This window comes from Nuphar pumila, chromosome 6 (assembly GCF_984573655.1).
Source record: "Nuphar pumila chromosome 6, dmNupPumi1.hap1.1, whole genome shotgun sequence".
NCBI classification, from domain to species: Eukaryota; Viridiplantae; Streptophyta; class Magnoliopsida; order Nymphaeales; family Nymphaeaceae; genus Nuphar; species Nuphar pumila.
Genome location: NC_143254.1, coordinates 3,014,016 through 3,077,423, shown reverse-complemented (window position 1 = coordinate 3,077,423; position 63,408 = coordinate 3,014,016). Strand labels below are relative to the sequence as shown.

At 37.6% G+C, this 63,408-nt stretch overlaps 1 protein-coding gene and 1 pseudogene across 2 annotated transcripts; both read right to left on the bottom strand.

The window, feature by feature from the left end:
- Window positions 1-19,389: 19,389 nt before the first annotated feature.
- LOC149833669 (uncharacterized) lies at window positions 19,390-20,424 on the bottom strand. The gene has a single exon (XM_090009805.1). It carries the CDS (start codon window positions 20,421-20,423, stop codon window positions 19,485-19,487), a length of 939 nt encoding a protein of 312 aa, XP_089865931.1. The 5' UTR covers window position 20,424; the 3' UTR covers window positions 19,390-19,484.
- Window positions 20,425-26,017: 5,593 nt separating this feature from the next.
- On the bottom strand, window positions 26,018-35,813 carry LOC149833668 (heat shock 70 kDa protein 14-like; annotated as a pseudogene). The gene is made up of 10 exons (XR_016432706.1): window positions 35,737-35,813; window positions 31,777-33,040; window positions 30,757-30,984; window positions 30,564-30,659; window positions 30,212-30,477; window positions 29,172-29,346; window positions 28,852-28,998; window positions 28,349-28,498; window positions 27,570-27,700; window positions 26,018-26,494 (listed from the first exon to the last, which is right to left on the bottom strand). The product of XR_016432706.1 is annotated as a heat shock 70 kDa protein 14-like (transcript).
- Window positions 35,814-63,408: the final 27,595 nt, after the last annotated feature.

Here is a 63,408-nt window from a genome sequence, read left to right as displayed (position 1 = left end):
GATCTCATAGGGATCAGCTCTTTTTATGTGTTTGATTCCAACACATGGGTGGGTTCCAAAATTCATGTAAATTTTTTAGGCTTCAAATACTATTTTTCATGGAAAACACATGATTCAGGGTAAATCGATCATGCCCAACATAATTATGAGGTCAAAACTGCAAAAAAAAAAACACACTAAAAAAGCATAAAAACCCATCAAGCAAGTATCACAAACACCTAATGTTCAAACACATATGCTCTCTCTCTCTCTCTCTCTCTCTCTATATATATATATATATATATATATATATATATATATATATATATATATATATATATATATATATATATATATAAGAGGTTCCTACAAAAGTAGGAAAATAATAGGTGTATGTTGTATCCACAACAATCTGACCTTTGAATCATTTTTTAAGATATAAAAGTATATATTTTATTTTTTGAGTAAAAAAAATTTGGTACATTGTGGGCCATTGAGTTTTGAAAACATTGAAGAAGCAATTTATATGTTGCAAAATCATGATCCAAAAGCTATTTTCTAATAAAGAAACTATGTAAATCACATCTATAAGGTTAAATCTACAAGAAAAGTAAAAAAAATAAAAAGTGTTTTTTACTAAATTGCACGTGCAAACTACTATAGTAAATTTATATACACGGGCACACACACATATACATATGTTTTTTTTAAAGTCAAGTTGGGTTTAGGCAGACCCTTACCAGTTATACAACTATACCTTGGGGTTTGAACATGCAACGTCCCTACACATGGTGATATGCACCAGCTGCTCCTACCAGACAAGCATAGCCCCAACCGAGTCCAAATCCAGTGCAGTCACATGGCACAAAACTTGTGCATTAAGTACCTAATTGCCCTCCATCAGGCCTTGGTCCCCACAACTGACAAGCCTTGTCCCCATGATGGAGGGTGATCAGGTGCTTAATGCACCTGATTGCCCTCCATCAGGCCTTGGGCCACACAATTGACATGCCTTGTCCCCAAGATGGAGGGTGATCAGGTGTTTAATGAGCAAATATTTATGCAATTATATTACACATGATATTTTCACTGGTAAACCCTAGAAAGTCGAGCAGCACATAAAACACAGGTGTTATGCACAAACACACATTACTTTTCTTATAGAACTTATTATAAAAGAAAAATACTTTCCTTATAGAACTAACTATTTATTATCTGCAAATGGCCCCAACTGACCCTCGTAAAAAATAGTGATTTTTTTTAAAACAATTGCGGAAACTAACCCAAGCACCCAGGGTCTCACAAATTTAATATACCAAACCACAACCCAAACAGTGCATTCAATCAAAAGAAGAATAATTCAAACTTTGTTAATTCAATAATAATGTCAAATAGACTAAGACAAAAAAAATCATCTATATCACGAATGGGCCACTCTATCAAAGAACCAAAAACCATTCATAGGACTCGTAGTCTCCAGCCAGCTAGTCAGGACATCACTGAGCATCTTATTATGTAAAACAATTTTATGAAAATGGGTAAGAAATAAAGTCTTTTGTACGAATTTCTCTAAAAATTCAAACAATAAAGGAAATACCATAAATCAAATTTATGTATAAATTTCAGAAGAGTATCACAATTAACATCTTACCACAATCAAGTTACCATTCAAGCATTTAAATAAGATATCATGCAGTAACAAATATCATACAAAATAGAATAAATATGAATGCATGAACTAATGTTGAACAGTAAATATGCATAATTCAATGCACATGTAAGAATAACTTATTAAGTTATTTATCAGAGTTGCTTTTGCATGTATGTCCCTATTAAATACACACAAGTTTAATTTTTACTTTTCCTTAAACCCGCAGATACTTAAAATGAGCATAAATTTCTGAACTCTAAATTAGGTTCTCAGTTGTATTTTAACACACAATTTATATTTTATTATTGGGTTCTATACTTGTTCATTGACCGATATAAGAAATCAATATTATCCATCGAAACATTAAAAATCAGCATCTAATGTCGAGACATTAAGATAATCAATATCCACTGACGCCACTTTCTTAGTATACCAATAACTACAGTTGAGTCAACACCATCGCCAAGCAAAGTAACTGAATCTCCCTAAAATCATGGTCGGGAAGTGAACCACCATATCGAGTTTAGGGGCACAATCACACAAGGAGTTTTAGTATCCTCACGGTCCACCAAGACCGTCATCCAATATTCCTACACTGAGAATGAACAACAATGAAGTGATTAATTACAATGTTTGGTCTCTTTTACCTTTTCAAATAATTTCAAGTTCTTTACACAAGAACTATTTTACAAATCAACATGCAAAACCAAATTGAGGCCCTAACCTGCATAATTTAACAATGCAATTTATTTTGAAAAACCATTAAATTTTCAAAAATAAATTTTGTAATGCATAAATAAAACAATAAGTAGAGCAACACATGCTTCTGCCCTACACGGCACTCAATGGTTCACATCTGACCATCAACACATCTCAAAAGTGATTTATGCATCTTTGCAAAATTTCAGTGAACATACAATACACTCATTGTTTCAAAATATATCCACAATGCACATTCAAACACACAAATGAATGCAAATGAAACCAAATGCACACGCATGCCAATCGATGCCTGCAGATTACGTTAACATGATTAATTTTTATGCAAAATATCCAAACATGCATATGATCATATTTATGCAAACATCAAAAAAATCTCAGATTCATGCGTATGATATACATAATTGCAACATGACATTCGACTGCATGAGCATGCATAACTAATCAAACATGTAATCAAATACATAAGCCTGCAGCCAAAATAAATGTGAACTTTTACATAACAAACCTGTTCATATTTACATACTCATGAATCTCGACAAATCTGGTAAGATTTACATATACTATGAAACTCGACAAAACCTGATTAGATTGACTTACTATGAAAGTCAGCAAGTCTAATCAGATTGCATATAAGTGAAACTTGGCAAGTCTAATCAAATTTGCTTACTAATAAAAGTTGGCAATCCATATCAGATTTGCATATCATAGCACTGAACATATATGATTAGATTTGCATATCAAACAAATCGGCAAGTCTCATCAAATTTGCTTATAAGCACAAATCAGCAAGTCTGATCAAATTGTATACACAAAAAATAACAAATCTGATCAGATTTGCCAACTACTGAAAACTCAGTAAGTTTGATCAAATTTGCACACTCGTATATATTTATATATATACAATAGGCATGAACAAAACAAAACTAAATCATATGTTATTACTAGAACATGCTAAACAAAATTTTGCACACAAACAACTGGGCAAGTATGATAAGATTTGTGCCCAATAAGAGTCGGCAAGTCTGATAAGATTTGCATGATAAAATATTTGGGCAGATATGATCAGATTTGCATGCCAAAACCTTGGGCAGATCTGATTAGATTTACGCAATATAAAATGAGGCAGATATGCACAACAACAGAAAATCTACAAGTCTGATCAGATTTGCACACAATATAAAATATGCAAGTCTGGTCAGATTTGCACACACACAAAATCAACAAGTCTGATTAGATTGCTAACATACAGAAAATCGGCAAGTCTAATCAGATTTGCTTACACGAAGAAATCAACAAGTCTGATCAGATTGCACACAAAACAAATCTGATTCAATAAATATCTCAAGAACATGCTAAAAATGCCATCACATAGTAAGGTTGACAAGGCAAAAATATAAATATAAATATAAATATAAATATAAATATAAATATAAATATAAATATAAATATAAATAAATAAATAAGTAAATAAATAAATAAATAAGTATATATATATATATATATATATATATATATATATATATATATATATATATATATATATATCATGTATGGCTATAAAAAGAAAATCGACAAAATGCATATCTAACTACATACATATTCAAAATCAACAAAATTTGAATATATGCATTCATATGCTTAAGAAGGGAAAAATCATTGACATGTAGTATATGCATGTTAAATTTCAAATTAAGAAGTTCAACAACATGTATTTTCAAGCAAGGAATAGGAAAATCGACATCTATGTAAAAAATACATATGCCATTGCCTATATAAAATCGACAACCTCAAAGAACAATATAAAATCATCACTTTAAGAACATATATATCCCTTTTGAACCAAGTCTTTTTTTTTTCATTAATACTTATATATAAATTAATTTATACATATTTCTTCCCATAATAACTTTGACAGAAAGCTGTACCTTGATCATAGGATAGAAAAAGACCAAAAAAACGATGAATGTATGAAGAACACATATTTTTCTTCTTATTCTTCTCATTCTTTTTTTCTCTCTCTCCTCATACGAGTCGGAGATTCTTTCCTCTTTTCTTTATCTCGCTCTATCTCTAAAACATGATTTTTTAGAGCGAGAGGGAGACTAACCTCTTTTATAATACTTTATTTTCTTATTTTACTTTATTTTTATTTTTTTCCAAATTGGATTAGTCTGGAGGGTGATTTTCCCTCTAGATAAGGCCTAAGAGAGTAGAGTTCTACTCCATGTAGGACTCTACCTCTTTTAGAAAATTGTAACTAATTAAAATTTATTTAATTATTTTATTATTAAATATAATATTTTAAGAATATTTTAGGGGGTATCGCCTCACTCTGGAAGACTCCATGGAGTAGAGTTCTAACCCAGGTAGAACTCTACCTCATTTTAAAGTTTTAAATTAGCCATGGATGAATTTTGGATCTAGATCTAGATCTAAGATCTAAATCCATATGGATCTTACCTGGACCAGATCGTAGTCAATATGAATTCTGGAGTGGGTCCAGATCCATATTAACTTGGATCAAATGAAGCAAATCCAGTCTGATCCAATATAAAAAAGGCAAAAATAGATACAAGTTATTTTTAAAAAATGCAATTTTTAGGTCAACCATAACCTGATTTCAGAAAAACATGTCACCAATATACTCAAAATTATGAGGTGCATCTAACGGTGTATATACCTAATTTTTCCTCTGAATTTTGCCTAAATTTAACCTAAATTTTGCTTATATTTTGCTCAAATTTAAAGGTTAAAAACAAAAAAAAATCTCGAAATACAATTGGCTCAAATAGGCCTTCTCAATGGGCTCTAGGCCACGCCCAAACCTAACTGATGTCACCTATATTTTAACTATTTTCTCATAATTTTATCCTTTTCATTAAATATGTAATTTAAAAAATTATATTTTTTGAATTTAAAAATCATGAAAAAATACACGATATTACATCCCTACGCCCTTAGAAGAATTTTGTCTATAAAATAAAAAATGTTCGGAATAAATGTGGGTAGTTGTTACGCATATCGACCTCGAGCTCCCAAATGCACTCTTCCAGTCTGTGATGCTGCCCACATGCCCTCATGAATGGGATTGTCCTACTATGAAGTATCATCTGCTAGTGATTTACAATCTTCACCAATCTCTCCTCCATCATCAAGTCAAGTTGTACCTCATCTCTCCTTATTGTGGATCACGTGTGAATGGTCAAGTATATACTTTCTCAACATCGAGACGTGAAACATGTTATAATATTGAGAAAACTGAGGTAGAAGCACCACACGATAAGCTGAATCGCCAACACGCTCGAGAATCTTGAAAGGTCCAATAAACCGAGGGTTCAACTTTCCTTCTTTCCACATACTCTTCGTAGGCGAGATCCAAACAAACACGTGATTGCCCCGGTAAAACTAATCTCCCTATGATGCTCATTGGCATAACTTTTCTTCCTGCTATGCATCGTAACCAAATGCTATCAAATCAACCACACTTGATCCGAGTAGTGTTGGATAGCCTCTAGGGACTCCACTGCTCTCACTACAACCTCATCCCAGCACACTAGGGATCTGCATGGTCTACAATAAAGAGCTTTGTATAGGGCCATGCCAATATTGGCATGGTAACTATTATTGTATGAAAAGTCTGCAAGCTTTACAGAGTTCCTCCCAAGACCACCATCTAAGATTCTTACATTGTAGAGGGAACATTAAGGAAGATATTAATTATACTGTTTGGTCTCTTTTACCTTTTTAAACAATTTTAAGTTTTTTATATAAGAGTCATTTTGCAAATCAACATGCTAAACCAAATTCTAGCCTTGAACCAAACAATTTAACAATGCAATTAATTTTGGAAAACCATTAAATTTTCATAAATAAATTTTGTGATGCATAAATAAAATCAACAATAAGTAGAGCAACACATGCTCTTGGCCTACACGGCCCATAATGGTTTACATCTGACCACCCATACATCTCAAAAGTAATTTATGCATCTTTGTAAAATTTCAGAGAACATACAACACACTCAATATTTCAAAACATGTCCACAATGCACATTCAAACACACAAATGAATGCACATGAAACCGAATACATACACATGCTAATAGATGCTCACAAAACACATTAATATGTTTAATTTTTATGTAAAAAATCCAAACAAGCGTATGATCATATTTATACAACCATGAGATAAACTTCAGATTCATACATATGATATAAACAATTGCAACATGACATTCAACTACATGAGCATGCATAACTAATCAAACATGTAATCAAATACTTAAGCCTGTAGCCAAAATGAATGTGAACCCGCACATGGCAAACTTGTTCATATTTACATACTCACAAATCTCCTTAAATCTGGTCAGATTTACATATACAATGAAACTTAGTAAAACGTGATCAGATTGACCTACTATGAAAGTCGGCAAGTCTGATCAAATTGCATATAAGTGAAACTTGGCAAGTCTAATCCGATTTTCTTACTAATAAAAGTCAGCAAACCAAATTAGATTTACATATTATAACACTCGGCAAATCTTATCATATTTGCATATCAAAACAATTGGCAAGTCTGATCAGATTTGCTTATAAATAAAAATTGACAAGTCTGATAAGATTGCACACACACAGAAATTAACAAATTTGATAAGATTTGCTGACTACTGAAAACTCAACAAGTCTGATCAAATGCATACCTGCCAAATTTGAACATGCGTGTGTGTATATATATATATATATATATATATATATATATATATATAGAGAGAGAGAGAGAGAGAGAGAGAGAGAGAGAGAGAGAGTGAGAGAAGCAAAACAAAACTAAATCATATGATATTATCAAAATATGTTAAACAAAATTCAACACACAAACAACTGGGCAAGTCTAATCAGATTTGCACCCAATAAGAGTTGGCAAGTCTGATTAGATTTGCATGACAAAACATATGAACAGATCTGATCATATTTACATGCCAAAACTCTGGGTAGATCTAATCAATTTACACAATATAAAATGAGGCAGATCTGATCAGATTTGCACAATAGTAGAAAATCAACAAGTTTGATTAGATTTACACAACAGAAAATAGGCAAGTCTGGTCAAATTGCTAACATATAGAAAATCAACAAGTTTGATTAGTTTTGCTTACACGAAAAAATCAGCAAGTCTGATCAAATTGCACATAAAACAAATCTAATTCAATAAATATCTCGAGAACATGATAAAATTTTTATAACATAGCAAAGTCGACATGGCTAATATATATATATATATATATATATATATATATATATATATATATATTCATTATGTATGGCTATAAAAGGAAAATCAACAACATGCATATCTAACTCAATGCATATTCAAAATCGACAAAAAATGAATATATGCATTCATATGCTTAAGCAGGAAAAAATCGTTGACATGTAGTATATGCATGTTAAATTTCTAATCAAGAAGGTCGACAACATGTATTTTCAAACAAAGAATAGGAAAATCGACATTTATGTGAAAAATATATATGCCATTGCCTATATAAAATCGACAACCTCATGGCATAATATAAAATCATCACTTTAAGAACATACATATCCCTTTTGAACCAAATTTTCCTTTTTCCCATCTAATACTTATACATAAATTAATTTATAAGTATTTCTTCCCGTAAGAACTTAGAGGGAAACCCGTACCTTGATCTTAGCGTAGAAAAAGACCAGAAAATCAATGGATGTATAAAGAAAACAAAATTTTCTTCTTCTTCTCCTTCTTTTCTTTCCTCTTTTATTTTTCTCTCTCTCTCCCCACACGAGTTTGGGATTCTTTTGTTTTTTCTCTATCTCACTCTCTCTCTAAAACACAATTTTCTAGAGAGAGGGGGAGACTAACCTCTTTTATAATACTTTATTTTTTTATTTTTATTTTTAAATTTGATTAATGTAGAGGGTGACGCCCCCTCAAGATAAGGCCTAGGAGAATAGAGTTCTACTCCATGTCGGACTATACCTCTTTTAGATAATTTTAACTAATTAAAATTTATTTAATTATTTTATTCATTGTTTAAATATTAAATATAATATTTTAAGAATATTCCAAAGGGTGTTGTCGCCCTCTGAAAGACTCCATGCAATAGAGTTTTTCCCCAGGTAGAACTCTACCTTATCTAGTTTAAATTTTAAATTGATTTTAAAGTTTTAAATTAGCCATTGATGAATTTTGGATCCAGATACAAGATTCAAATCCATATCTAAATCTGTATGGATCTTACCTAAACCAGATTCTAGTCAATATAGATCATGGATTGGGTCCAAATCCATATTAACTTGAGACAAATAGAGTTGATTCAGTTCGATCCAATCCAAAAAAAGGCAAAAATAAAAACGAGTCATTTTTAAAAAGTATGATTTTTAGGCTAACCGTAACCCGATTTCAGAAAAACATGTCACCAACATGCTCAAAATTATGAGGTGCATCTAATGGTGTATATACATGATTTTTACGTTCGAATTTTGCCTGAATTTAACCTATGTTTTGCTTGATTTTTGCTTAAATTTAAAGGTTAAAAATAAATAAAAAATTCAAATTACAATTGGCACAAATAGGTTTTGTCAGTGGGCTCTAGGCCACGCCTAGACCCATATGACATCACCTATATTTTAACTTTTTTTTTATGATTTTATTATTTGAATTAAATATTTAATTTTAAAAATAATATTTTTTGAATTTAAAAATAAAAAATATGCGATATTATATCTCTACTTTCTTGAAAGAATTTTGTCCACCGAATTAAAAACTAACTATTTATTGTCTGCCTATACAACCGTGTGATCCTTCCTCGGTAACTCACTCTTGAGCACTGGTTTAATCTTAAAGGCCTCATTTGAAAACTATAGTCTGATGGAGATTATGCATTTGAAAAAGTGACAGCTATCATCTCTTGCTATCAATTTCTTAATGTAAATACAAAGGAGAAATGACCTCACTACTCATCTCAAATACAAAAACACCCATCACAGCTGCCAGTATCCAAACATCCACCACAAGGTAGTTGGATCAAATTTTAACCAATTGCATTAACTCCCATCCCCAACTACTAGTTTCCAAAGAAATGTTAAAAGATGCTCCAAGAGGTGTATGCCTGTAATGCCTCTTAGCCAGATAAGTCTTACCGGTTAGGCCTCTTGAAGTGACACCCATGCAACTATTTGAAAGAAAATAATCTTTTCCGTGAGAGGCATGGAGTAACCATTATAAAATGTGAAGCTTCCAGACCATTTATTTCTTATACGATATAAAATTCTTTTAAAATACTTACTAGCATGCATTTGTTTTTGCTTAATCTAAACCTGTAGATATATTTATCATTACTTATTCATTAAAAATCATGTTTTGAATTGAATCGATTTATCAGAAATTTTTATTTTTTAGTAAATCAAGCTTTTAGTGTAAAATAAACTATTTATTTATTTTTTGTTGAGCTAAAAACTCATCTAATAGGAATAGCTGCCTATGACAACTTACTTTGCAGGGCCTTAAAACACAATTTAGCGGTGAGTGCTAACTACTACCTAAAAGTCAATTTCAAGACTTTGACGTGCATGCGATGGACGACGTGCGAGCATTGGGTACTCTATGCAACGAAGGGAACAGGCAGTTGTGCTCTCTCTCTCTCTCTCTCTCTCTCTCTCTCTCTCTCTCTCTATATATATATATATATATATATATATATATATATATATATATATATATATATATATATATATATATATCAAGAAAGAGAATAGCTGCCTACACTGATTTGTGCCTACCACTGCCTATAGTGCTTTTGAAGGGTTCTTTTTCATGTTTGTCTCAAATCTGACTATACAAATGTGTTCTATGTGTTTGATTTTATAGGAATGGACTCTTGCATCACTCAATTTTGACACACAGGATGCTTATTTTTTTTTTTTTATAAAAAAAACACAATCCAAGTGTAGCCAATCGATCATGCCTAATGCATCAGCGTAGTAAGATTTAGTAAAAGCAACTCACAAACCCCTCCTTGGCTCGTGGTAGGCTGTCGTAGCTACTCCATTTTCTCTCTTTATATATAGCCTTCACTATTGCTTTAATTTTTCTTGTTTACTCAAGACTGAATGTTACGAAGGTTGAACAATTTTTCCAATCTTAGTATTGAAATCAACATTCTTAAAGAAAAAGGAGACCCAAGCTTTTCTATTATAGCCAATCAAAAGCAAAACCTCCTTTACGCTATTCAAATTGTATCATACCCTTCTTAATTTTTCAATGGTTATCATTTACTGATATTTAATAGGCATGCTTTTTATAATTCTAAGCTTTTTTTTTTATCTTTTTCTTAACTTTCTTTCACACATTTCAAGCACGCCTTTCAAAACCATGATTTTGACCTAGAAATACATCACCCACCCGACCGTTGATTCAAGGTAGAGTTGCATTATCTCTTAGACGAGTCAATTGACTTTTTTTCTTTTTCTTTTTTATATATTATTGGCCATCACTAAAGGAAAATTTTCAAATGACCCCCAAACTTTTGTTCTAATTCATGTGCACGCCAAAAGTTTAAGAGTTTGTGAATTCACTTCAAAGTTTTTACTTGGGTTAATCAAATTTCTTCAACCATGAATTAGCATTGAGTTGTTCTTGGGTTAGCACTAACTCATATTTTAAAGTTACTATTTTATGCTTATAAATTATGAAATGAATTACTAATTTATCCTTCTTAATTTATTGATTTATAATAAGTATGTTTTTCATAATTGTATGTTTTTTATATATTAATTAATTTGTTAACTTTACAACTTCAAAAATATCGAAGCTCATGCCTCATTATGTTGCTCTCATATATTTCAGGCACGCCTTTCTAAACCTTGCTTTTGACCTAGAAATCCATCTACTCTACATCACCCAGTATCTGACCATTGACTCAAGCCAGAGTTACATATCTATTAGACGAGTCAATTGAGTTTTTTATCTTCTCTTTTTTATATATTATTAGCAATCTAAAAGAAAATTTTTAAATGCCCTAAACTTGTGGTTCTAGCTAATTAATGCTCACATCAAAAGTTTGAGAGTTTGCAAATTCACACCAAAGTTTTTACTCTAATTAATCAAATTTCCCCAATCATTAATTAACATTGGATTGTTCTTGGGTTAACACTAACACAAGTTTTAAAGTTACCCATATATACTTGTGAATCATGAAATGAATTACTAATGTATCTCTATCTGATCAAAGTTTGACGTAGGGCTGTCAACAGAATTAATGCATTTACTGTAAAAAAAAGGGTCTATTGATTGCAATAATGCTTAACCTCTAGACCACTCCAATACTAAACACCCACCATACCTACAGTCGTGTCGGCAGCGTAAAACTCTGAGTCCAAGACCCCTGCCCTCGGAGCCTATGCTACTCATTGGCTTGCACAGAGGGGAGACACCCATGAAAGTCAAATCTTGACTGCCCGTCTAGCAGCCAAGGCCCCACCCCCACTATGCCAACCCCCAATGAGGTGCTCAAAACCTTGAAATAGCCTTTTCTACCCATTTTCCAGCTTGAGAGAGAGAAAGACCATTTACGTCCTTTTTTTTTCTTGACATTAACAAAATTCTTTGACACTTCTCTCGGACCAATAAACTAATCTAAATTAACCATCAAATCCAACTCTCTCTAACTAAACAACCCTCAAATAAGAAAATAATTCTAATACCCTAGGTTCACTGTTTATTACTATAATTGCCCATGCCTCCCTCCACCGTATCTACTTTCTCTACAGTAGCTAAGTAACCCTCAAATAAGAAAATTATTTATTCTATATAGTATTACATGATATAAAATTTATCCAAAGTATATTTATTATTACTTTTTTCTTGATAATCAAGCAGGGTTTAGGCAGACCCCTACCAGACATACAACGATACCATCGGGGGGATTCGAACTTGCAACGCCCCAACACAAGGTGACGTGCACTAACTGCTCCTAATGAGCCTAATATGGCCTATTGCTTGTGTTTGGTTTGCTCAGTCTGTTTTATGAGTTCAAATGAATTCTTTACGAGCCAAGCACAACCCAAAATTAACCATGATCAGCTCATATCATTTCCCGGTTTTATAAAAAACTTTTGCAGAAAACAAATACATGACCTGACATCTGTCTTGTCCAGAATCCAAAGTAGCTTGTGAGAGCACACGTGTCATGTTTATGTTTTACGTAATACGTTTTATAACATGATCTGCTCACTACAAAAGGCTCCTCAAGGTGCAGCTGCATGTCACAGAAGGTAGTTCCATGCATGGATTTATATTCAAGGCAATCAAATGAATCCTCAAAGAATGTTAAATTTTGTTAATAGTGATTCTTTTGAAAATATCGTGTTTTTCAATATCATATAAACATTGTCACATTCTTCTTCATTATATCGAGCTAAAAACATAATAGATACTTTTATGGTAATTAATTCCATAGTTATCTGAAGCGCCTCCCCCCAAGGAGAAAGTGTGCTTCTCTAGGGAGAGATTTGCTTTCCTCTCGCATCCTTTTCATTTTTCACTAGTTTTCCTTTCACTTTTCACTTGCGTTCCCCTTATTTCCTTGTAGTTTTTTTTCGTGTTTTTGTTGGAGCACAATGTGGGACCCACCTGCAGCATGAATTTCATCCTCTTAGCTCGTGCCTTGATGAGCAGGGTAGCAATCTTGGAAGGATTAGTCAAGAGAAGGAAAATCTGGAAACTACAGGTCAAAGGTAAGTCTCCTTACCCTCATTATTGTAATCACTTGACCAACATTATCAATAGAATTAAGAGCTACACCCTTTTTATCTCTCTTAATTTTTAGAGGGGGTTCATAAAAAGTTGAACCAACGTAAATTGTGTCATAAAAAGTTGAACCAACGTAAATTGTGTGCATGCGTGTTTGCTTATACTTCTTCCCATCGTGCATATATTTCTTATATGGTAACAGAGCTTACTCGCATTGCCGGCTATCGTGTTGTCTTCAAACTAGGGATGGCAGTGGACCGGGGGAAAGCGGGGCCCCGCCCTGCCTCGCCCCGTTTGGACTGGGGATGAAGGGTATGAAACGGGGATGGAGGCGGGGACGAAGGTTAAAATCCATCCCCGTCCGGGGGTGGAGGCGGGGATGGACGTGCACTTTTCCCCTCCCCGCCTCATCCCCGCCCCGACCACTTTTCCCCGCAATATCCCCGCCCACCCCGCCCCGCCTCATCCCCGTTTGAACCGGGGATGGAGGACATGAAACGGGGATGAAGGCGGGGGTGGAGGATAAAATCCATCCCCGCCAGGGAGGTGGGGCGGGGGTGGAGACCTTGTCCCCCGCCCCGCCCCACTGCCATCCCTACTTCAAACTCTTCATCTGATACTTCTTCCAGATCAATAAGTATGGCACTCTAATCTTCACCTAACAACTTGCATCACTTTTTGTCAGTGAAGCTTAATGGCGAGAACTAGAGGTTGTGTGAGTCTCAATTTATGCCAATTCATATTCCTCGTGTCTTAATGGGATTCATTGATGGAACTAAGGTTCTTTCTCAAAAATATAAAGAGAATTGGAGTGAGTTCAACCTCGATTATTTGGAGTGGTTGAGCCGTGACTTACTTATGTTGAGTTGGTTAATCTCATCTCTAACCCAACAATCTACAAAGTTATTGGACTGAACTCGTCTCATGCCGTGTGGAACGAAGACATTGACATATTGTCAATATACGAGTCTTGCCTTGAATAGCATCAGCGCCCATCCGTGAGACGCACCAAGCATGGCCCCACGTGCATCTGTACACCCACCCAAATGCAAAATGCATGCGTTTTGCCGACGGTTATTTGACGTCTTCATAGTCCCTCGAAGGTTTGATGGTTTGTTCAAGATTGGACGAAGCAGAAAAACAAAAATAGACAAAACACAGGTGCTTTGTTTGTTATGTAATTACTGTACTCCATTTAACGTTTGGTGGCTTCTTCACTAAAACTGTATTCCTTATGTCAAACCTTTGTTTTATCCACAACATGGATGCATATAGATAACTTTGTTTTGGTTCGTACGACTTGATCGACCGTGTTTTAACATGTTTATTATGGATTTTATGAATAAAAAACTAAAAAATATTTAAAGTTTGAGTAATTTGAGAAAAAATAAGAATTAATATTTTTTTGATATAAATATTTTAATCAAAATTATGAAAGTTTATCATAAAAATATTAAACCCTAAACTCAAATTAACTATAAAAATGAAATTATCAAACATTATTAAATCATAAAACCTTAAAATACAAAAAAAATAAATCATAAATAGACCAAAAAACCTTAAAAATGAAAAAACCCAAAAACAACTCTAATCAATGAAAATAAAAAACTCTAATTAATAAAAAAACCTTAAAATACTCTAAAAAAAAGAACAATGAAGAAAAACTAAAAAATATAAAAGTCAGAAGACGAATATGAAGAATAAAGAACTAAGAAGAAGGAAGCCACAATGAAAGAAAGAGAAGACAGGAGGAAAGAGAAGAACCAAGAAGAAGAAATAGAGAGAGAGAGAGAGAGAGAAACAAATAAGTCGTTGCTGCCTCATCGCCGGTATCAACATAGGTGCCAGTGACACCCTAATTCCCCCTCATCCCAATCGGCCTCAACCCATGCATGCAAGTGAGAGAGTCGGGACACCTTACTTAACCTTTTTTTTCTTGTTTTGAAATGTTTTTCCGTCTCCATTCTAACCTTTACAGAGGAAAGGAGTCGAACAAAACTAACATGATAAAAAGGGTGCAGCAGACACATTCTTTGTAAAGCCTGTAAAAAAAAAATCCGTGTCAAACACGTGTCGAGGTTGGTCCACCGTGTCAGGCCCGGATCAGAGTCTGACCCAGACCCGAACACGAGCTCTTGAATGTTCGAGAGCCTACGTCTTTAAAAGACGTAGGTGGTGAGGCGAGGGGAAAAACCCTCGCCCCTTCTCTCTCTCTCTCCCCACTGCCTCCCGTCTTCGTCTCACATCCCCATCCACTGCGGCCACCGACGACCGGAGCCGTTGGCGACCCTCCACCTTCGCCGCCTCTTCTTCCGCCCGATTGCCACTGCCTCTAGTCTCCTCCCCTTTCTCCGAGCAGCTGCCGGCGACCTTCGCTCCCCTCTCTCTGTGTCCGCCATCATCCACTTCGACGACCACTCGTGATCGGCGACAGGAAGACGCCGACGACAACATCGCCATCCCCGTTCCTCTTCTCTTTATCTCCCCAGTGTCCGGCCACCAACGACCTCCGAGCGCCGGCGACCCCCTGTCCCCAACACCCTCTTCCTCCTTGTGTCTGGCAGACGATCCTGAGCACTCTCCCTCTCATCGCCTTTCCAGACCTGCCGTCGTTGGTGATAAAACCACCACCACTGCTTTCCGCTCCTTCATCCTCTTCTTCTATTCGTCCGCGACCTTCGCCAGCCGATGACCGACATCCGTCAGTCTTCTCAGGTATTGTCCCTTCTCCCCTTCTCTTTTTTTTTCCTATCCTATCACCGACAGGGGGCATAGCTCTTTGTGTTGGCTCGACTTTTCAACAGGGGTCTCTATCCCCTGCCTCTAGTGGGTTTTTCGGTAGGGGAGGAGCCCCTGCCTCTTTCAGATTTTTCAGGCAGGGAACAAAGCCCCCTACCTTCTGTTGTATTTCGGCAAGGGATTTTGTCCCCTGCCTTCTGTGGTTTTTTCGGCAAGGGGCTCCGCTACCTGCCCCCATCCTATTCCCAGCTGGGGGCTTCACCTCCGCCTTGTGTTTCTCGGTAGGGGGCTCCACCCCCTGCCTTAGTCTGTTTTTAGGCAGGGGCTCCGCCCCCTTGCCTCTTTTTATATTCCTGGCAGAGGGTGAAGCCCCCCCTACCCTCTGTTGTTCCTCGACAGGGGTCAAAGCCCCCTGTCTCATGATTGTTTTCCAGTAGGGGGTTTCGCCCTTGCCTCCTGTTGCTTCTCGGCAGGGGGTCACACCCCTGCTTCTTGTGGTTTGCCAGCTGGAGGGGAGGCTCCCCTTGCTTTTATTTTTCTCGGCAGGGGGCGAAGCCTCTGCCTCCTTTGGTTTTCTGGTAGGGGGTGAAGCCTCCCCTGCCTTCTTCTTGTTTCCTTGCAGGAGGCCACCCCTCTGCCTCTGCTGGTGTCTTCAACAGAAAGCCTTCCTCTGCATGCTCTTTCCGATGGGAGGCTCTGCCCCTGCCTCTTAATTTTCGGTGGGGGGCTCTGCCTCCCCTGTCGCCTCTGGTTTTCTGAGCAGGGGGCGAATCCCCCTGCATCTCGTTTGTTTTCTGATAGGGGGCTTCGCCCTCTGCCTTAATCTTGTTGTCGCCTCTCTGTCTGGTTTCAAGCAAGGGGTTGCACCACCCTGTCCTGATTCATGTATTGACCGGTGGTGTCACCCCCTCTCCTGTTGTAGCAGGTAGGGAGCCCCTGCCTTCTCTGTCCTGGTAGGCTGGGAGCCTCTGCTGCTTTATGCCAGGCAAGGGTGAGGCCCCCGTCTCTGGCACCCTTGAGTTTGTGCCTCTGCTTCTTGTAGGCAGAAAGCCTTTGCTGCCTGCAAGCATGGAACTGTGCCCCTCCTTGTGATCTTATGATAATGGGTTAGGGCTCGGCTTGTGCTTATTGTGTTTCTTTTTTTAATGACATATCACTAATAGTCTAAGCATCAAGGTTGAACGGTGTATCACGAAGTTCAATCCTCATTTTTTTTTGAAAATCGAGGAAAATTTAGGCTCGGCTTTTGTCGGGATCGAACTTCCATGTCGTCCTCGGCACCTAGACTGCGCTACCCCGACACTCCGCACGGTCCTATCGACTCGCTAGCAGGGAATATGCAGAATCTCTACTTGACTCGCCCCGGCAGATGCAGCCACCTCCGCCACCATTCTGGGGTAGTAGCAACCAACGCATACCTCCGCCTTCTTCACCATTCATGAGTGCTGGTCAAGGTGTGCCTCCGCCATTACCGGCTACAGCTTCACCGTACGGCTCCCAGCCATGGCTGACTCGGCTGTCTCAGACCACACAAGTAAGTAAATTGATGTATAAAATGTTTATAGGATTCATTTGATTTTGTTGATGAATCTTGTTGCATTTTAGGAAGGAAGTGGTCTTTTGAATTACTCTAGGATTAACTAGAATTTCCCCCTTTTTCATCTATATTGGATCGATTGGATTTTAGAGATTTCTATCAATCCGACTAACGAAATTATCAGTGTTTAGAGTGTATAACTCTAGAAACACTTATGATGAATAAGAGTTTGAGGGTGTAGCTTATGTTGGTATCTACTAGTGATTGGTTTGCTTTTGGATTTATATGTGTGGGGAGTATTCTTGCTTGAATTATTTGGTGCTTACGTATAAACAATTACTGGCAAATAGATCCATATACAAGCCTCCATCTTAATTTACACATTTTCATGACATGCACTTTATTTTCTTATAGCTTCTTAGTTAATTAACCAACATTCAACACTATACAACAGTGTCAATAAAATCGCAGTCTCGTAGAAATGCCCTTTTAGTTAACACACTGATCTCTCTGAACATAGTCTTGACAATCATTAGGGTTCCCTCATACATATCTTGCACGATCTCAATATTGCTATATGTGTTTTCATGAAACTCTATTATAACTCTTTCTAATGGTGTTTGGTTCTTAGGATTTTGATACTTGCTTGGTTTATGCAGGTACTGTCGTGCCAGCGGTGGGACAACTTGCTGCCTCATCATACCATGCCGTATTCTCAACTTCCTCGACGCCAAATTCTGCTTCTAGAGGCGACAAAATGGAGAAGTCTATAAACCCTACGACCCTGTGATTTTCTTTGCGTTTCAGCAAGGCAGTTTTAGAGTGTTTCACAGAATTAAAAAGAAAAAAAAACTTGGTGAGGATTAACACTGCTCCTGTTGATACTTTGTAATGAACACAGGTTCAACTTCTACAGTGCAATCCATTTTGCCTTCTTACACCTACAATGTCTATATTCATGATCACCACTTATGCTGGTAGAGCGAATTAAAAGTCTTGCAATATTTTCAAATTTTAGTTATATAGAGAACATGTTGAGAGGATATCGGTATGTATAAAACAATAAACTTATGGATCACATTAACAATATTAAAAAGTTGAAAATGTATTTTTAATGTGTTAGTATCACGTTGAGTGAGAGAGAGAGAGAGTCTCGCACAATTTGACATCCATATTCGGATCACCACAATTTCATATCCACATTCGGGTCAAAAAATCATATTCGGGGCAAAATATAATTAGAGATTAATATTCGGGGCAAAAATCCAATTTGAGATTTATATTCAAGACAAAAATCCATATTTGGGGCAAATATCTAGTTCGAGATTCATATTTAGGGCAAAAATTCAATTTGAGATCCATATTTGGAGCAACAATCTATATTAAAGGCAAAAATCCAATTAAAAAAATTCATGATTTTTAGATATAATTTTGTAATTGGATCCATATTCGAGCAAAAAACCATAATAAGCTTCTTAAAACATGTAAAATGGTGAATGAATCGGGTCATATGATCCAAAATGAAGTAATTTGACCCATTATCCATGACTGTCCAAGTTACCTGCACATCCTTATGAAACAAATAGCATCTGAGTAAGGTTTAAACAAACGTTGGACTTGGAACAGTTGTTAAGATCTTTTTTGTTTATTTTGTCCAACCCTGGACAAACCATCAAACATACCCTCACAGAACAGCAGAGAACAGACACTCTCGGATAAAACAAATAAAATTCATGATTTTGGTAGCAGGACAGTGCGTCCTGTTCTGTTCGGGGACGTAAGTGAATGTTTCAGCGAGTCTTGTCCACGCGCGTCCCCCCCAAAAAACATAAAAAGAGATATCTCTTCCCCATTGCCCCACGACCCAATATTTCCAAAATATGACATCACCAAAGGAAGACAACCCACACACATACGCCTCGTTCCTCACGCATGCAATGCAAGATTCCACCGAGATCTTCCCGGAATATCCGATTTCCCATTTTTCCCTCAAGGATCCCACCCATCCGCCATGGCCAAAACCCCACTAACGATCCCAATTCACAACAAAACGATTTAGAAAAAACCATGTTGCTACTACGCCGTCGTGACGTACCGATGGTTCCAGAAATCGTCGTGCTCGCCGCGATCGTAGCACCGCCACGACCCCTGACCGTTGCTGCTCAGCGAAGGAAGGAGATGGCGACTGTCAGCAACGCTGCTTTCTTCCTTCTCCTTCTTGTTTACTTCTTTGTCTTTTATCTCCTTGTATTCGACTGTAACCGGTGCATTGCTAAGATCATCGGTTTCTTTCTTTTCATTTTCTTGGGCATCTTGCTCTGGTTCAACTTCGTTCTCTTCGTTTTGGACGGGCGGCAGCCGCAGCTTGCTCACCAGATGAAGAGTGAGGCGGCCGTCGCGCCGACTTGCGTGGAAGACTTCGTGGTGGTCGATCTTCATCTCCGTCATGAGGATCCGGCCATCTCGGCGCTCCTGGCGGAGGAAGAAGCTCGGGTGGCCCTTGCTGCTCAGCCACGGCAGCGGCGGTGGGAGCTCCGCCCGTAGCCTCAGCCTCGATATCATCTTCCTCCTCGACCGCTTCTCCAGGTAGAAGCGATCCCTCCTCTCGACTTCCGACTCGATCCCCGCGCCGGAGGAGGAGGAGGAGGCGGGCTCCGTCTCGTCGGAGCTCTCGCACCCGAGGCCCTCCGTGCAATGGTGCAGCCCCGACCCCTCGTCATTGTGGTGGAACCCCGGCATCGCGGCCGGGGCCGGCGAACTGGCGCCGGACGGAGGGCGCACCGCCGATGACTCGAGCACGTTCCGCGGCTTCTCGACCTCTGCGGCGATCAGGCTCAGCCCCGCCGGAAGAGATCGAGAACGGTGAAGGGAACAACGATTCCTGCCACCACCATCGGCGTCGTTGGGAAGTAAAGGAGGACTCTTGAAACCACCACCACCACCACCATCATCGTTGGGGTGTTTGGTATCCTCAGAAAACCACAGAAACGTGTGGAGGCTCTTGCAGAGATCCATCATCTTCATCTTCACTCTCCCCAAAGCGAGAGAGGATGGGTTGGGAGATTAATATATGCACAGGAGAAGCAGTACAAAAATAGGATTGTTGGGTGTTTAGAAAAAAAATAAATAAATTGGTGTCAATATTTGACCAAGGGGCAACCCATAAGTCAAGTTTGTAATGGAATGCCGCCAGTTGTGTCAAAGCTGGACTTGCATGCTTTCGCATCTGAACTGGGGGCGGTTTTTAAATGTGCACAAAGATGGTATTTTCACTATTTTTTTATGACTTTTTCTTTACTACTATTTTTTTTTAAATAAATAACACGAATAAACTGCACCCGCCACGAAGACCTGTTCGCGGTTTGGCCTGCCATACTTACGCGAGCGGCATAATAAAACTTTGAGGCTAGGACCCCACGGCTACCCTTTTGGTAGAGAGTATTATAGCCAACATTAACATGTTGCCTTGTCATTGTGTAAATATAATAATCTTTTTAAGCTTAATATGTGTTTTCATTTGAATTTTGTAAGAAATACCAAATGCTCATTATCTTCTAGTGTCATCAAACATTGCTATAGTAAAAACAAAGCTCATATTTATCTATCAATTATGGAAGAGTGCAACTGGAGTATTGTGCGATTGTAGAATGCCATTGCGGTTGAAGGAAAAGTTTTATAGAACGACTATTAGACCCGCTTTACTATATAGTATGGAATGTTGGGCTGCCAAGAGACATCATATTAAAAAAATGAGTGTAGCTGAGATGCGTATGCTGAGATGGATGTGTAGAAATACAATAAAAGATAAGATTCGGAACGAGGAGATACATAAGAAGGTAGGCGTTGCACCCATTGAAAATAAGATGAGAGAGAATCGTTTACAGTGGTTTGGACATATTCGACGAAGGCCTAATGATGCTCCAGTTAGAAGGATGGAGAAATGAAAAAATATATTAGTTAAAAGAGGTCGGGGTAGGCCTAGGAAGACATGTATGGAGGTGATAAGAAAGGATATGAATGCTTTGAACCTCACCGAGGACATGGCATTGGATAAAAATGAATGGAGGAGAAGGATTCATGTGGAAGACCCATAATGATTTTCTTTGTTGGTTCATATCGCCGACACCAATTGTTTTGGGATGAAGGCGTAGTTGTTGTTGTTGTATATTTATCTATCAATTTTATTTCTCGAGATAAAGAAATTAATATAAAGACAAAGGTCGAAAGTAAAGTAGATTTTAGTTACTTTTATTTAAGATATAAGCTATGGAAAAAGGGACAAGCCATTTTGATTGCATGCGTTTGGTGATATAATGGGACATGCTACGACATATATGGACATTGTTTAATTATTTTAATACATTTTAATGATTCCAAATATTATTTAAATAAAAAGAACTTTATATATCAAAATGTCAAAAATAATTTTTATTAACTAAAAATTTCAAAATATGAGTCCTCTTGCCTTATTTTAAAAAATTATCATACATGTATCTTTATGAATTTATGACCTAGTATTAATGAGAGGTAACTCATGGGGCTATTTGATTAACTGAAGCTAGAGTGGAGTTGAAAAATAAGAAAACTTTATTCAGGATATATTAATTAACACTAAAATTTTGGTGTTGACTCGAGGATTACCCTCTTCTTTATTTTTCACGGCCACCTGGCAGAAGGACCTCCGCTAACTTTATCTTCAAGTTATCCCAGTTTCAAACATGCAACATTTTTCCTTTAAATAGTTGTTTTTTGATGAGTTAAAAAATGGGCAAAATTGATTATCCTGGAGAGGGAGAGATAAGTGTGAATGTGTAAAAAATAGGATTAGTAATGATCAAGTAATTTGGGTTTAATTGATTAAGTGATTAATTGTATGCATTATGGTCCTCTTTTGGGGAGTGGGATAATGGATAGGGTCCGACCCGGTGGATGAGGGGCGAGAAGCAAGGCCTCCCAGCTGTTGTCACCTTGGGGTGAGCTGGATCCGGATAGAGTTGTGGGTCCGACACCTACCACGCTCTGTTTCAGGCTGCCTGACCTTTTGTGGAACGCAGCACACCTGTTATTCTCCACGCACACCCGTTTGTCACGTGCACTAAAAGGTCCAGATTCCCTGGAAACCCAAATCTAGGGCTTCCAAACTGGTCGGACATGGGAGGATCCGATATTGATCCAAAATATGGTCCGGATTTGAATTAGTGGAATTTATATGTCAGTGGTGGAGGTGGCATTGTGGGGGAGGATGGGTTGGTTTAGGTCGGATCTCTGATCCCAATCTGACACATTATTTTTGGATGTGAATAGGATCAGAGTGTGTTCCCTGATTTACTTGATTTGATGGTTTTTGTATTTGAGCATGGATTTGGATCGTGATTTTCTTGTTTGATTAGTTTTTTCCATATTTGAGCATTGATTGGGATCGGTACTTTCGGTTGTATATGGATCAAATATGAGCCCTCCGTGTTTTTCATATGTAAAATTCATGTTTTCAATCTCTTTTTTACTGGACTTAAAGTACCATTTATGATTCGGATCTGGATTCATCAATGCTTCAAACGATTTATTTAGAATTCGGATCTAAAGCATATCCAAGCTGTTACTGTTTTCTTATGTGAATTTCGGATTGACATTTTCTGTTGGATATGGATCATACTTCAGCCGATTGTTCTTTAGTTTTCTGTGAACAACAGATGGATCTTGCACTACCATAAATGATTCATATCCGAATTCAAACCTGCTACATAGGATCTGATTTAAATTCGGATCCAACTCAAATTCAATCTATTTGCACACTGCATTATTTTTTTATGTGAATACTAAATTAGGATCCCGGCGTGCATTTTTAAGGTTTCATCAAATATTTCTCTAAACTCCATCTCTGGTTTGGATAGTCATTTTCAGGATTCAAGTAAAATTGAACCCATTTTTGACATTGACATGTAACCACATTTTTCAACGTGTTATTATGGGATCTAGCATCAGCAAATACAAATGAGACCCGGATTCAACTCCGTTTCATGGGATTTAATTTGGATTTGGATCTGACTCATATCGAATTTGCTTGCATCACATGTGAGACCTGGCCCACAGAATGGATTTTTCATGGGTCCTGCCTACAGTGGCATGGATTATGACATGGTATATATGATCTGTAAGATGCAGTTCATGGAGTCAAAATTATGGGTAGTGAAATGAGGTTGGTATTGGCACAGCCAAGCATCACACGAAATCTGGAAGAATTGTCAGACATGGGTCCAATGGGGTCTATCCATACCCGCATATACAGGTCAGGAAGAGGTGTACCCAACTGGGTCTGACCCATAAACAGCCCATATATATATATATATATATATATATATATATATATATATATATATATATATATATATATATATATATATTTTACATTATCTATCTATCGATTTATCTGTTTATTTTGTGTATGTATGCACTTTTTTTTTAATGATGAGGAACCCTTGCCGAAGAGAGGAAAACCCTGAGTGGGGCCCCAAGACCACCCTGACTTATGTGCCCACCTCTGAATTTAATTGCGGTTTGATCCGTGCACCAGTGGGGTTTGATCCGGTGCCTTCATCTCAGCACCTTCACAACCACCCCGCTGACTGTGGGCAACTCCCCGCAGTGGTAAGGGAAGGATCAAGAAGTGGGTTTTGTATGCGCAAATATTTATAAATGCATGTTATCTATTTCTGAATTGGATGAGTATCCATATTTAAGAGGTCAGTGCCATACTCACAAATATCGGCAATATTGCGATTTAATTGCAGTATCTTCAGATGCCAATAAAATGCCAAAGAAAAGATATTTGAAATGTATAAAATTCCTAAAGTTCCATAATTTTATCAAGATCCTAATACGATATCGACATTGTTAATTTTTTTTTACGTTTTCCGTATTTTATTTTTTCTGCCTCTAATTTGATATGCTATTTTTTCTAAAAAATAAAAATTGTAATTTATTGCAAGATTTTCCAATGCCAAAAAGATTTGGATAGCGAGATTTGTGTCATTGGGCATCTGCTACATAGATATCAAACAGCCTCCACATTCTCATTGATATTCCACATCCTCAAAATGGGTTGGATCGGTTAAAGTCCAACTAAGCGCCGGTACTTTAGAATTCAATCATGTATGATACTAAACCGAGCTTGAACATGCCTTATTCAAACTTGGCTCAGGCCAAGCTGATTCTGTTGGAAAAAAAGGAGTGACATTGTGGAGGGGGGCAGAATTCGAACCCACCACCTCTGTTATATGAGCCAAGCCCCGTACCCACGTTTTACTGGATATAAATCATACATATCCCCCGCCTGTCTAAAACCAGCCAAGGTTTATCAAGTTAATTGATCTTAATCAAGCTAAAAGATCTGTTTGAGCCCAACTCATTTGAATACATCGAGCTTGAGTTCTTGCCTGATCTCGACTTGTTTACTTAGTCAGATAAGTTCAAGTCAAGCTTAAACAAGTCAAACTCGTTAGAGCCAGAGCTAGCTTGGTTCATTGTGCAGCCCTACTAAACAGTGTGTAAGGATGTAAGCAGGCTGGTCTCAGGTCGGTCTCATAAGATATAAGATAACTAGGTTTGGACTCATATGCATAGAGCCTTTCCTTAGTCTGAATCCAATCATAGTATATACAAATCGGATTCAGGTGTGAAAATGCAGCAAAAGAGTCCAAGGTGGATAAGCATTTGGATTTGGTTTTGCTTACCAAATCCGAATAAACAGACTCTGATTTACTAAAATAACTGACCTAAACCTGAACTGTTTGATCCCCTAGATATTGGGGCTCTCCATGGATTTATGTATAAAGTCCAATCAGCTAAAACCCACCCAACTGTTAAAATCCACACCAAAGCCATATCCAAATCCAATCAACAGCTCAATAAAAACTGAGAGCAGTTACAGCCATATTATATAGAACTGATTGTTGGTTTCATTCAACCCTCACTGCACATCTTAACTCGAGAACCATGACATATGTGAAAGTGGAGCTGTCACACCCTCCATCAAGCCAGATGTGTGATCGTGATGGATGGTAACATCATATACAATATGACTAACTTATAAAAACTGGCACAAGAACGTGTTCACCATACCCAACAACTTGAAGCCTGACTTCTTTTTTTTATCACGAAGAACCTGACTAAGAACAGAGGTCAGTTAATGGATAGTAAATCCCGAGGGCCATAGCCCACAAAGAACACCCACAAGGCAAGCCACCAGTCTGATCTCAGCGGGATCGATTATAAGCAATATGGAGCTCCACCACCTCCCCAAAATCCGCTCTGACAACTTAGGCAACCCGGGGTGGGCCAAACAGTTTTACGTGTTCTTATGATAAGCAACAAAATAAAGCCATCATTCACCTTAAGTCAATTCCTAATTTAATTCGATTAAGTAAAACCAAGTCTGACTGCAACTTCCCGTCTTACTTTAAGGATCCAACCTTGAGTCCGCAGCAGATGCTGATCAACCAGACATAGCCTGGTAGCATGCAATAGAAAGGCATGAAGACCAGCCAAAACTTCGTAATTCATGCTCTTACAGAAACCACTACAAACTCTAAATTTTCTCGATGAAACAGGAATGCACGAAAAGAAACAATCTACGCAGATATTTCCATGAAAATCTCTGAAATAAGAACAAGGGCTGGAAGGTAAGGAGGGATGGCATATAATCATGCTCCCTAAATTCCCTTCAAAACTGAAACTCAAGTGAACGAACCACTAAAAAAGAATGGCTATGACCAGATGCCAGCCCTAACTTTTTAATGCAACAAAACATTTAAGAGAGAGAAAAGAGGATTACAAAACCAGAAAGAGGTGAACTACAAAGTTGTCTCGACGAACCAACCAAACTGGAAATATTTTTATATGGGTGCCGCAGTTACTCGTGATTGACACTCTCCGACTCGGATGGCACCTGGCTTCCTCCCTCTGGAACTTGGCACTCGGAGGATTCAGTGGCTTGATGTTGCTGTGGTGCTGGCGATGGAGGGGTCTCTGTTGGTGTCTGTGGCTTGGGAGGTGCTGGCCTTGGCTTCGTCATGATCTGCCTGCAAAACCTGTTGACATGATATACATGTATCAAACCGTCAGCAAGGTCTGCAAAGAGAATCAAGCTCAAAGATTGAAGTGCACAAGGTAAGACGAACAGGCTTATCAATCACCATCTATGAATTGTCCACCAACAAAAGAAGAAAAAACACTATAAAAATTAAACTGATTCAGTTTTCTAATAAACCATGAAAATCATACCAAGATGGGGAAAATTGGAACGATTAAATTTCCCAATGACCTTGAACATCATCTTCAACATCTAAAATTCATCATTTCAAAGAAAGGAACAAGCAGAGAAAATATAACAATTCTATAGCAATATATATTTTTTTATCAGCAAAATCTTGAGGAAAAGTTGTGTTTCATTCTCAACGTATTTCTAAAGGTTTATGGTTTTTTTATATTTTCTAAATTTTTAAGCTGACCCCACATAGTTGAGAAAAGGCATGATCATGATTCTCTAAATTTTTAAGTTTGCTTATTTTTTACAGGATTTTTTCCAAAAGAATGACAAAATAAAAAATTGCAAATCACATGAAAATATTATGGTGAACAAATTGCCCTCTAAAAACTGCTGTCACCATGGGGGTGTTTGAATCCCTCAGATCTGATGATCTCAGACAAGAGATCCCTAGATCCAATCAGACTAGAGATCTGTGGATTTGGAGAGAATTTAGGCTAAAACGAGGATCGCAGTGATCCTTGGATATGATATCCCTTGTTTGAAACGGTGTTGGATCAAATGTGCAGGACCCATCGACCACCACCCACGCCTTGAACCACATGTTCATGGAGATCCACAGTGTCCGGATGCCCCTATGCTACCCAACAAACTAAGTAGCATTCATCCCGCAAGATTTAGTACTCCTAAAAGACTAAATTAATCCACAAGCAAAAGCATCTCAGCTATTTAGTGCAGGTACAACGGATATAAAGAATCAATTTTCACAAACACCTCGTCAGACTGATATCATGATAATCAGTCAGCTTTCATGAACGCACAACATATTGCCTCAAAATGGGCAGGCCGGCATAGAGCTATACACAAAAAAGAGTGAATACTTTGAGAACATATTTTACCTGTCTGAAGTCTCACCCTCTCTTTTCACGTCAGCTACCAAAATAACGGGTGGGGCATACTTTGGTAATGCATCCTGCTGCTGCTGCTTATCTCTCAGCCATGCTTCTGCCTCCCCACATTCATTAATGACCTACCAACACCAAAAACTATCAAACATCACCTCAAACAAAGTATCATAGCAAAACTACCAAATATCGTGAAATGGTCTGGTAGGTAAATTTTCAACCATAAGCAATTCATTCACAGAGCTAGAACTTCTATTACTTAAATATACACCTGCACTAACATAGAGGGACAACAAACGGACCACTTTCGACAACAATAGGCAGCATTCTAATATATGTAATATGGAATAATTAAACTCAAGACATGCCAGGATAAATTTCCAAGCACCTCTTCCAGCTCTGTGAGCTATAAGCAAACTGATTAAAAGAAGTTGTATTTAAGTTCCTCAATTAAATAGGCTTGAAAGGAAGAAAGTCGTCCAAAATCAAATACAAACAGCAATATTTGAAGCATCCAGCACTGACTTTAGCCCATACACCTAATGTCCAGAACTCACTAACTCAAGCAAACATGGTTTTGGCCCAGCACCCATGCAACAAAGCAGCTAAGCAATCAACTTCGAAGACAATGACAAAACGATGCCCAAGACTTTGACCAAACAACTAATAATAAAGAAATAACTAAAGCCTGATCATATTAAGAGAAGTAGGCCAGACTAAATTCCACAATTCATATCGCTCCCTACTCTATTATAACAACAAAATAGGAATACCTTTTGCTTATCATTGATATCTATGTGATCAAATTTTGGATCTTTGGAAAGTGCAGCCTCTCTGAGGCTATTAATGCAGTAGAGAAGTTGTTCAATCATAGGCCCTCGTTCCAAACTCTCCTTATAGCGTTCCTCAATGGGATCACCTTGCTGCAACCAAATTCGTTATATCCGTTCTAAACCAAAAGAGAAATCTAACTGCATGATAACTTATGGATAACACATAGATCTTGGCTTAAGCAACCACAAAAGAAAGTCATTGCAAAAGACTTTTTGCTTTCACCGAGTGGTCTAAGATAGAATAAATGGCAAGGGAAGCAAACAAACCATGTTACAAGCCAGTAAGGCGAACAGCCAGAGCCACCTCATGAAAGTACCCCACTTGAGGAAAGAAACAGACCTATTTTCCATGGTTCCTCCCTCTAGCTATTTAGAACAAATCTTTTTGAAAATAAAAATTCACCCACAAAATATAAAAACCCAAAACTAAATTTAATCACTACCTTTTTGAGATCCTCTAACTTGGCTACATAAACTCCTTTAGTTTCATCCTCCCCATCCTCATATAACCAATCCTCCACCTCTTGAAGCTTGGCAGAGAATTCCTCCTTTTCTGAATCAGTTACAAACTCTTGATATTTGTCATGGAGCTGCAAGAAAAAATCACATATGACTACAAAAATTATCATTAAACCAGAATGAAAAGCATTCCTGAAAATATCACATCTTGGTATACAAGCTACAAAGGATTTCTGTCCAGCCTCTCAAAGTTATGAGTCCATTGCCAATATCTAATACAGCAAACCACTCTGAATTTCTATACCTTATTTCTCATATCATACACGTATGCCTCCACTGCATTCTTTTTTTCTTTAGTTTCTTCCATGATTCTATCCTGCAGGGCCATTTCAAATTCCTTCTCCACAGACTTCTGCACATCTGCTGCTGCCATGCCACCATAAACCATCTCCGACAGAGGGATATTTGTCTTCTTCCACCTACACGCAAGGAACTTTTCAATGTTAATCAACTAAAAAATATAGTCATGCACACCAGGAATAATTCCACAGTCAATGCATGCACACGTACATACTCCATGAGAGAGGAAGAGAGAGAGAGAGGCTCAGATCTTGCCTCAAAAAGAGGGGAAAAGGCCATAGATCATCAAGGCCAGATATTAATCGAGCTCTTCCTTAAACTTGGGCAAAGATTCTAGAAAAATTGGATCAAACAATTACATTAAAATCATCTGCTAAAAGAAATCACTGGAACACATAACTACACATAGACAGGAGGGCTAATTGTCATCCTTCTAGCAATAAGTCCAGAGAATGCCCTCAACAACCCAAATGGTTCCAAGCATAATAAAGTACATGCTGTATGCAAAAAAATATGTTCGCATAAATAAAAGGATAATTTACATATGGCAAATTTATGTTTAGCCATCTCAGATTTCAAATGTTTAGGACAGGCCTAACCTTTCAAGAAATTTCTCAGATGACCACCTGAGTTGCTTTTTCTCTCTAAAATTACTTATTTACCCTTAGATATAGCTACAAGAGTGACATTCAATGATTTAAAGAAAAGGTTAAAATTGCCATTTTCGAAAGTGAGCGAGAGTTAGGTGAGCAAAAAAGTAACTCACCACACACACCACACCGCACTGAGCGAGATGAGCACAAGCATGCAAGAATGCACACAAACACAAATAATAGAAGAAAAGCTTAATGCAAATAAAAAATAAATATATCAGATTGAACAAAGAGCTGCTTACCACAATTGATCAAACAAAAACATAAAACGGTGCATAAAAAAGATACCATTCATAAAACTGCCAGTAGAGCAAAATGAGCACTTAATGACTGCTTGAAGGCTAGTTTTCAAACCTTCGCATCTGTATCCATCTGTGTGGGCTTGTCATCAGACTCTGGAACACCATTTTCAACACCCGAACCAGATGCATTATTGCAAGCTTTGGCATCCTGCATATTTACATCGCTATCGCCACTGGCCACAGGAGCAGTATCACTTGGAACATCATCTGTCTCCATTTTAGTGGGTTCCTTTGTTTCCTTTGGAGGCTCTTTGACAGGTGATACTGGCACCTCCACTTCTTCCTCTTCCAACAACTGTCATAACAGTTTAAATTATGTTAGAACGATTGTGAAATGTAACTTGAAAGGAAAATCAAGATAAACCTATATAGAGAACTCACAGTTGCAGTCTCGACAGATGCTATCCCATGCAAATTCAAGCGAAATTTTAGTTTGAGCTTCACACGTTCACCCTTGGTAGATTGGAATGGACCAATCTAATCATACCCACACAGGAAAACGCTGAGCATATGCACTATAATTGTACCTAACCAAGACAACATAACAGAAAATAATTATAACAGAATGTCTCACCGTGTAAGTGCTTATCTTTGGTTGTGCTTGCACCTCATTAGGATCAGCATAAAGAACATCAACAGTAAATGTTCCAGACCTATAAAAGGTTAATGCCATCACACTAGGAATGGGATTGCCCTTTGGAAAAACAATAGTTGTCTGCTGGTGCTCAACTGCACCATTTTGAGAGTCAGGGGAAGTGCCTTTCCAAGATAAAGCAATAGAGAACGGGTATATGTCATTCACCTAATATGCAAATAAACACGATCAATTTAAGAATATCCACCATGTAGCCAAGACATTACTGCAAAGATACAGACGATAATCATCCACAGCAACATCCTCATAAAAATAACCTCTCTCGCTCTCTCTTTATATATATTATAGATAAAACTTATAACTACATAAAACAAAAGCACATAAAATATTAGAAATACTCTTAACACGTACATTAAATAGCAGGGGATTGGAAACAGCTGAGTTGACAAAAAGGGACATTATGAGACACATTTCCTCGTGTGCCGCAGAAATTAAACATGAGAACTGAAATAAAAAAATAGGAAACACGGACAACTGGCAAGGAAGTACCATATGAAAAGGACCAGTCCTTCGGATATGAGATATGAGCATTTAAATGCATCTAGTAGGTTGGTTAGTTGAAAACAATTCCCCCAAGAGTAATAACATAATTTTTGAAAGTGTCGCCACCTTAAGGGAACTTTGGCCATTCCAGGAAGCTGGACACTTGATAACTTTAAGTTAACAGATTTAAAATCACACTTATGCACATGCATATATAAGGATACATGCAATAAAAATAAAACACAAAACAAAAGACCGTTTCGGGCACAGAAAAAGCGACAAGGAATATACCTGAAAGGGGTGTGTGTGTGTGTGAGTGTCCGAAGACCAGTGGCTGCTTGGGTGCTCAGGTTGATGTGTGTGTGTGTGTGTGTGTGCCTGCATGTCAGGACACACTCAGAAAAGACACACACACACACAAAACATTAAGGGCAACAAAAAGCAAAACAAAAATACCTGAAACTCTCGCACTTTAAATGTTGGACTAAGGATGGCACATTGAAGAGCACACCCACGTGCAACACACTCACTTGCATTCATTGTTCGTCAAGGCTCCTTCCCAAAGAACTCTGTCAGGATCCTGATAATTGCAGGTACTCGTGAACCCGATCCTACAACTTCAACCGAATGAATGTTTTCAATCGTAAGCCCAGCATTGTGTAGGGCCCTCTCCAATGGGCCCTTCACCTTCTCAAGAATTGGCATACTGATCAGCTCAAACTCCTCGCTCTTTATGAATCCTCTTACATCCTTCTCGTCCATCAAGCACTCTATGTTCAATGGTGCCACAGGATTTGCACTTAACACTTTTTTCAGCTTCTCGCATGCTGTCCGGAGCCGCTGACAAGCCCGGGCATTTGAGTAAACATCAATCTTGTACTCCTCTTTAAACTGTGAAGCAAAATGCCGAAATAGAACCTCATCAAAGTCGCGCCCACCCAACGACTGGTCGAAAGCATGTGAAAGAATTTTAAGCTGCCCCTTCTTGAACCTAGCAATGCAAACTTGCATGCTGGCATGCCCAATGTCAATAAATGCAACATTCAACTGATCGGATTCTGGCAAGTCTGTCTTGTAAATCCCATAGGCGAGGGTTGTTGCCGTAGTTTCATGGAAAAGCCGCAGAGGATGCAATCCAGCAATTGCAGCAGCATCAAGAATTGCTCTGTGCTGTAGGTCGGTGAAGTACACTGGGATTCCTATGCAACAATCCACTACAGCTGCATTTAGGTTCTTCTCAGCAATTCCCTTGAGGTCAGACAGGATCATTCCAAGAAGCTGAGTCGGAGTAAAAACTCTTTCCTCTCCAAGGTAGTGAACATGTACGAGAGGGGAACCATCAGGACCTTCTGTCACCTTGAAAGACAAGGACTGGAGTTCACGCTGTAGTTCAGGATCTGAGAAGGGTCGACCAATAAGACGCTTGATTTGGGTTACAGAGTTTTTAGGGTTCATTACTGAAGAAGCAGCACCAGCTGTACCAATGAACCTCTGCTTGTCACCAAAGCAGACAACAGCAGGGGTTTCTCTCTTGGACTCATCATTGAGGACAACATCAATCCCTCGTTGTCGGGCAACAGCAACAACACAACTCTCATTCCCAAGGTCAAAACCAACAACACTCATTTTTATTTAAATAGAAAAGATTATGTGATACAAGCCAGGAGATAGCTTTCCGTTGGTGTTGCAAAGGACTGTCCAACACTTAAAACTCTGTGTTCTGCAGGATACACAATATTTAGTGAAATCATAAACATCTAAAACTGTTGCATTTTCTCATGAACAGGAGAACATGAAACACACAATGTGATCAGCTTATTTGGAATGAACAACAAATGCAGTTATTAGGTGCATGTTGGAGTAATTATATTTCTTCTATACACATATTACGAACAAAAAGAAAATCATGCTGCAGGAAAATATGTAGACTAACACTGAATCAAAAAAAAGGCGAGAAGAAAAAAGAGAGGAAGAAAGGTCAACTCCCAAGGGTTATATAGATGGTCCCAGCAAGTCCCCAGGTCAACGTCAAAAAATAAAATGATGAGTGGAATGATTGTAGCCATGTCAATATGAGAAGTCTGGTCCTAACCATCCAACCGGATGACAACCCTTTGCGCAGATTTACTACCTCACCTCCACCCCATCCACTTTTTTTCTGAAGGAAGAATTTGGTAAGCCAATTAACCAAAAATTGTTAGATTTGGTTTGTGTTTTCAACATTGAAACAAAAAATCTGACATTAACATCCAAAACCACATAGATGATAACTGATAAGGATTGATATTCCCATGCATATGCAAATCCACTTCTAAATCTCACTGCAAAATATCAGATTTTATGCAGGATTAAATAATGTCTATTTACTAATATCCAAAACCACATAGATGGTAAGGATTGAGATTAAGTATCAGACATAAGCAGGATTCGGTAATGTCTACTTCCAACCCAAACATGTCAGGAACCTTCCTACCTGACAGCCACAAGCAGCAAAAGTGACAAACAAATGTGATCTCACTACTTTATTTGGCGGAAAACATGTGGCAGATTACAAATCTATTGTTTCAAGACAAGGTTTCTAAAGAAATATAAAAATCAAAAACCCATATAACACAAAAAATTTAGAACAACAAAATTGGGTTTCTTATTGACATAATTCATTCTAAAACATGCTTTCTAATAAACAAGCAATGATAAGGATCAACCAAACCGAAAAAGAAACACACATAGAGAAAGAAAAATGAATGTTCAAATTATAACAAAAGATTTTTAAAAAGTTGCCACAGCATTAGAACTATCATTAGCAGCTTAGCTATGTATATTTTAACCAATAGAACAATTCATATCATCTCCCCACACGGTAACATCAAAATACTGGTTAGTTGGAATACTCCAGAACTCTTCCCCGCAATACTGAACACTGAACAGTAGAAAAAGCAATGAGGCACCAAATTTTGCAACCAATACAGGGGCAAGAATTTGATAAAGAAATCGATACCAAAAGCTCTTATTCTGCACTCCCAAGTCCTTCCTCAAACTGCTCACAACTCAAGATAGAAACAAGCAAAAGAACACCAAGATGAATGTGAGCCGAAACAAATGTATGGTATGCATAAAACAATCAAAAAGAAAAATCCTGAAAACAATGATTAAGGAAAAAGTTTTTCTAAGAATAAATAATTAAACTCGGCGTATGAAATAAAACAGAACAAATATGTAGCTTTTTCTGAAAATTAAAACACAAAAAACATATGGTGATTTGAGGATGGTGCCGAAGTTCAAAGAGGAAGATCAAAACCGAAGCATTCACGAAAATGGAAAAAATAGAAAAAGGATCTGGATCAACGTGTAACAGCAACTGATAATCCCATTAAAAAGAAGAAAATGTGAAAAGAAAAGCATGCACACATCAATATTGAACAACAAAACTAAAGCTTTTACTCAAGAACGTAGCAGCCCTAACCTAGTGTGAATCAAAGATTCCAGGTCGATCACAAACAGAAAGTTGAATTTGAACTTCACCACAATAATAAAGCAGAAGATAACTGTTACGGCTTTCCGTAAAATGGAAGAAAACCAACTTTGTAATTTGAAGAGAAAAATAACAAATTCAATAAGAATCAAAGCAATCCTGCAAGGATCTGATCTCAATGTTGGGAGTTGCACTCTCTATATGCAAGCATGAGAAGACAATGCAAAATCAGAACGTGTGTCATCAAGCAATCCCAGATTCAAATAAAGCACAGCATGAAGAAATTCATAATCACAAAAAATCAAGTCCCGCCAACAACTATAGATTCAATATCCAATATCTATAGAGAACAAAGGTTCAATTTGGGTGGGATCCAAGGAGCCCAAACGATTATCTAATCAACGAAAACCGAAAAAGTTAAGGCGAAATCCCCAGTGAAATGAATATGCTGAGTAACAGTCAACGTGGAGCAACTGAAAACCTACAAATTCAATAGACACAATTACAAAAGTTGGATTTCGAAGAAGCGATATCTCTGAAGTTTGAACCGTTAAAAAGGCCCAGATCAGGATCAAACAAAAAAATCGATAAACCTCACGCTCTCATGCCCAAACGCAGAACTCCCAAGTTCCTAGCCACCACCACATCACAAAAACACGCTAAACAAACCCGAATTCTCAAAATGCGATATCCAAAACTTACGAACTCAAACCCTCGCGACTCCGAAACGCGAAAACGAACCAAAAAAAGCAAAAACTCTCCAAAAAAACGAACGAAAAACTTTTTTTTTCCTGCTGAAAGCACAATCCCCATTCCAGAATAATCAAAAGCACACCAGAGGAAGGGAAACCCACGCGATGAACTTCTGTGGATTGGGGGTGAAAGGGTTATGCCAAATCGAAGGAAACGAAAATTAGGAAGTTTTTGGAGAAGAGATCGTTTACCTTTCTGGAGTCTCCGTCTCTGGAGAATTCGCGCCAGAAGTGTTGATTTGGTGGACGTGGGCGTGGCAAAGAGAGAGAGAGAGAGAGAGAGAGAGAGAGAGAGTTTGGGTTCTAGAACCCTCTTTGTATTGGAGAGAGAGACCTTAAAAAATGGAGGAAACACTGGAAATAAGAATATCAGGATATTGCAGATTTGTGGGAAACATAGAAGGATCCGGATGTGCCATTTTCAAAAATATAACCACAAATCTCGTTATTGTGATTTTCTCGGAAAAGGAAAATCTTGAAATAATTTGAACTCAATAAAATCACGGAAAATAGGTATATTTAAACTCTCAAATTAATAAAAAAATGTGTAAGAATTTATTAAAATATACAGATATATAAAAAAGATAAATATTGTGCTAATAGAACGATAATATCGTGATAAAAATCATGATGTTTTCAAAATAAAAGATGTTTGAAAATATCATGGTTTTATATGGGGTTTTGAAAATCTTGCGATAAAATTATGATATTTTTTTAAAAACATTGATATTTATGACTATATTTCAAAAAGGAGCGTATCTTAATTTTTTTTAAATATGGATAAAGGATCTAATTGATAGAAGGATCACCGTAAAGAACAATTATTGAGGTTTTAGGCCGAATCAATAAGACTTATGTATGTCATGACGTGTGATAAAAATTATTATGTATTAGTGTTGATCCACTAAGTGATGGGCTTGTAGTCCTAAAAAATGACTGGAAATTCATTCATGATCACACCTCAATATTTGGATTTTCAGGTTGATGAAAATATCGCAATAAATTGGTTTTTATTTGTTTCGTTTTGAAAAAAACATCAGCAAGTATGAAATACTAAACAATGTCGTAAACGTATAAAATAAGCCAGATATAAAAATGTTGACAATTAAAAGTTCCAGAATGTGACAATATTGCAATATTTTTAATTAGATAGTATTTTGAAAATGCCATGATTTTTGTGAGATTATATGTTGATTTTCTATATTATAATTATTTTTATAAATCAATATAAACCAAATTTGTGTGTTCAAAGATGGAATAAGCTAAATGTTTTTTGTTTTTCCTCAGATAACCAGTGAAAACCTCCTCAGTCGAGCCCAAAGTTTCTCATGCCCATTAAAGAGTACACCCAACCTTAGCTTGGGACAAGGAACATACACCAGTGCATTTGGAATTTGGGATGTTCCTTCAACTTAGGTTTTGCTTGGGTGTTGTTGCTCGGGGTGGTGACGAAATCGATGGATTTGGCAACATCCTCACCAGAATGTTTTTGAAATCCATGCTAGCCCTGTTTGAGAGCCTGAGATGGAAGGAGACAGTGTAAGACAAGGTCTCCACCCCCGCCCCGTCTCAAAATCTAAACCTCCATTCCTGCCTTCATCCCCGCATGGGAATGGATTTTAACGGTTTAACCTCCACCCCCGCCTCCATCCCCATTTCATGTCCTTCATCCCCGGTCCAAACAGGGGGCGAGGTAGGGCGGGGCCCTGTTTTCCCCTCGATCTATTGTCATCCTTTAAAAGGATCGGAGATGGGATGGGATGGGGCGGGGGAAAACGTAAGTCCATCCCCGCACAGGGATGGATTTTAACCTTCATCCTTGCCTCCATCCTCAGTCCAAACGGGGCAAGGTGGGGTGGGGCCCGTTTTTCCATGGTCCACATCCATCCCTAGCCTCATCTCTCCTCCAACAGTGGCTCCCAAACACAAACTCAATTATAATATCATCTCCTTTGTCAACACCATTCTCATCCTACGCTCCCCTCCCAAAACGGTGTCTCCAATTAGGCTCTCTATTTTGAGAGCCAAAGTTGGGAGTGGATTATGGAATGTGTAATTAATATCACATGTGTTTGGGAACCCGTTTTGATAGATGAGGCTGGTATTGAGTTACATCCTCGCCAGGATGTTGACAACTCCAGCCACATCTCCCACTTTCATCTACACTGCATCACCCCTCTCCTATGCAGGAGTCCCTCGATTGAGATGCTTGGGATTTGGTGAGTCCCCTGTCACCGCTTCTAACTGCGACCCCCAAACAGAGCCTTAGTGACGTTTCAGGAATTGTGGGGATGCAAACGGTTTGGATACAGACCGGTTAATTACATGGAGATTCAGGTAGAAAATGGACCCGGAACAGAAAAAATTGTAAAACCTTCATCTTGAATCCGACCCATTTGCAAACAGTTTTGGTCCGAAACACCTAAATCCATGGAGATTCAGATAGGAATAAAATCTGGAACAACAAAAAATTGCAAAACCTTCATTCTGGATCTGACCCATTTGCATTTATAGTGAGTCGCCCCTACTAGATGGAGCAAACCCTCATGCACAACTAAGCCAAAAGCTTATTCATAATAAAATAAGCTTAAATTTCATAGTGGTTGTTTGAGACCTCAATGTCATCCCTAATTAATAGCCTATCATGTTTCAAAGGCCTCTTAACAAGTAATTTTAGAAACTCATGGTTAGATGAGTCAAATTATTGTAGTCGAGAAATCTTGGGTATGAACTTAATGAGTCGAAACTTGGCCTAATTATGAACTAAATCCTAAGAATTTATTTTTGAATAATGTTTGGTTGCATATGAATGTGATTTAGAATCTCATATAAATCTCATTTGCACAGCTAAACAAACATGTGATTTTGGACTCTTATGCAAGTGAGAGAATGAATTTGATTGGAATAACGAGCCAAACATGTGATTTAAAATCATATTTGAAGTGAATCTCATGTGATTTCAAACCACTAGGTAGAATATGACTTCAAAGCACGACTTCAAATCACATTTGATTTCAGATTTAAATTAAATAATGACAGGTTTAGTCAGACCTGTTGGAATTAGATAAATAAATTGCTACTGACTAGGGTCCAAATTAACCGAGTCTGACCCAATCCATTTTATTTGTGGTTCGGATCACATGAGAGGCAACCAAAGTCAAATTTAAAATAAATAACGTCAGGTTTAGTCAGATCTATGTTGGAATCAGATAAATAAATTGCTACTGACATAGTCCAAATTAACCGAGTCTGACCCAATCCATTTTATTTTTTTGACAGGAAAACCAATATATTTGACTCGTTATTTATGAATCTAGTACCTGAAGGGGTCAGCCCAAATGTAGATCCAGAATTCTACTGTGTTAAGGGTCAAATCTGGATTCAAAACCCGGACCACTCATTCAAAGCTAGATCCAATGTCGGGCCAACCTTAACCTGACCCATATTTGACCCGTTCATAATCTTACTCACAAAAGCTATTTCCTGACTTGACCATAAGGTAAATCTAGACAGTTGCCTATGGAGTATATTTGAAAACCAAGCGAATTGTACCTATGGCTGTCAATGTGTCAAGTTTGTATCAAGTATTCACACCATGGTTGGCATTCTCGGGACTCGGTATTGCATCATGCAACCTGGCGACTCGGATAAGTCAACTAGATCACTCCGGTGAGTAAAAGTATTTTATTTAATTTATTAAAAAATATATTTATATTTTTATAGTACAAGAAAATTTAAATTAATATATTAATGTGATTTATTACATATAATAATACATATAACTTAAAAAATTTATGGTGACAAATATTGGCAATTTTTTTTAAAATATCACAGAAAAAATAAAAATATGTTAGTTCATTATTTTAAATTATACAATGACATGATATTAACCGAATATCATGATATATTTGAAAAAATATAAATTTACTTGAGATATTTATGTTCTACCTTTACAAACATATCATGATATATTGATATTTACTTAAGATATTTTGTAAGTCTAAATTTACAAAATATAAATTTGCCAAATATCATGATATATTGACAAAAAGTAAGCGAGACTCGGTCGAGTCAATAGCTGACTCCGCCAATTCTTGGCTGACTTGGCCAAGTCAAAAAATTGACTCGGCCGAGTTTGGTCCTACCGAGTATACACTTCTTATAACTCGGTTAGGGCCTGATCCGAGCCAACTCCGGCGAGTCATGAGTTGACTCGCAGAGTTTGCCAACCATGATTCACACAGACCCAAACCTAAATACTCAAGTATGGGCATAAAGAATGCCCAGCCCCATTTATTATTTGGGTCAACTCGCCGATCCAAGTAATATGCAGGTTGGGTTTGCCTCATTATCTGATCCGACTAGGCCTTGACCCAAGTTTTTTATATGTAAAAAATGTCTATATTAACCTGAAAAATTCATACTGAACCTGACTTTGACAAACTAGTTATTTATACAGGTTTTGGTACACCCAAACGGGTCGGATACTGGACAGTTGACAACCCTAGTTGTACCTATATACTGTATCCGTACGAGAATTGGGATCATGCTTGCAGTTAAATGACAATTAGGCAAAGCACATAGGCAAATATCTATAATATGCTAAAAATATCATGAAAAAATGCGCCAATTTAGTCATTATTTAATGTGATCAATATATCGTGATAGTTTCATGGATCATGACATCATCATCGTGAAAATAGCTTTGCTAAAATATCAGTTACTTTATTTTTTTTGCACATTAATTAATATTTTTGTGCTCTTTCGTTATATTTTTCTGTATAATTTATTTTATTTGTTTATAATAATTGTGATGCCAATAAAAATGTTGGAAAATAGAACGTTTTAAAATGCCACGTTATTTTCGTGGCTGATAAGTTGGCGTTTAAAATGTTTGTCAATATGAGAGGAAAATAATCGAATAAAAATATTTGACAATGAAATGGTCAACAGTAATGCACTTCACGTGATTGCATGTATTGAGACACGAGTAAAAGGGTAGATAGGTCATTTTTGCTTAAAATATCCTTTTTTAAATAATTTTATTTAATTATTGGGAAATAATAAAGCATGTAGATTTTGTTTTTGTATTGTTAAAGAACAATACCGCAATATAAATGTGGAGCATTTGTGTCTTTAGAAGGGCCTGTTTGGTTAGAACCAAATATCCAGATATATCAGATACTGGAAAAAAAAATTGGAAGATATAATTTTCCACTGTTTGGACAGCAAAACAAGATTTCTTAAAATCAGATATTTTTTAAACCAAAAATTTGTTGATCCAGTAGATACCTGGATTAACAGAAACCAGAACAAAAAAGAGGTTTTGTTTGACTTAAAAACGCTGCATTTTTTTAGAACTGTAAAAAACTAAGTTTTAAAAATTCAGAAGATAGAAAACCAAAAAATTAAATTTCTGGTTTTGCAACCAAACAGGACCTAGAAGTGGGAAGGTGGTCGGAATGTCCTAACATGACTTTTTTTATCATTTCTGCTTTCTTATATCTAAAGATTTGTTTTAATAATATTTTTTATATTCCCAACAGTCGTCTTCTTGTGGTGGATAGATTTACTTAGAATTTTGACAGACTTGCTTTTGCTAGGATTCTCAAGAAACCATCAATGAGGAGACAATTAAGTATTGTCTTCAATGTAGGTCTATGTATCACACATAGGGGTATCAACGGGGTTGGGTTTGACCCAGACCCGACCCGTACCAAACCCTATAGGGTTAGGGTTTGGTGATAAATAAGAAGACCCGATTAGAATCTGGGTTAGACCCGAAGGGTCCGATTAATACATAGAGCCGGGTATGGTTTGTGAAATTTTATACCAGACCCGGGCCCGACCTGAGTTACGATTAAGATTCATAATTCTTCAATGTAAAAATGATAAAAAAATATTATTTTACTGGGTATGTTTCGGGTCTGGTTCATGTAGTTCTTATAGGATCTGGGTATGGTTTCTCTTATGGTGGGTCTGATTAAACCTGAGTTCGGACCCGGTATCATCATCTCAAATCTGGTTTGAGTCTGGTTTCACCTGGGTCCTAAACAAATCCTACCTGTTGACACCCCTAATCACACATCTTCTTATTCAGGGAAGAAAGATACTCCAAAGTCATCACAGGTGGATGACGATGATTCATGGAGTGGTAAAATTCTCAAAGGGGTCTAACCAACAACAAAAGACAACAGCTGGTCAAGTTAATTCCAATAGTTTTCAGGTCTTGAATAAAGACGTGGAACAGGAGACTATGAATCTGGATGGCTAAAAAGATTCAGGTTCTAACTACGTGTAGGAAATGTTGGTTTAAAGTTATAGCAAACGAGCTTTCAATATGATTGATAAACATCAATTAAGAAAGCAAATCATAATTATAATAAACTATTAAAATGAGATATAAATCAATTACTAAGTCCCAATATTCATTATATTGATCCAAATAAGAAAAATATCTAAAAAAAAATAACATGAATCTAAAATGATCCACCTAAAAATATATCGCTCCACTCTTGCATCATTCTCCTTAGGTTGGAAAAAGACTTGTCCTCAAATTTGGCTCTCACTTACGCTCTTCCAGTTGCACTCTAATTGTAAGAAATAATGAACTATTATAACCTTTGAAAGACATAGATCTGCTAGCACTGATGCAATATGATACAAAGAATATTCAAGTATCATAGGAATGTTGATTTGACCCACTTGTGGTTGTAGTTGGAAGAGAAATGGATCTTCAAGTAGGATAGAGGTTTAAACTCGAAGGATTCATCCAAAGATATTTTTGGATCCAATCAAATTTAATTAGATCTAATTGCTTCACAATTGGGTTTGGATTTATACCTGGGTCAAATGAGAATGGGTTGTCACATATGTAGGATGGTTTAGTAGGATTTTAAGACAAATATGGGTTTGACAAATTGGATTTTAGGTGTTTTGGGTTACTTTGAGTTTGTTTTGCCAGATATTGGAGCAAGTATTGAGCCAAATAGGGGTTAATGAGTTGTATAGGAGAATACAAATGGGCTTGGGCTTGGGCTTGGTTCACACTAGAATATGAACCAAACCCGACTTGATTGAGTGGATTTTGGGTCAAAACTGGGCTCATACCCATGTGACATGGTTCGGGATACCCTGAACTGGTCCAAGCCAACGAAAAAGGGGAACCAGTTCACAAATGAACTGGCTCCACTCGTCTCATTGGGTGGAAGTTCCCCATTCCTCTTAGGGAAAGAAAAAAGGAGGAGAGGGTGAGAATCAGAGGAGCCCTCTCCCACCATTGTATTTAATGGTGGTTTGGGTGGGGCTCTCGCTAACAAGGGGTCCCGCCAGCTTGCCCCGTCTGAAGAGCTTTTGGATGGTGGGGGCTCCCACCGTGGGCTCGAGTCCGGCGGGAACCTTGTCGACCAGGTAAGAAGGGAAACAAGAAGAAAAAGTGGCAGACGAAGGGGAATCTGTTGCCGGGTAATGATGTCGCCGATCAAAGTCGATCGACTATGGTTCACCCACCGAATGGTAGGCAGCGGAAGGGCCAATGGGGATGGAACATGAGAGATGGTGTAAGGGTTTTGAGCTCCTAATCCACCCGCCCATGGTGGTTTGTCGGTGGATATGCTGGTTGGCATGTAGGGATGCATCTGGTCCGACGATGGCCCTCTGACCAACTCCCGACCAACCATAAGGCCGTCAATTTCAGGTTGGTTGGCTTGCAATCTAGAAGATGAGGGGGCAGAAGGAAGTAAGGGGTTGGATGAGGTGAGGAGACATGCAGGAGAGGGGAGAGGGGAGGATGATTGGGGAAGGTGGGTGGGTGCCGGAGAGGCTGGTGCAGGGTGTTGATGGGAGAACAAACGGTGGAGTAGGTGGTGTGGCAAGGGCAGCCTTGGCCAATAGGATACCCAAGATCCATGGATGAAATTTTAATGTGTAGTACTTTAGATATATAAAAATATATGATTAAAATCTTGGCTCACGATTTAAAAATGAAAAATGGAGGAAGTTGCTCCAAAAACTATAATTTTTTAAAACTTGTTATGTCAAATAACAAAAACAATAAATATTACATGTTTTTTAATGCTTCTCTGGAATCAAATTTAAATCTAGGTTTTTGTAAACTGGAATCAAATATATTGAGTCACCTACTCTATAAAAAATTTGAGCATTTGATTCATTATGTATGATTTACTACTGATTTTACATTGAAAAGGCATAATTGAACAATCCTATTTTGTAAATAAGAAATAGTATGTGCTTACAAAATTTTTAATATTAATGAGTTAAGGTTTGACATTTTTCCTAAATGCATATAAAATATGTGAGAATATTTTGTGAAAATCCAAGAGCTTAAATCATTTTTGGATGATTTATAACAAAAATTACAATGATAGGTAAATTCTATGATAAGAGTCCCGAATTGAAAAATCGTGTTTAAGTGCATGTTATTGTTTCAAAAGTAAACACATGGACATGGCATGGTTCTAGAAATGAACCAGATAGATCTGGGGCCTAATGATGTACAATATGTGGGCCTATTGAGGCTGAAAAATTATGCCATCACTTGTGAGCAACTTTTTGGATGTTATGTTATAAATTTATGTCATAAAGCTATAATGTGCTACATGATGTGTTAATATTCAACATGATGTTTTGATATGCAACATGATATTATGATATTGAGTATGATATTATGATGTGCTGTAAGACATAAAAAATACATACACATGTAGATGCTCATGAATAAGCTTGTAGCTTAAAATAACCAATGTTGTGTCATGAGTGCACGAATATATTGTGTGACATGTGACGAAAATATGCTATAAGATATGAAAAGTATGCATGCACACGAGATCACTCGTGTAAGGGCAAGGGGTCGAAAAGAATACATAAAGTATTAAAAGTGCACCAAGTTATAAAAAGAATATACATGCACACATAACATAAGATTACCTCAAAGCGGATATAGGAGTATAATTGCTCAAGGTCACCTCAGAAGGGATGCAATGATGCATACCAAAAGCATTCTAAATGAGTTATTAACGTAAATGAGTAAAAAAACTATGTAATTATCTTATAGCAGATACAGGGGTATAATGCTCATGTCGTGAAAGGCAATGTAGAGAATTACCCTAGAGGGGTGCTTGGGCTATTGAGCTTGGAATGCTGGATGGTAAAATACACATGTGATGAAATGTAATGAACCTTGCTTTAATAAAAATACCTAATAATTCATTTATACTGGGCTTACCTTAGGGAGGGTAAGTGGTACAAAACTCTGTTGGGCCTTTGTATATTTGTTAGAGCAGGACATCTCACTTGGTCCCCAATCCTCAGAATTAAGAGGCCCAACTACCAATGTATCATAGGTGTAGGCCTATGTCTTTTGCAGAAGTTTATGATACATCATATTTGTCATCACTGGTGGGTTTTTCTCTCGGTCACAGACCACTGTCAGTAGAATCTGTTACATAACATAATAAACACACGAGTGATCTCATCTGATGAAATGACTTGAGTTGTGCATACTCGCAGGAGTAGTAAAAAGATAAACAAAAGCCTTACGCTTGAACATATTTACTATACGTGAAAACTTGTATTGAAAACATGCTCTAATAATGCAAATGCTTAATCATTGATATATGCATGATTTGATAATATGTTGCATAAATTGATTTGCTATACTTGTTCAACTGAATGCATGAGGTTAAGTGTTGTAGTTGTCCAAGTGAATGCATTATGTTATAATGTTGCATTGCACATATGCTAAAAAATATATGTTTTCATGTATGCTTAGTTTTGTATATACATGCATTGTTATTGTGTTCTTACTAAAACTTGTATTGAAAACATGCTCTAATAATGCAAATGCTTAATCATTGATATATGCATGATTTGATAATATGTTGCATGAATTGATTTGCTATACTTGTTCAACTGAATGCATGAGGTTAAGTGTTGTAGTTGTCCAAGTGAATGCATTATGTTATAATGTTGCATTGAACATATGCTAAAAAATATATGTTTTCATGTATGCTTAGCTTTGTATACACATGCATTGTTATTGTATTCTTATTAAGACTTGATGAGTCTGACCCCTATATTATACACATTCAGGTAATGAGTAACGAGTTGGTATAATAACGAAATACTATGGGCGGTACCAAGAGCCAACTATCTAGATCTAGGATAAGTCATTAATAGAATGACTTGTTAATTGTTTTAACAATTGTTTACAACTAATTCATTTGATTGAATGGTTTAAGCCCGCCAACGGTGCCGATAGGGTATCAGCCCCTCAAAAACCACCATCTAGCCATTAGTCTCCGACGGGTGGCCCTAGCACCCACTGACGATGGTTGGCCTCCAGGGGCCAGCCGTTCACTGACGACTGCGGTGGTTGAAAAGGGGGCTCGAATAGGGATTGTGTCCCCCCTTCCCTGCCAATTTTTGCCGCCACAGGGGCCACCCTCAGGCATAGTCGACAATGGCTGGCCTCAGACATTCGACCGTCCAACAGTGAGAGCCTTATCGTGGCCCTGAAAATCGAGACACCTCAGTCAATGACTTTCATGGGACAGTGAAATGGGGTGGCAACATAATCCCAGCAAAAAATGGAATCTGGCATCCTTGTTCTCCGGTGGTGACCATCGCCAGCCTTTGTGGAGAGACATTGACCCGCAGGCTGTGTGTCGTCGATCAACGCCAGTTCGGTGACAACTTTTTTTGCAAGCTACACAAAAATGTTGATGGGGCCCATAACCCAATGTGGGTGTTCATGAAAACGATAATCGGAATGTAAAAACAAAACATATATACTGGTAGACGCCATGGTTGAGATGAGCATTGGTGCAAGTGCACGGCATTCTCCTCAGCCTATCGATGCCCAGAGTGAGCTTATGCCATCAAGTCGATGGTGAGCATGACCCTGAACCCAATGAGAAAAGAGAACACCTTGAAGCAACCATGCCTCACTGTAATAGTGCATTGCTTGTAAGTGTGGCACCACTATTTGCTTGGGGCACTGTTCGTCATTTGATGCTTCCTTTTTGTTCCCATTTCCTGATGTTTCCTCCTCCTTCATCCCACCACATTCCGTACCTGTTGTTGCTGATTTGATAGGAGCTTCCCTCTCTTTTTGCCAACAATGTGGCAAAACTTTTGATCTTACTGACTTCATTAACGAGGGTTTGAAGTCCAACTTTTCCAGTTACAATCACCTTGTTTATTTCAAGATGTAAAGTCACAGATTCAACCCCTACCAAAAAAAAAACAACAACTCAAAGGTGAACATGCTTCATATGAAAATTCTGAACCATGACAGCATAGATACGGCCGCTGATAATTATGGTGATCTTAATATGGATAAATTTCTTCTAAAACAAAAGGGCAAATTTCCGGTGATCTACATGGTTTGTTTAATAAAAAAACAAGTTTTGTATCATATCATTTTAATGTGTAAGACGAATTTTGAAGAGTATAAAACATCAACAGCTCACAATGCACCAAGTTTAATGACTTCTAAGTTATGATTTTACTTTTGAAAAAACATAATCGTACAAATCAAAGCAAACAAACTATGCTTGATAAATTCATGGGGTTAGATTAAATGAGACATGACTTCGATAGTCATGAGAGCACACCAAAACTTGGGAGGCACCTCTCTTTTTTTCTCTATATACACGTATCCATAAGAAAATGAAAACCTACAAAATTAGCATAGTGCTAAATGAAATATGCTATTAGATTTTAGAGTTTTTTTAATTCTGACCATACAAATGTGATATATATATATATATATATATATATATATATATATATATATATATATATATATATATATATATATATATATGTGTGTGCTTGTTTTTATAAAAATCATTTCTTGGATCATTTGATTTTGATGTATCAATAGATTTTTATAAGGTTTCAAAAAACAATGGATTACAAATTTTATAAATTTTTGAAGCTCTAAATACCATTTTTTCATCCAAAATGCATGATCCAGGTGTTGATTTTTAGTAAATAAATCGTGTTGAACACATCTATGAGGTCACAATTTTGAAAAGAATACCAAAAATCTAATATCATGTTTTATTGAGCATGGTGCCCATTTTATATGTTTCTATTTTTATATATACGTGAGTTAATTTACGTCTAACATTAGATGAATTCAACCTTGTTAAAATGACTAAAACACACTAAAAATTAACATTTTTGAAAATATAAGGTTACTTTTATAGGTCAAAAGGTAACTTTGATAGCTTCATAAAATTATATTTTTGCAAAAAGTGTTTGACTTTTCAAATCCCTCCAAGTTCAAAAGACTTATAATGCCCAAAAAAATAACCTTTTATTTTTAAGAAAATATTATTTTAAGAGTGTTTTAGTAAAGTTAAATTCATCTAATGTTATACCTAACTGCTTTAATGGTAAATTAACCCTATATATATACTGTTATGATGGGAGAGCGGGTTTCTTTAAGTCTTGAAAATCAAAGGCTGAAGAATTTTGATAAATATTCAAACATTAAAAGATCATATTTTTCATTGAAATAAACAATTCAATAGTCAATTCCTAACAAATGGATCATGCCCAACACATGGAGTCAGCTTTACAAAAGATTTGATGGAAATGTCCTGTCTATACCTAGTATGTACTTATAGTGGCATGTAGTTTGGTACCCTGCTCTCAGTTCTTTTCATACACGCATAAGTGTGTGCATACAACTCTAAGATGATAACTCACTCCATTTAGTAGTCCTAAATACCAGATCCCGTTTATTGATGGAGCCAAACATGGCAACATCGTCTTGTGGTATAGTTTGCTCAATGTTTATGAATAATTCACTGAGAGGACGATGGCATGTTTGCGAAAGGAAATAACGGTAAAAATTGAAAAGACGTCTAGGTGGTATAAGAAGCTTTGACAATATGGTATCTATGGATGGCAGTGGACCCGAAGGAAATGGGGCCCGCCTCGCCCTATTTGGTCGGGGATGGAGGTTAAAATCAAAATTGTGCCCGGATGGATTTACTCTTGCCCCCACCCTCCTCCCAATATCTGCTAAAGAAATTATTATATACTTTTATATAGTATAAAATCCTATATATATATATATATATATATATATATATATATATATATAACCCTAATGTAAAACTTTTTCTTGAATCTCTTGTATCTCGCTTTGAACCTCACCGAGGACATGGCATTGGATAGAAATGAATAGAGGAGAAGGATTCATGTTAAGACCCATAATGATTTTCTTTGTTGGTTCATATCGCTTACCCCAATTGTTTTGGGATGAAGGCGTAGTTGTTGTTGTTGTTGTTTGGATCTCTTGTATCTCCTTCCTTTCTTTCTTTCCTTTAACGAGTAGTGTGAGCTCTCATTTCTTTCATCTCCTTTCATCTAGTGGTGAAACACATTAGTGGCGAAAGAACCAAAAAAATGGGGTACTGCCCCCACCTCGCCGGGATGAAAGCAAAGATAAAGGGCAAGTTTTTTAGACGGGGCAGGAGTGGAGACCTTGTCTCCAGCCCTCACCTTGGTCCACTGCCGTCCCTAGTGGTATCCCAATTTACACATTTGGGCAAGGCACATGGAGGGGGTTGTAAAGGATTATTGAGAAAGAAGCCACGGGCTGGTCCATCATTTTATGAAGGAATCCAAGAATCTAATTTGTAGCATATGAACCATGTGAATACATCTGCAGAGCCTGCTCAATAAAAAATTTGTTGGAAATGCCTTATCAGTACTTGGCATGTACTTATAGTTGTATGTGCTACATATCTACGAGAGGGTTGTGTATGTTCGCCCCCGATGATTCACTGAATCCCACGTCCGTGTTCGGGGGATCGAATGAGCGCCACGTATTCATGCACATGGGGCTCGTATTCCCGTGTATGTTGACATAACTTTGCATCGGACTCTGGTGATGTTGCAAAGACTTAATCACCCTTACTTGCTTTTCTTGCCCTGAAATGACGGTTCGAGGAAATGACAAAAATATCCTCCATTCAAAAGTTGTGAAACGACGGGTGGGGAAAAGGACAAAAAAGCAGAAATTCCAGAAAGTTTGATGTTAACCATTTAAAGTGGAGACGTTCGCCTGCGCCATCTGCTGTAACAATGCTCCCATTATCAACGTTCCAGTGTTACAAAACATTCCAGTGTCTTCTCTTCATTACTGCTGTCGTTAGGCATCATGGAAGAAAGCAATGATTCACAAACATTCCAACCAGTGCCATCAAGGCACAGTGAGTAGCTTTTCATCTCATCATGCTATCGATGAAGAAGGCACGTCGTCTTGTGTCCCATTAAGGCATTGTTTGGTTATTGCAGGTAGATCTTGTTATTACGAAGGTTGGAAACTTATCGATATTTGTAAGACGCTGGGACCTGTTGACAAGAACGCTTGTTTGCAGATTCTAGGAAGGGCCTCTACCCCATCAGGTATCCTACATTCACTCATCATATGCATTGTATCTCAAACCGCTATATTAGTAACAGACTCTCATTTTTGCGAGATACATTTTTGTTAGTTAATATCGATTTGTTTGCTATTATGTTCAAGTTCTTCCTTATTGATTTGTAATTTATTGTGCGATATATTTATCGACCTTTTAGATAGTATGTTTTTGTATCGTCGAGTTATAAGTTATAAAAACTGAACTGCCGTATCGATTTTCAATATCTGACAAATCGCTATACATATCATTTTGTAAGATATTATATGTTTTGTAATATGTATTTGTAAGATATTTGTTCACAGACTTTGAAAACGTTTGGGTGCAGAAACACATCTTGACACGCATGGCGGGGCGATTTTCGCATGCATATCGTTGCTCTCTCAGCGACTTCTATTGAACTCGCTTTAGAGCCTCGTGGATATTATGAGAGCGTTATCGTCAACACACATGTACGACATGTTTATTTTATTGGCATGGTAAGCGACACGTCGATGCTCAGCACAAGCAAACATCAAACCGCACTTGCTTTGATACTTTCATTCATTAAATCGTTGCTTTGACTTGCGTAACCCTAGTGGTATCCGTTCTTATATGCATCCTGATTAAATCGTAGTAAACCTATGCCGCTTGGTAACGGAAATTGATATATTGCTTACAAAACATTCCACTGTCTTCTTTTATTTGTCGTTGTTGTTAGGCATTAAGGAAGAAAGCAATGATGCACAAACATTCCAACCAGTTCCATCAAGGCGGCGTGAGTAGCTTCCCAGCATCATGCTATCGCTGAAGAAGGCATGTCGTCTTGTGTGTCATTAAGGCTTTGTTTGGTTATTGCAGGTAGATCTTGTTCTTACGAAGGTTGGAAACTTATCGATATTTGTAAGACGCTGGGACCTGTTGACAAGAATGCTTGTTTGCAGATGCTAGGAAGGGCCTCTACCCCATCAGGTATCCTACATTCACTCATCATATGCATTGTATCTCAAATCGCTGTATTAGTAACAGACTCTCGTTTTTGTGAGATAATATCGACTTGTTTGCCATGTTACTGCAAACACAAATTGATATATTGCTTAAAACATTATTGAGCTTATTATCAGGTTGTAATAAAGACGATGTAGCTCAATCAATAGAAAGATCTGGAGAATTGAATATCTATACTTATGACCCAACTGAAGAATTGAACATCTGCACTAACGATGTACATGAAAAGAAAGGTGCAGGCATTAGGCCCACTATTGACTTGAATGTTCCAGTGGAAGAAATGCAATTCAATGATGAGGTAGACTACCATGACAGCGCACATAATAAAAGTGTATGCACCGGGAATGTACACGGAAGTACACCTGACTTCAATGTTCCAGGAGAAGAAATGCAATTCAGTAATGATCCTGATTTTGATGTCAGTACACTTAAGAAAACCGTAGGAACTGGGAATGTACATGGAATTGCACTTGACTATGTTCCTGTAGAAGGAATGCATTTTAATAACGAAGAAGACGCATATAAATTTTACAATGATTATGCCTTAAAAGTTGGCTTCAGTGTGAGAAGGTTTTCTTGGTCAAAAAATGCACAGGGTGTCTTGGTTAGAAAGACATATGTCTGTTCCAAGCAAGGTTGGAAGAAATCAATGGGAAATCCAACTAGGAGCACGCCAGAATCAAGATGTGGATGTCAGGCGAGATTGGTTTTGAGAAGACATCCGAATGGGAAATTTGTCGTGCGTACTTTAATCAGTGATCATAATCATGATTTATCTGCATCATTTATGACTCCTATGCTAAGGTCACATCGTAAAGTAACTGTAGCTCATGCTGCAATGGCTGAAATAGCCGATAGCGCCGGCATTGCACCAAGGAAGACATACAATTTGTTTACCCGCATAGATGGTGGTCGCGAAAATGTGCCATTCACACCTTTGGATCTTAGAAACCACTTGAGCAGGAAGAGGACAGATAACATGAAGAACGGATAAATATGTTGTTTGGTTCGTTACTTACAGAATAAATCAAGCAATGAACATGGTTTCTTTAGTGCAATGCAAGTGGACGCAGATGGATATGCCGTGAATATGTTTTGGTCAGATTCAAGGTCTAGATTAGATTATGAATGCTTCAATGATGTGCTTGTGTTTGATACTACAGTAAAGATTAACACTGAACAATGGCCATTTGCGCAGTTTGTGGGAGTGAACCATCACGCACAGAGTTGTATATTAGGCGGTGCTTTTGTGTATGACCAGACGAAGGAAACCTTTGAGTGGTTGTTCAGAGTATTTACACAGGCAATGAACGGGAAGCATCCTGAAACTGTACTCACAGATGGTGATCACGCAATTGCGGCTGCAGTGCACATCATCGTCTGTGTTTGTGGCATATCTTTCAAAATGCAGCAAAGAACATAGGACACATATTTAATTAGAATACAGGGTTTGACAAACATTTTACAAGGTGTGTACTTCATAGCGTAGACGAGGTCACCTTTAAGTCAGATTGGGACAAAATGATTAAGACATACGACCTTGCTGACTGTCTGTGGTTACAAAATTTATATACAGAAAAAGAAAAGTGGGCATTGGCATATGGAAGACAATACTTTTGTGCAGGTATGATAAGCACACAAAGAGCCGAATCTATGCATGCCACGCTGAAGAAAACCCTGTATTCATGTTTAACAATGTTTCGTTTCATGGAACAATATGAATTATTTGTAGACGGTCTAAGACAGAATGAGCTTGAACAAGACGTGAAATGCTTCAATACACGACCTCTAACTTTTGGCATGAAAATATTGATGCGACCTGCAGCTCTGTATACACTAACTGTATTTGAATGGATCAAGAAAGAGGTGTTTCATGTCATGAATTGCAGAATAAAAGAACTGGTGCAAACCGAGAATATGCACAAATATCATATTTTTTGTCAGAGCGAAAAGCATCAGGAAAGGCAAGAAGCGCATGTCACGTACAATGTCGACAACGGAAGGGTAGAATGTTCGTGCAAAATGTATGAATTCAAAGGTATCCTATGTTGTCATGCATTAAAGGCACTCAATCAAGAGAAGATACAAGAAATACCTGAGTCTTACGTAATGCGAAGATGGACGAGACGCGCGAAGATTGAAATGCTCCTTATGGACAATGCGAGTAAATCTGGTGTTGACGAGAAGTCCCACATAGCCTCCCGTTACCAACAACTGTGTAGGTCATTCATGCATGTTGCTGATTTGGCATCGAGAAGCGAAGAAGGCTATGCATGTGCGAGAAAAGCTGCAACGGAGTTACTTGAAAACATGGAGTTAATTCACATTAAGTATTTTGCAGCGAATGAATACCAGCCGAAGATAATGGGATCGAACAACGTAGGTCAAAATCATGTCTCGCTTGACACTCCCGAGAAGTTGCGCCGAAGCGTAAACATTATCTTCAACAAGTCAGTAGTGAACGTTGTTGATTATGATGGACATATTCATGAAGCAAAGGGTATCAAAAGAAAACCTGCCTCTGATCGCAGTCGTCGAAGAGCAAAGGGTGCACTAGAATTGGTTAGCAAGAAAAGGACTAAGAAACAACCAACCTGTAATAAAAAACAACAAAGCCCTTCGAATGAACAGGTATGTAAAACATTATATTGCTCCCCATTGCGTGAAGCTTGTCAAATAGCTAAGTCGTGTAATGTCCATCATGCAGCAATACCCTGCAGAAGTACCGGCAAACGTTCAAACCTACATTCCTCCCGACCAGATTTCCGGCAACGATCGCTACAGTTTTACAAGGCTTTTGTTATGTTATCGATGTTGCGAGGAGGTAGGCATTTCTTGTGAAACTTAATTCAGTGTCTAATATTTTCTCTTTCATGACAGGCTACGATGCAGTCGACAGATAGGTTTGGGACACAGGAATCTCGTGTGGGCTATTAACTTAGTTGGCATGCCTCTTTGCATGACCCGATCTCCACAATGCCGGGTTTTTGGAGAGTTTATAGTCATCATATGATATGTCTTAAACGATGCAAAGACTTCATGCTTATGTTTAAGGCAGTATATCCAACAAAATCTTGAATAATCATAAAAAAAATAACATAGTAAGCAAATCCTCCCTTAGATACTACGGGTGTCTTCGCCTCGAAAGAATAGCGCGCAAAGTATTGGCGAAGACAAATACAGCGATTGTTTGCCATCGCTGATTACAGCGATGCAAATAATCAATAAATAAGGAAAGGATTTGTTGCCATCGCTGGATACTACGTGCTTTTAGTCGGAGAGCGATCTGTGGCATCGCAGCATAAATCCGAGTGCACAAGTTGAAAAGATTTGTTTGTAAACGTAGATCTTTGTTCGAAAGTTAAGCTTCTCATTTTTCCAAAAATGCAACGATTATAATTGAAATTACTATTACAGAGATCTTTGTCTTCGCAATCGCTGTATTTGTCTTCGCCTCGAAAGAATAGCGCGCAAAGTATTGGCGAAGACAAATACATCGATTGTTTGCCATCGCTGATTACAGCGATGCAAATAATCAATAGATAAGGAAAGGATTTGTTGCCATCGCTGGATACTATGTGCTTTTAGTCGGAGAGCGATCTGTGGCATCGCAGCATAAATCCGAGTGCACAAGTTGAAAAGATTTGTTTGTAAACGTAGATCTTTGTTCGAAAGTCAAGCTTCTCATTTTTCCAAAAATGCAACGATTACAATTGAAATAACTATTACAGAGATCTTTGTCTTCGCAATCGTTGTATTTGTCTTCGCCTCAAAAGAATAGCGCGCAAAGTATTGGCGAAGACAAATACAGCGATTGTTTGCCATCGCTGATTACAGCGATGCAAATAATCAATAGATAAGGAAAGGATTTGTTGCCATCGCTGGATACTACGTGCTTTTAGTCGAAGAGCGATCTGTGGCATCGCAGCATAAATCCGAGTGCACAAGTTGAAAAGATTTGTTTGTAAACGTAGATCTTTGTTCGAAAGTCAAGCTTCTCATTTTTCCAAAAATGCAATGATTACAATTGAAATTACTAATACAGAGATCTTTGTCTTCGCAATCGCTGTATTTGTCTTCGCCTCGAAAGAATAGCGCGCAAAGTATTGGCGAAGACAAATACAGCGATTGTTTGCCATCGCTGATTACAGCGATGCAAATAATCAATAGATAAGGAAATGATTTGTTGCCATCGCTGGATACTTCGTGCATCGCAGCACAGTGATTTATGGATATTGTTCGAATGTCAAATCACACGTGAAAAACGTATTTTTGAATATTTAAAACTTAATGAGCGGCATGGAAAGACGTATTTTTAAATGCTTCGAACACAAGCATTTAATTTGGCGGCGGTTATCAAAAAAAGGCGGCATTCGAAAAGTCGTATTTATATTTTTTTAAATGCAATCAATTAATTAGCTTCGTGTTTTGAGTCGGAGAGCGATCTGTGGCATCGCAACATGGTGATTTTTGGGTATTGTTCGAATGTCTAATCACACGTGGATAGCGATATGTGGCATCACAGCGTAGAACGTTGTTGATTATTGTTGGACTGTCAATCTTAGCGTGATGCGAAGGATTGTTCAAGTGTGCTGCGATGTGTGGCATCGCAGCGTAGGACTGTCAATCACTATGCTGCGATGCCACAGATCGCTATTCAACGATAACCACAAATCGCCATACACCTCCAGTGAACTTCTTCTCCAGCAAATCTTTCGCGTTCCCGACATCTACACTTGCCTTTTGAAATCATTATTGTCAGTTCTCTTGTGAAAAGTTGTATCCATATATTATAAATAAAAGGCTACTCAATGTGTATTTTCCAATGGATACCCATAAATGTTTGAGTTGTCGTACAGTAGCCATTGATCATGTTGGTTGAGCAGTACATCTTTTAGGTCATAAATAGTCGCACAAGCACTGGAAGGTGTATTTTTCTTCTACTTCGTGAACCAGCAACAACCAAACCGACGGTTCCTTCATAAACCTGGAGATCCGCCCTCGAACATAGAAAATTATAGTCGGTGAGGCAGACGAAGACAGCTACACGACCAACAATGGCGAATCATGGGTATATTGTCTACACATAGTCTACATGTTCAGCAAAATCCGTCTCTTTCATGCATTTTTTGCGATTTGTTTTTGTGTACTATATAATGTAATTTAAATATCGGTCGTTGCAATGTCCGCATTCATTTCAGTCGAACATCCACCGACGAAGTTGGGCAAAAACTTAGTCAATCACTCCTGGAGGACATCAACCGAATGCGCAGTGAATTCGCATAATGCAACATGATCAGTAATTTTGTTAGTATTAAACTAGTAGTAGTTGTCTATAAACGTAAGCCATGTGTACGTATGATAAATACAACACCATATTTGCTGCAAACAGACTATATCCGATTTCGTAAATTATATTAAAAGCAACACACCAAGCCAGACTGTGAGCGTCGTCAGCCCATATTTCATGGTATATCGGTTGTATTTTATGTTGCTTTTCATTATTGATTTAGTCCAATTGATTCGTATGTTAACGTTGGTGTTAGCAATGTTTCTTTCGGTTTGCAGACTATATTACGCCGTTTGCCATACTCCAGTGGATTTCAAGACGGCAAACCTTATTGGGTTAACGGTAATCACTGCAGAGACCTTATGACAAGTGAAAAGGTAAGCAAACAAACCTACAGTGCAATATTACAGCTTGACAGTGGTAATAACATTTTTTCGATCTATTTGCAGATACTGATTCCTACACTGTGCAGTCTGAAAAGCATTGGGTCTTATACGTGATGGATTTACGCGAAAAACAACTATGGTGTTACAATTCGTTGGAAGTTGACAGTGGTTTACGGCTAGACATTTCCCATCTCGTAAGATTCCATCTATATGAGTATCGTGTAGTGTACTGGGGTCATGAATTTACTTTCGGTCGCATTATTCTCAGATCGGTTTCCTCATAGCCATTTTGGGAGTCGATGTCAGCGAGTGGATCTATCGCACGGCATACCATGCTCCTTTACAAGATAATGGCGTTGATTGCGGCGTATTTGTAATGAAGTACATTGAAGCGATATACAATGGTGCAGAACCCTGTTTCAACGTTGTATGCCATTCCTTGGCCTTTGTTATTGGCAATTAAGGGTATGTCTATTGCTTCTAGTTTACAATCTGTTTATGCAGGTTGATATACCCGGATTCCGCGAAAAACTCTGCAAAAAGTTGATGTCCTTTCTCATTTCGGAGGAGAAACTGACGGAGGCGAGGTCTAAAAGGCTTGTAATTGATAAAAGATGTGCGCTCAACCCGCGTGATTGACAGTCACAGGGTGAGACTGCGATGTGTGCAATGAACAAAGACTTCTAATATTGGAAATGATAATATTCAACATCGCTATGAAATGTTGTATGCTTAAACATCGCTTCAATGTCACGTTCTTATTTTACGAATAGTACAAAGCGATACGCTTGGTGGTCTAACGTCAAACTACACTGCTACGACCATGAAAACCTGTGCCAACATTTGAAATTTGCTTGAATTTTAAACGACGGTTTCTTCATGCGATATTTAGAAATATCTTTCGCTAGAGAAAAATATGCTGGTCGTACTTGTGCTGGTCGAAAGCACCAGCAACCCAACACAATATGCTGGTCGAAACAGAGAAAAACTACAGAAAATGGGTTACCGCCTGAACTAGGAACCCAAATCTATCATCAAAATTGCACCCAAACACCCAAATAGCCCTTCAAATCAGTCCCAATCTATCACACACCAAAAAATGACCAGATTACAATTGATTTGGGCAAACAAAACCCATCGATAGCATCACAATCACAAACTTTTTGCATTCAGGGTACTGTTAATCAGTTTTTTCAGAAAATACAATTAAATCCACTAAAAATTGAGATTTCATCCGACCATTAAAATTCTTGATTCATTCAATCACAAAAATCAAGAGCTAATGGAATCCAACATCAATCGACCAAAAGTTCAAGACTTCAAGGTTGGTACGGACGTCAGCTGTGGAGAACACAAGCTGAGGTGGGTCCCAGCACGACCGATGCAGATGAAGCTCCTTCCTCTCACCGATCTTCAACAAAGCACCCTTTCATTTTCAATAGAGCTCTGATACCATATTGAAATCGGGAAACCAACAAGAACAAAAGGAGAAGAGAGGAGAATAGAGAGGGAAGATAACTTAAGCTTCATTAGCGCAAAACCCTGAAAATGTTACAACATATAGCGGTCGACCCTCTTTTACACTACATGACAAAAAATTAGATACTCACTAACACCTTGAAACATTACAGTTATACACTACATGACTTGGCGGAGCTCCTGCTGGCCACCCTCAGCGCGACTGCACCACTGGGTTACTGTCGAGGAGGACGGCGAGAACGGTGATGGAGGGCCTCGTTAGGTTGTACAGACAGAGCAATCGATAGGTTTCACTTTATACTATTCTGTCTGCCGTTCGTTTTAAACTCAATCAATTTTTCGCATATTTCATCGCGTATTACCGGAATATGTTCCTGCAACAAAACAGGTAATGTGAAATCCAATATATAACAGGAATACCCAATAACATCGGATACGAAGCTCATACAGCGTGGAAACAAGGTTGTTCTCCATTGTATATTGCTTCAATATGCTTCATTACGAATATGCCACAATCGACCCCATTACTTTGTAACGGAGCATCGTTAGCACAGAGCAACAACCACTCACCAATGTCGACACCCATTTGCCTGTTAAGGAATCCCGCCTGTGAAAAAAGGATAATATATTACAGTCCGGTCCACCGCGAATAGCTACTTCAGCTTTGGGTACAAGCTTACCAAATGCATAGCATCGCGTTCTACGCCACTGTGGCAGTCCAATGAGTTGTAGCACCATAGTTGTTTTAGCTGAAAATTCATCTCGTATAGGACCCAATGGTCTGGATGTTGCCAGAGTGTAGGGAGTAAAATCTGCGAATCGATAAAATCAATTTTCGTTCCAGAGACTTATCGTGATGGGGATGTTACGAATAAACCTTGGATAAGAGGTTTGTTCACTTACCTTTCCAAATTTCGAAATGTCTATGCACTCATCATCGATGTTCCAAAAAGGTAGTGCATCGTCAAATCCTATGCTGTATGGCTTTCGACGAACGTACATCTGTTGCACGAAATAGCAAGGTTTAACCACCAAGAAACGTGAGTACATCATGAAAACAAACAGAACAACTGCGGCACAGACATACCATGAAATACGGGCTGATGATGCGTATTGTATTGCTCGTTGGGTTGCTCTGAATGTAATTGACAAAATCATACATTGTCTGGTTGCACAAAGTTACGAACTTCAGAACATGCAAACCGATGACCTAGAAATTGATAGTGGACAAATACTTACAAAATTACTGATAGTGTTCCCATCTGCAAATTCATCTTGCATCTGCTCGATGTCATCTACGAACTCGTCAGGGCGTTGCCGCCCACTCGAGACTGTGGATGTGGTTGTCTTCTTGTTCAGAGCCGTGCGTGGCCGTTTTGCTGCCATCGTCCACTCCATTGGCAACGTGCCTGGTCGTTTAGCTCCCATCCTCGTATCCGTTTGCTCCGTGCCTGGTCGTTTTTCTCCCCTCGTCCACTCCTCTGGCGCCATGCCTGGTCGTTTTGCTACCATCGTCCTCTCCGTTGGCGCCGTGCCCGGTCGTAGGGCTCCCATCGTCTTTGGCGTCGTGCCGGGTCGTATTGCTCCACTAGTCCTCTTCTTGTCCGCCATGGCTGGTCGTACTGCTCCGATTGTCCCCTTCTTCGGCGCCATGCCTGGACGGAGATATCGATGGCACCTTTGCAACGGAGATACTGAAACGTCGTCCAAAGCTAAAGTCCTTTAACGTGCAGCCATTTGTTGAAAACAACCCGCTAATTAATTTATTGCGTTTAAAAAAAATATAAATATGGCTTTTCGTATGTCGCCTTTTTTTGATAACCGCGCCAAATTAAATGCTTTCATTCGAAGTATTCAAAAATACGTCTTTCCATGCCGCTCATTAGGTTTTAAATATTCAAAAATACGTTTTCCACGTGTGATTTGACATTCGAACAATACCCACAAATCACTATGCTGCGATGCCACAGATCGCTCTCCGACTGAAAGCACGAAGCTAATTAATTGATTGCGTTTAAAAAAAATATAAATATGGCTTTTTTGTAAAAAAAATGTAGTTATTCAATCATACATATATGTGTTCTAAGGCTGTCAAAAAAATTTTATAGTGACACAATCATGCATATTTGTGTTCTAAGATTGTGATTTTTTTTTTATAGTGATTCAATCATGCATATATGTGTCATAAGGTTGCCAAAAAAAATTATAGTGATTCAATCATGCATATATGTGTTATAATGCTATACAAAAAATTCATGGTGATTCAATCATGCATATATGTGTTCTAAGGTTGTCAAAAAAAAATCATAGTGATTCAATCATGCATATATGTGTTCTAAGGCTGTCAAAAAATTTTCAATCTGCCATATATATGTTCTAAGGCTGTCAACAAAACTTCATAGTGATTCAATCACTCATATATGTGTTGTAAGGTTGTCCAAAAAATTATAGTGATTCAATCATGCATATATGTTTCCTAAGGTTGTCAAAAAAAATTCATAGTGATCCAATCATGCATATATTTTTTCAAAGGCTATCAAAAAAAATTCAATCATGCATACATATGTTCTAAGGCTGCCCAAAAAAAATCACAGTGATGCAATGAAACATATATGTGTTATAAGGCTCTAAAAAAAAATTCACTATGATTCAATCATGCATATGTGTTCTGAGGTTATAAAAAAAAGTTCATTAAGAATCAATCATGCATATATGTGTTCTAAGTTTGACAAAAAATTCATAGTGATTCAATCATGCATATGTGTTCTGAGGTTATAAAAAAAAGTTCATTAAGAATCAATCATGCATATATGTGTTCTAAGTTTGACAAAAAATTCATAGTAATTCAATCATGCATATGTGCTCTAGGGCTGTAAAAAAAAGTTCATTTAGAATCAATCATGCATATATGTGTTCTAAGTTTAACAAAAAAATCATAGTGATTCAATCATGCATATGTGCTCTAAGGCTGTAAAAAAAAGTTCATTTAGAATCAATCATGCATATATGTGTTCTAAGTTTGACAAAAATTTCATAGTGATTTAATCATGCATATATGTGTTCTAAGGCTGTAAAAAAAAGTTCATTTAGAATCAATCATGCATATATGTGTTCTAAGTTTGACAAAAATTTCATAGTGATTTAATCATGCATATATGTGTTCTAAGGCTGTAAAAAAAAGTTCATTTAGAATCAATCATGCATATATGTGTTCTAAGTTTGACAAAAAAAATTCATAGTGATTTAATCATGCATATATGTGTTGTAAGGCTGTTAAAAAATTTGTTAGTGATTCGATCATGCATATATGTGTTCCAAGGCTTTCAAAAAAATTTCAAACTTGCACATATGTATTCTAAGGCCATAAAAAAAATCATAGTGATTCAATCTTGCATATATATGTTCGTAGGTTGTAAAAAAAAACTCATAGTGATTCAATCATGCATATATGTGTTGTAAGTCGGTCAAAAAAATTTTTATGTTGATTCAATCATGCATATATGGGTTGTAATGTTGCCAAATAATTTTATAGTGACTCAATCATGCATATATGTGTTCTAACGCTGTGAATATTTTTTTATATTGATTCAATCATGAATATATGTGTTCTAAGCTTGTCAAAAAACATTATAGTGATTCACTCATGCATATATGTGCTCTATTGCTGTCAAAAAAAATATCTTAGACATTGAATCATGCATATATTTGTGATTAAATATATGTGTTCTAAGGTTGTGAAAAAAAATCATAGTGATTCAATCATGCATATATGTGTTCTAAGTCTACCAAAAAAAATTTCATAGTGACTCAATCTTGCATATATGTATTCTAAGGCTCTCATAAAAAAAAAATCATAGTGATTCAATCATGCAAAAAAGTGTTATAAGGCTGTCAAAAAAATATCATAGTGGTTCAATATTGAATATATGTGTTCTGAGGTTGTAAAAAAAAAAATAATAGTGATTCAATCATGCATAAATATGTTCTAAGCTTTTGAAAAAAAAAATTATAGTGATTCAATCATGCATATATGTGTTTTACCGCTGTAGAAAAATGTTATAGTGATTTAATTATGCATATATGTGTTCTAAGTTTGTAAAAAAAAATTATAGTGATTGAATCATGCATATATGTGTTCTACGGTTGTCAAAAAAATTCTAGTGATTCAATCTTGCATATATTTGTTCTAATGTTGTCAAAAAAAAATCATAGTGATTCAATCAAGCATATATGTCTTCTAAGGTTGTCAAAAAAAATTCATAGTGATTTAATCATGCATATATATGTTCTAAGTTTGCCAAAAAAACTTCATAGTGATTCAATCATGCATATATGTGAGCTAATGCTTTCAAATAGAGAACTGACAATAATGATTTCAAAAGGCAAGTGGAGGTCTCGGGAACGCGAAAGATTTGCTGGAGAAGAAGTTCACTGGAGGTGTATGGCGATTTGTGGTTATCGTTGAATAGCGATCTGTAGCATCGCAGCACAGAGATTGACAGTCCTACGCTGCGATGCCACATATCGCAGCACACTTGAACAATCCTTGCATTCGGCTTTTCGCATGCCGCCTTTTTTTGATAACCGCCATCAAATTAAATGCTTGCGTTCGAAGCATTCAAAAATACGTCTTTCCATGCCGCTCATTAAGTTTTAAATATTCAAAAATATGTTTTCCACATGTGATTTGACATTCGAACAATACCCACAAATCACTATGCTGCGATGCCACAGATCGCTCTCCGACTCAAAGCACGTAGTATCCAGCGATGGCAACACATCCTTTCCTTATCTATTGATTATTTGCATCGCTGTAATCAGCGATGGCAAACAATCGTTGTATTTGTCTTCGCCAATACTTTGCGCGCTATTCTTTCGAGGCGAAGACAAATACAGCGATTGCGAAGTCAAAGATCTCTGTAATAGTAATTTCAATTGTAATCATTGCATTTTTGAAAAAATGAGAAGCTTGACTTCCGAACAAAGATCTACGTTTACAAACAAATCTTTTCAACTTGTGCACTCGGATTTATGCTGCGATGCCACAGATCGCTCTCCGACTCAAAGCACGTAGTATCCAGCGATGGCAACAAATCCTTTCCTTATCTATTGATTATTTGCATCGCTGTAATCAGCGATGACAAACAATCGTTGTATTTGTCTTCGCCGATACTTTGCGCGCTATTCTTTCGAGGCGAAGACAAATACAACGATTGCGAAGACAAAGATCTCTGTAATAGTAATTTCAATTGTAATC

What these genes read in the sequence shown, in the direction of transcription:
- LOC149833669 (XM_090009805.1), bottom strand. Translation starts at nt 20,423, where the DNA reads ATGGATCTCTGCAAGAGCCTCCACACGTTTCTGTGGTTTTCTGAGGAT.